The 72,089-nt window shown below is 36.5% G+C and overlaps 1 protein-coding gene across 1 annotated transcript; it reads left to right on the top strand.

Moving 5' to 3' along the window:
- The first annotated feature begins 36,696 nt into the window (after positions 1 to 36,696).
- On the top strand, positions 36,697 to 59,188 carry LOC128991861 (neurogenic locus protein delta). The gene is made up of 8 exons (XM_054415091.1): positions 36,697 to 36,927; positions 40,974 to 41,267; positions 47,995 to 48,049; positions 52,825 to 53,082; positions 54,590 to 54,650; positions 55,204 to 55,504; positions 55,680 to 56,842; positions 57,322 to 59,188. Exons 1-8 carry the CDS (start codon positions 36,883 to 36,885, stop codon positions 57,452 to 57,454), a joined length of 2,310 nt encoding a protein of 769 aa, XP_054271066.1. The 5' UTR covers positions 36,697 to 36,882; the 3' UTR covers positions 57,455 to 59,188.
- The last annotated feature ends 12,901 nt before the right edge of the window (positions 59,189 to 72,089 follow it).

The following is a 72,089-nucleotide window of genomic DNA, read 5'->3' as shown; positions in this document are numbered from 1 at the left end:
AAATATATTACCTATTTCTCTTGGTAAAAGAACAAGGCTAATATAGTGTTCTCGCTTATTTGATCATTAATGCCTTTCCGTATTTAATGAGGCAACAAATACATAGAATACCCACAACAAAGTACTTCATGTGAGGAAAAACTATCAAAAAAGTGGAACTTCTTAATACACCACAGGAATAACTCGAGCCACATCACGGTTAAAAATGCTTCTTGCTTCACGTTAGAATTCCGAGTCAGTCAAAAAAGCTAACTAACTGGAGGAGCAAATTATTATCCGCAGAAGAAGCGACTAGGTAAGTAACTACGAGTGAATAACAGGTTTTTTGCAAGGAACGGTTGTCGTCACGCGACTGCGGTAAATGTAACCGCTCATTACCAACTGTTACAGAGGCTGTCCTCCTACACGAAGGTCCAGCAGGACAATCGGAGGGAACAGAACTGCGAGGTGCAGGTTTTGCCGGGAGTGTTGAGACGAGCAACGGGACTAGGATTGCAATTAGTTTTTGTTCATAGGAAACACTGTTTTGTTAACATAACTTTCAAGGATTGGCAAAATTTAGTTATTTCTTATTACTAAGAATTGCTTGACGAATAAAACATGTCAGCAACAATACACCAGTAAGCTGGAGCTCCATGCTCCTGGAGTTTATCCAAGTGTTTTTTATAAATTCAAGAGGACCAATACAATCACTTGAATTAGAAGTTAACAATAACGGTTCTAAAAATTACACGACGATAATACTTTTTTGATGTACAAGTTCCTCTTCTTAAGTTAGGTATTAGTAGGGATAGGATACGACTAAAACATTACAAACACATTAAAGACGACATAAGGTGTTGAGTCTAATAATTCAAACATAGATTTGCTAAACAATTGCATAAACAATAATTGCACCCAATAAGGTGTCGTTTTTAATTTACAAAACCAGGTTTTACAACTCATCCAGAACCAGTACAAGAAAGTTAATATCAAAAATAAATGTATCGTTGATTTATAGCGCAGATTATCAACGATATCGGGAAGAAATTCTTTGTATTACCACCATTGACTATTGGATACTCAATACTGAAAGTGTGTCAATAGTCAAAAATCCCTACACTTCCAACTTGCAATATTTACAAAATAGATCTTATTGAGGGGTGGAATAAAATGTATCCCACGAACTGAGCGGACACTAGTTGCTATTATTTTTGTACATATTTAAACGTACTGTATTTTTAAAAGTTGAAAGTACTTGTTTGCATCATCAAATAGCTGATTGGTTATTGTGCTCTCTTACTAACCAGAAGACTAACTTTTCGATACTGTGAAAAGATTCAGTAGCTTTTTACAGTTTGAAAATGAGCCCAGCCATCCTTGATCATTGGCCTTAATTAAATTATCCTGGCTAAATATCTTTACCAGTAACAAAACTATCATTAAATCCAGTCGTCCTTTTGTCAGCTTCACCTTAAAATATACATTATAGTATGACGGTGATGTACAAATCCAACCTAAAAGTAACTCCATCTCAGGACAAGTATACAAACATTGAGTAATAACCTTTTACCGCCCTATATTTCACACAACAGAGGTGTTCTGTGTCTGGGAGGTGTTTGTACGTTGGCGCCACTGGTACAATGCCAGGGCTGTCTTCAGCAACGTAAGCAGCAGCTGCGCTGATATCACGGAGGCACACGCCACACACCGTGATAACATTGATAACACCTATCAGCTGACGCGACGCATTCTCAGGCCACAGCGCAGCTTGTACGACTGATATTAACACTGTTGTAGTTCTGTCCAAGTAAGAGCTTGATTATGCTTACTAGGTGAGGCAACGTCAATCTAGTTTCCGAGAAACGGCTGAAAGTAGGGCAAACAAACATCCTTACAGAGCTACTTATCACAGTAATCCAGCCAAAGCTAAAAAGTCGTAAAGGAAAACCCACACAGAGGTCTGTATGAAAGTCATAACTGCGAACTGAACATAACTGACTACATACACTGAAAAAAATATCTACAAACTTTTACGCTTAATCTGATAACATTAATTTCTTTCAATTTCAAATATCACAAGACAAATTTGTAGTAGCACATGTTTTTTTTAACATTAGGACCTGCTGAAGTATTCTCATTACGACACCATAATTATTATTCTAGAAAACTGCAGTCACCCCTTTTATAAGAAAATTTGCGAAGACATTTTAAACATAATCACAATTTACCACTGGATAGCCAACAAGACCATGTTTTAAAAATCGAAACTAACAGCAGAAGTATGCACAATCCATGATCTTATTCACCACAGACAACCCAAGTACAGTCTCCAATAATCAGGAAGACTCGCAGGAGATGCAGGACATTTAAAGATGGCGTCCTTGATAGGTTCACCTGCTGATACACCTGTCTGCGGGTCCTGGCCTAGTCCTGCGCCAGATCAAGGTCCGACGTCAGTTGCCTAAGAGATCAATAAAAACTCAGCCTCTAGCCCAGAAGTTGTAATACTCACTAGGCTTTGGAAGAAGATTTTTGGATAAGTTGTTCACTATTTTTATGTGATTATTTCCATAAAATAGGTCTATTAGAGTCGAAGTAGACAAATTTTGTAAAATCAAAGCTACTTCAGATGAATAACATTTTAAACTAAAACTACGGATCTTTTGAATATACGTGCTTACCAAGGCGTCAACGTAAAAAGTACTTGTACAGTTATAAACTCTTTAAGGTGACATATTTGTGGATTATAACAATACATTGAATCATGCTTATTCAGTGTTTATTCATTCAGTGGTTATACATTCGTAATACTTTAAAGCACAAATTATCGTAAAATTACATCAACATTAAAACCTAACTTGTTTCATTATATTCTTTTCACTCCACCAAGAACATTGTTGTTACCTTTACTAAAATTATTTGTGAAATTGCTAACAACCTTTACGAGCATTTAAAAATGTACACTTTTTATTATAGACACGTGTATGAAACTTGTATTATAGACACCACGAATTATTAAGGTAGAGTTATTTTATTTATTCATTCTATTTGTCTATGATTAAACGTTGATGAATGTGCGTTAAAAAAAACCATCATGCTCAAAAGTTCTTTATTCCAATAAAGAATAGCAGCATATTATTTCCTGTAAAATATATAATTACTGTACCCTACAGGTCTAGCTGATGATCCATTTCAAATAACTTAGAGCATGTGTCTATCAATAACATATTTATTTTTGTCTTTGACACAACAGTTAGAATTGTTAACCATGATTATTGTAATAACCAACCTTTTACTGACTTGACGGTACCTTAGATTTTGTATCATAAACAAGAGAAATGTGTATACTATAGCTTAAACCCTTCACCGATCCCCTATCTGTGTTGTCACATGGAATTGCAATAGTAGTCTATACACAGTAATGGTAAACGTACAGTATAAAGTAAAGGTAGTTGTTATATGTAGAGTACTAAATTAACCGCTTATACTTTATATTTTGTATATATGAAACATTACACCTGCGTAATCTTTTTGTGATTTTTAAGGAAACAGTCCAAACCCAGTCTAGTTACTACCCAACTTTGACTATCGATGAAGTAGTGAAGATTTTTAAGACAACACACTGTTTTAATCCAGTATAATTCCTCAAAGAAGCGAGTTTGGATTGAAACTATTTAAATCCATGTTGAACTTTCGCCGAAGCACGTGGTCCCTCCTCTACCTATAGTTTAAGTCAGAGACTTTTTGTCCACGCAAAAGTTTTACCTAGTACCAAAGCACTAGCTTGTATAATCTGGATTTAACTCTTCCTATTTTCCTTCTAAGTTAACATTAAGTTTTAAGTCACCTCCCCCTTATCTAGCACTTAAGGAATAGGATAATAATGATAAATATTTTCCTTCCTAGTGTCCAGGTTCTAAGTTTAAGCTCCCTGATGAGCCACCGCGCACCGCGCACCACGCATGCGTGTTAACCACGTTTCGTCAACTACGCACGCGCATAGCGGACGTAGCGAGAGCGTGTAGGGGAATCAGACCAAGCTATGCTGATCCTCCTTTCACTGAACCTCCCACTCTGTCTTTCACTCACGGTTAATTGATTTATAGTCAGTCATTACGCCCTCTTTGCATAAGATCCTGAGTGTTCAAAAGTTGCCGGATGCGCGTGCCGGTTGCATCAGTTGAAATGTTATGTAATTTTGTATTAATATTGGTGAATCTTAATGGTAGGCCTTCGTCATCACGAGATCACCGCGTCGTCATTGAATTGGGTGAAGATTGTGGCTGACCCGACGTTAAGGATGCGTTTTAGCAATCTATCTTTTGTGTAATCTACAATTAAGTTTTTTATCTTCTCCAATTAAACGACCCTGTCATTTTCCGAAGGCCAAGCTTCTACATAGATTTTACACAGTTACTCTTTAGTTACCTTCACCAGGTAACTGGACTGTAATTGGACCAGGTAAGTTTTTACGGCGTGGTCTGTTAAGGGCGAGAGGACTAAGTTCTATAAAAGTCCCAGTAGGCACATCACTTAAATATCACGATGGAAGGAAATGCGTGTCAATCATTTAGCATCTTCTGTAATCCAGAGTTCTGACATTTCAGAACCTGTGTGCTTAAAAAAAACTCCATTAAAAAGTCCTTATAAAGGCTTTACTCATGAGGAAGTGGTTCAATTGTGTGATCATTTCTGCTGACGTTGAGTTTCAATAAATTGCATTGTAGTGTTTAAACTATTTTCTAACAATTAGTTTTGAAAGTATCATGTCATTACTTGATGTGATGGGGAAGAGCGAAGAGTAGAAGAGGTATTTTGTAGAAAGGTTGTGAAATTCAAGATCACTTTATTCCTTTCAGAAACTTCTGATCTGATCAATATACTAAGCCGAGTATAATCATACCCCTTGAACATTTTAGAACAACTAAAGTCCCTATCCACAACCCCTGTACGATTTACTAAATCCTTCCGATTAGCTTTACTACCTAGTACCCTTCTGAGCCCATTGTTTCCGTGGTGCAGAGGCCGTGTGATTTGTCCTAGTCCAGTAGCAGTCATTCCCATGCTCAGATTGTCTCGACCACTCCCTGAATCGCATTAGCCACTGTGCACTGTGTACTCACAGTGTTTGTCTTCAGCTGATGGATTGCAGCTCGGACTCAGGACAATCATGCCTCTAGTTGCTCCCGACTTCCTGGACCTGATTGATGCAGTCCCTGGTAGACTGTTGGAACAGTCTGTGACCAAGTCTACAACTCTACGCACCTTCCAGCCTTGGTCAAACGCTAATTTACAAGCCACTAATATTAACAGCTAGTGTTAAGTTGTCACTGCTCTCATTTACTTGCTGCTAGTAAATTAGCACCGTCTGATAGAGGCTTTAGCAATGTATTTTGAATGGAAAACTGTTAAGCTGTAACACACAAAACGTTGTTTGAGATACGATGTTTATGTTGTTGCATATTTGTCATATTGAGTGTTTAGATCAGTCATTATTGAAAATCGCCCATAACATGTGAACTGACATGACATGATCGCTTAATTACAGCTACAAGTAAAAATGTAACAGTTTACCACTGCTGCAGGTTATTCGCCAAGATTGGTCATGCAAATATTTGAAGGTCGCTGTTCAGTTGTATGGTTCTTTCACAAAACAGATTACGTAGTTAAGGGTAGAGGAATTAATTTACGTGTAAATCAGCCAAAACCAATTGGGTTTACGTTTCGCATACACAAAAAAGAAAACAGATAAAAAGTGTACTTACAAACATTCTAAGCAAAATGAACCTAATGATTATTAAGTTTCGTCGTTCAATTACGCGAAGATCCTAACCTAAGTAAGGTATTTGTATTTTCTAGGTGATTCCTCGTTGCTTCATTTTCATATAAAATGTAATTTTCTTTTATCTGACTATACGACGAAGAATGGTCACTAAATACACATTTTTATTTGGATTTATACCTAATAAAATAGATAAAATAGATGATAATCGTAACTTTTGGGGATACGAATAAAGACTTTCTTGTTTTTAGGAGCTTAGAATTCACAGTTGTGTCATTTAACGAAGGTCAAGAAACAAAGTATTATCAACTTTTGTCTCTACACACTTGCTGTTGTAGGCTTTATTAATGAAAAACAACAAATTGTAGCAGGAACAGCACTTTCTTCCAGTTCTATTCAAGTGGCTACTTTTCCCTTCCAAAGGAATGGTTTTGAACTCCTCACACTTGTCCATAGGCCAGGTGGCGTCACGCATGTTACCAGATCTATTGTATATTGTAAGGCGGAGGAGAAGTAAACATTCTGTCTGTAGAAGAAGAGGAAGAAGGGAGACGCTCTAATATTGACTGAAACTGTTTGATCAGCTGATTCCGTGGTCAATTGTTGCGGTTGTAGTAGTCGACTTACTAATGAATACACTTCACTGAATACTTTGTTTGTACTTGAATATACTTTTGAATACTTATCATACTTTAATTATACTTTTGAATTCTTTGCTATGAATACTTTACTAACTTCTAATGAATAATGTATGTAATCTACGAAAAGTTGGTTTATAGATAAAATAGCACAATTTCTTATTATACCGGGATCAAGTTATATCCAAAACGGAATCGAAAGTTACCCAGGGCCATTTGTTACTGGTCAATATCAATAAATTTTTAATTTGATAGGAACAGGGGGAGGGTAAGAATGATCTTACATAAAATGCAAAGCATGCAAAATTGAGTAGCGAAAACAAATAATTTAGGCCCAACTGCTTTATCTATAATAAGTTTTCCATTCTCACAACAACTATGTCAAACTAAGGCCTCACTCTACATAAAACTTATTTTTCTAAAAAACCTGTTCACCCAAATTATTCCTAGTTGTCCAGTTGGGACCGGTGGCCATGTAACGGTGCTATGTGGGTATATCCTGGTGCTATATTCAATGCGGGCGTCGCTATGTATATGTCCAGGTGACCACTTCACCTGTCCACAAACAGGGTTACTACTCGAGGTCACCTACAAACGTAGTACTACACAACACCTCGACTGTATATGGCCACCGGTTTTAAATCTGCTAATTCGAAGGATGTTGAGTTTTTGCACATTTCAGAACTCGGACCTTGATATGTGCAAGGTGCATCGTTGAGTTTGTTTAGTGCAAAAATCTGTGTGCTGGAGAACAGTAGGGAAGATGAAAACTATACAGAGGTAATTGGATAATGACTATTTGGGTGTTACTGGTAAGAATTAAGTTTTACCAAGGATTACAGGAAGGATTACCATGGAGAACAGAAGATAATATAAAAATAATGCAAGAAGAACAAATAAATGTTGATAAATATGTTTAACTGGTAATGATAACATTACTGTTTACATCCTACAAAAATATGTTCCATACCAACACATATAAATTACTACACAGATATTACACTCAAGAAATCAATTACAACCCAACAAAATCACCATTTTGACAACTCACCCCTTACAAATTACCACAGATTGATGCAAATGAAAAATCTATTATAGTAATCTGTCGGCTCTTCATTAAAGCAGGAATTGAAACGGGTACATTTAATGAACAGGGGTTTTCAAAATTAGATTGCTAGAGTTAAAATGGCTGGAAATTGATCAAGGGTTAAAAAGGGCACTTATGTTTCTTCTGATAAATTATCGTTCTTCATTCAGCATGACTAAAGGAAATAGATTCACAAAATGTAAATGTTTTATAATGTTCATAAGCTTTCACAATTGTTTCCACTTTGTTTTGCAGTATAAACAAAACTCGTTGCCAATCTAATTCATGTAAAAATAACTTACCTGTGTTCTAAAGCAGTTTTGATTAATTTGAATTTCTATATATCCAGTAGTATGGATAAAACAAGACGTAGTACAGTATTCCCATGTTTTAGTTGTTGCGCCAGATTTTATACAAAAGAGGACATAGTCGAATTAAGCCAGCGACGCAATGTTTACTGCTGTGAAACACTTATTTCTGTCATATAAAAGACTATTAACCCATCCAAACTGGAAGAACCACTTTTTTAATTACCACCAATTAAACAACCCCTATTTTATATTTTCAGTTGAATCACTGCAACTATGAAAAACATCAAGGTAATTCGCTTACATTTAGATTGTTTAAAAGACACACCTAATTTGACATGTTATTTGCATCTGATTTGAACATTTTCTATAACTATTTTCTCCAAGGGAAGTGCGGGTAATTAAATATGTTAGAAAGTAAAGAACAATCAGGAACCAAAATCCTGGACAGGTGATGTCAGTTTAGGCACCTGGCTGCCACACCACAGTATCTACTACAGCAGCTGGCTACAATCTGGCTGCCCTGGCGTCTGCTGCAACAGATCACGTATCGAGCAGAAGCTACACTACCATCAATTTGGTTAGTGAAGTAGACATTCCATTTATATACCATATGTAGCTAATGTTTCATTCAAGTGAACGTAATTGGATAAGCTGCTCACACAGACTATTTTAACTATTGATAAAACTAGTAACTGATAACTTCATATCCAATAGTCAATGGTACTATTTTCAAAATTATATTTCGTCTCTTGGTTTTCGATAGAATAAAATTTTGTCGAAATGAGATAAAGTAATATTTGAAAGCAAGAACGCTTAGTTTACGAGAACTGTCAACGAATCAGAACGAACTCATAGTATACAGGGGTAACTTGTTTATAATTGATTTTCCTTTATAATAATAGGAGTAAAATGACTACACAGTATGGTTTCTAAAGTCCATAGTTGAAGTGATGTTTATTTACAACAAATTAATAAACATAGCAATCACATGGCATATAATAAACACATGACAGCTGCTTCTAACTTAGTACCAAGAAGGCAATGAGGAACAAGATTATAAATAAATTCCAACACCCCTCCTTAATCTTGATCCTTCATTGGGGTAAGACCAAGGTCGGTCATAAAACCATCATGCTTGATTTTGCCAAGTGATTTTGTCAAAATGTCCGCTACCATCTTGGAAGTTGGAACGTAATTCAGCACAACTAGTTTTCTTCTGACAAATAACTGTTTACGAATTATATGTTTGGTCTTGTCATTCACGGTTCTCTTCTGTAAAATCTTCATTGCTGGCATATTGTTACAATGCAAATTTACATGCTCAAGAAATATTCCCAGCTCTTCCAACAAGTGCTTCAGAAACATTGCTTCCTGAACCATTGCTACAAACTCTGACTCTGTTGAGGAATCAGTCATACATCTCTGTTTCTTACTTTCCCAAGACACAGGTCCTTCACTCAGTTTAAAAACATATCCCGTACAACTTTTCCCATCAAAGTTGTTTCCATGACTGGCATCAACAAAACCATGTAGAGGTTCTTCATCAGCTTGCTCCTCCACAGCATGCTTCCACAAATTCTTATTCGGATCTTCTATTGCCTCTTGATAACTACTTGGCTCTAGATCCTCACAGGTAACCATGTAGGTAACAAAATCAGGAAACATTTTAGGTTTTCTTACTCTTAGAGGGTACCTACTCCCAACATTGATTTCAACAACTTCCTCATCATTTCCCGAATCCCCTTCAGCGGATCCTCCAGTTCCAACATCGTCACCATCTTGCTCAATGTCGATATTATCAAGAATGAAGCTCTCCTCTTCTGCCTCAGGATTCCTGCAGGGTTCATCGAGTTTGGCGGTCTGGATGCTTACTATGGTCTCGACTGGTTGTATAGTTTCATCACCATTATTTTCTTCACGCCCATTATAAAATAAGTTTTCAAAAAACTTTACATCTCTAGAATAAATCAATCTACGGGGAGACTTAGGATCGACCAATTTGTAACCTTTGACATCCTCACTGTAACCTACAAAAATGTGAGGAACACTCTTATAGTCCAATTTGGTCATTCTCTCCTTAGGCACATGCACATAGCCTAAGCACCCGAAAACTCTAAGGTGACTGAGGTCCACTTTCGATCCAGTCCATTTCTCCTGTGGAGTGACTCCAAAAACAGCTTTTGTAGGACTTCGGTTCTTAAGATAAATAGCTGCCTCCACAGCATACTGCCAGTAATCCTTGCTCAAATTTGAGTCACTTAGCATGCTTCTAGCCTTTTCAATAATAGTTCTATTTACACGCTCTGCTACCCCATTCTGCTCAGGACTATATCGAGTACTGACCTGGTGCCTTATTCCAAATCTATTACACACTTCTTCTAGTCTCGCATTCATGTAATCCCTCCCCGCCTTCATCTGACCTAACAGTTTTTATAGTCTGGTTGGTCTGATTTTCAACTAAAGTCTTAAACTTGAGAAAACAATCAACTACTTCACCCTTTGATTTCAAGAAATAACCAAAGGTCATTCTGGTGAAGTCATCAACAAATATTACCATGAAGCGATTACCTTGAAGAGACTCAACATTCATAGGCCCACAGACATCCATATGGATTAACTCTAGTTTTGCCTCAGCTCTCTTACTTGGAGTGGTTGGGAAAGATTCTCTGGAGTGTTTCCCCTCCACACAGGAAATGCATGGTTCTGGCCTTTGACTAGGAAAATCAACACCCAAAGCCATCCCTTTCTTCAAAACACCCATGCTAACATGATTCAAGTGACCCAACCTTCTGTGCCATAAATTGTGAAGGTCCACACTAACTGACTGGTCAACTTGAGTAGACATAGCTAAATTATCATAATTTGGATCAATGTTGCATTTACTCTCTGTATCCAACCGATACAGTCCGTTTACATTTGTTCCAGTTCCACAGATTTCACCTCTTACTGAAAACCCATCTTTTATGTAAATATTACACCCTTTGTCATCAAAAACTAAAACTTGCCCTTTACTAGCTATTTTGCTCACAGATAGCAAATTTGTAGATAAATCTGGTACATACGTCACATTCGATATCACTCTCTCACCAAAGTTTTTAAGATTCACAGAAACTTTCCCAGAACCCGCAGAGTAAATTTTGGTATTATTAGCGACAGTGACCTCTTTAACTCCCTCATTCGAGTTAAACGTTTGAAAACTTTCTTCACTTTTAGAAAGATTGTCAGAACAACACGAGTCTAAGTACCAGCTTTCAGGTTCTACCTTTACATTCAGAGCAGTTATCCAGCTTACATTTTTATTTTTGTTTTGACCATCTGACTTACCAATTTTGGAAATTGACCCTATCTTTGAGCTATTATTAATGTTAGCTTGATTATTTTCAGGACAATCCCTTATCATATGGCCTGCCTTTCTACATTTGTAACAAGTAGGAATAAAAGGCTTCCTCGTCTTTGAGCTTTTATTAGAATTAGCTTGATTAGTATTTGATTTTGATAAAAAAAGGCTTCCCAGTACTGCTTTTAAAAGTTGAAAATACTACAGAGGACTCAGTGTTATCCTTTTCAGCCATGCTATTTAATTTGTCTAGTACTTTACCATATTCTACTTTATCTGTACTCTCGACTGCCATCCTAAATGCCCTGTAAGACTCAGGCAAACCTCTTAGAAGTAGACACGCCTTCATTTCATCGTCTACGGGTTTCTCTATGTCAGCAAGTTGAGCATTGAGATCAAGAAATTTAGAAATATACTCACTCATGCTGTTGCATACTTCCAACTTCAAATCTAAAAGCTGGTCCAGCAGAAATATTCTCCTGTTTGTGCTCTTGACTTCATACTGCTTTGCTAAAATGTCCCATGCTTCCTTCGCTGATATGGCCGTCCTGATATGTAGTTTTGGAGCTGCCTCCAGGTGCATGGCAATCTTGGCATGTGCCCTCTCATCTTTGTCTGGATCAACAGTTAGTGGTGTCGTCTCTGTGTTATTATTTCGTGGTTCAATGCAATTCCACAATCCCTCATACTTTAGAGCCATCTTCATGTCAAATTTCCAACTGGCATAGTTGGCTGACCCTTTCAACTTAGAAATTCCAGGGGCTGATGTGGAGTATATAACTTTTTTGTCTCCCATCATAGTAATTAATAAGTGTTCATCCAATGAAATTTACTATAATATTTCTTAAACACTTCTCTTCAAAAATTAAACTGTTCAAAATAGGCCACAGAGAACATGTTACAGTAAAAGTGAAACTGGGCCCATAACCACTTGTTTATAATTGATTTTCCTTTATAATAATAGGAGTAAAATGACTACACAGTATGGTTTCTAAAGTCCATAGTTGAAGTGATGTTTATTTACAACAAATTAATAAACATAGCAATCACATGGCATATAATAAACACATGACAGCTGCTTCTAACTTAGTACCAAGAAGGCAATGAGGAACAAGATTATAAATAAATTCCAACAGGGTATACTAAGCACCCCAGCAAGGTATATGCTGCTAAGCAGATGAAAATTGGAATAGGTAGAATTAGTTATTTACGTTTAGGGAGCATTTATATTATTAGCGAATTTCACTTGTAAAGAATAAGCAATATAATTGTTCTTTATAAATATTTACTCTCTGTACAGATTGTGACTATCAAACTGAACGTAAGTGGTGTGATGTTTCGGTTATAAAACTTTGCTACTGTGCAAGATAAATATTTTTAATTTCATCATGGTTTGCATATGTATCGTGAAAATGGGAAAAATAAGATTTAGATTACTTTACCTGAGATTGGGTTAATCCTACAGAGGTAAGCTAAAACGTAATTGTTTAACAAAGTGCCGGTTTGTGTTCACAAAAAAGTGTTCATTTATCATAGAACTAATCTAGTTCTTACTAGAATTCCTTAAAAATAATATTGATAATTAGGTTGGAGTCAGAAAAGTATACAAAAATCCAAGACCAAAATGAGCAAATTTCTATAATAAGCCATTTAACAAGCAAGGAAGTTCAAAAACTCAATGGAATTACCCGAATATTTGCACTTTAAAATCATCAATGAAGATTTCTAGCCCTCGCTTTTGAGCACCCCTTAAACAAACAAAACCTTGGATTTCCGGTGGCAAAAACATGTTTCCTCTCAGGTACTTCCCGGAGCACGTGCACAATCAGAGGATGTACCCAACACTTGCAGGACATCTGCCGAGGAAGTCTCCAGCAGCTGGAGGATGCAGGGACGTGCCTTGTGCTATATGGCGCCTGCTACTGCTTGCTGCTAGTGTTGTTATGGTGGCAGTACTGGCTCCACCTGCGTCCTGAGGTATAAACATACATGAATAATATAGTATATCGCTTATAAAGAATCTCTAAAATGTTATCGGATGCTTCTTTGGTGAGAATGTAGCAGAATGTTCTGGATTAAAGATACCCAATACTATACAGCTGAGCTTGCCAAAAATCAGAGGTTTGCCGGTTCACTCTTGAGAAAAGTCAGCAGCTTTTGACGGCTAGACCCATATGTCCTTGATAATATAGTCTTAGCATATCGGCTAGTGAAAATAACAGCTAATCTTAGTCAATGACAAAGCTATACAGATCATTGCACTCCATTCACACATCTTGCATTTACTTTCAGCTAAAAATCCGTACCTAGGCATCGCTGTTTTGAATGAATTGATTAATTGATATTTGCATTGGATCACATCACATTATATAAAATCTCACTTACGTTTTGGTCTTATGAAGCTTTCTGACATAGTTCAATAACGAACACATTATTTTTGGCCTAAAAATACTGATCTTTTCTTTGAATGACTGAATGAGAAACAATTTCGCAGTCTTTATGGATTTAATTTTAACACGATGATAAGGTTCGTTTCTGTTCTCATGATAAGAACCCTATTATATCTATTGTAGAGCCGTTAAGAGTTTCATCTAAAATCAAATAAAGATAAATTAATTCTTTAATTTGAGATTAATTATCTCTAAGGGTGAATAACAGCTTTTGAGATATCCTTAGGATAAAGCTCAATTTGAAAGACGTTTAAAAGAGACTTATTTGATCTGGTTTTATGGATGAAACATTTAAATCTATGAAACTATTAAAAACTGCACTAGATTGTAGCAGAATAGGTTTTTTTTATTTTGCATAACCAACTGTTTCATCAGTGACTACAGAACTCCAAATATTGTGGACTTAATCTCGATGATCATTTTCAGCCAAGGACCCCTGAAATCCTCATAGAACTAGACTCAATATATCTCTGTCAACTGTATTTGTATCCCAGTTACTGATTTGTGAGATGCTTTTATTCATTTCTGAGCTCAAATATATTGTGAAATTATCCATCCAATATCACGTTGATCGGTTTCAACTAAGCATCCACGGAATTCCCATGGAACTGGATTCGATCGTCAAAGTAGGTCGCTCGTTTACATGGTCTGCCTATACAGTTTCTGTTGTGCGGTAATATTTTATTTTATCAGACAGTCAGGTCTCGAAGCTCGGTTCCCAGCCAACAATACCCCATTAGTAGCTCTCGCCAATTACCTGCTGAGCTCCTGCCTTGTTAGTAGATATGGGTAACAGTGTCGCTCACTTTATTACTTCACTGAGAACAACTCATGACTTCTTGAGAGTTGATTTAGGTGAATTCTAAATCCGCTCCTATACTTCACAAAAATTCATAGTTACAAGAATAAAATTATGATTGATATTATTACAGATGATTATACAAATTGAAAAATGTAATTTTTTAGATTTTATTTTTTGAAAAGAAATAATTATTTTTGAATGAAATTTGGGGAAACTGTAGTGTTTCAGAGTGTATAGCGAAAATATTGATGGCAAATCGATAACAAAAATATACCTTTACTTTTAGATATTGGAAATTGGAGGGGTGAGTGATAAATTGACATTCCAAGGAGAAAAACTAATACTTTATTCTTTTGTTTGAAAAAAATTACCCTCGACAAAGAAAGACTGAAACTGGGTAGTTAAATTGAGAACCCTTAAAAAAAAGCTAGTAAACATGTGATATTTAAAAAAAATAAAGGAAATTTATGATATTGTTAAGCATCAATAAATGATTCTCGCTTAAGAACCTAATGTTCCTTGTCTGTGATCTTAGTCAGTAACAAAGTTGTAATTTCATCCATTCAACACCCATCGTTCCCTCATCTTTGCCTTGAAATGCACACTCTGAAATGACTATATTACTACTACCTCAGAGTAATAAAACAAAATACATATTTTTTTTGTTTTATTACTCTGAGCTACTACTAAACTTTCCTATTAATATATTGTTAGTTAAATCTATAGGGAATACATTATACTGATTCATCACTCCATATAAAGCTTACTGTGGGGATAAATAACGTAGAACATTTTTTAAACTTATAAAATAACCAAAAGAACAAACTAGTTTTTTGTTTTATTGAAATTTGTATTTCCTTTTGTCTAAAAGGTTATACACCTATACTTTTTAAACGAAAGCTACACAAAACAAGCACCAGGAGGTGGGTAAAGTCCCACCTACATTGTGACCCAGCCCTACCTGCTCCTCAACCCTTCTGCAGCAGATGCTGACACATCTGGATCATTTCCTGCGACGGAATCTCCCGGTAAACACAATCAACTGGTGGTACTCTCATTGTAGCAGCAACAGTTATCCAGCATCTGGCGAATCTGGGTTACCTACGACCCCCGAGTGTAGGTTTAAAGGGCACGTGCCAGCTGCCCAACAGCTGCACTGGCAGCTTGCACCCCTAGTAGTAGGGGTAGCAACAAGTATGTACACCCTGCAAATGCCTACACACGCATTGTCCCCAACGCTGGAAAGGTGCATGACAGTATAGTATAATGCATCATACGTCAATCTGCCACCCCTTGGTGTGGAAGTTTCCAGCAGGGGCGAATTTAAAGGGGATTTAACATTCAACAGTGTGTGGAGGACAGAATGGTGGAAGAATATTCCACCTCTTAAGAACATTTAATGTTTTGTACGATATTGAATGCAAAACTGTATAGGAAAACTACCATCCCTTGAAAATGGAAAATAATTAAATGAAACGTCGTATGAAGTTTGATTATTGGTAGAATGAGATTATTTTACAAGAGCAGCAGTAGGAAATTTATGTCGGTGGAAATATCTTAAACATGTGACTTTAAATTTAGCTAGACCCTGCTCTAAATTATTATGCCATTATACTTTAAGTTAATTTATGCTGTTTATTTTTGCAGATGAGGCATGAATCCAAGCAGTTCAACTCGAATTTTATACTAGGAAAAATCTTTGAAAACATTGTTTTCCAAATTTTTTTACTAGTCCGATGTGTTAAAACGAATTAAAAAATAAATTTTGGTAAGTAAACAAGTTCTCCGGATAAAAAAAAGTTTAACATAAAATGTACAATAAATCTTCTTGCTTACTACATATACCAGTCAATTCTTGCGTCAAGCTTACAAACCCAAATTGAGAATAAAATCAGCATGGTAGGTACATAATTACAACTAAAAGATACATACATAAGGTCTGAGGAATGCACTATTTACAATACAAAATATAGAACTGTTCAAGAATATTTATGAATTTTGAGATGTATTCTGAAACATCTAGTACAGTCGCCTCCAGATGTTAATTTTTTTCAGACTGACTCAGTAAGCTACTCGTGTTTCCTCGTCTTACCCATCAAAGTTCTTACACACGAATGCATCCAAGACAGAATCCAGGAGATTAGCAAGGTTTTGCAATTTCTGTATCTCCCTCGCCCGGCCTCGGCAGGGAGGCACAAAGGCCAAGGGAACCTTTGTAAGGGAAGAAAAGCGTCTTGAAAAACGGCTTTTTGATAGAGTATCGTCTATGCATCTGCTTCTCGGCACGCGCCCCAGCAGCTGCCACGCGTGTGGACTGTAGAGTTGGCACCCATGTTGTAGTTGTTGGAGTAATGTGTTACTATAGAACTCCAACTATATGTACGCAGAGCCAGGACAATACAGTCAAACACTAGGCGAGTGATTGTAATTACTTCACTTGTGTTGGTGATATTACACAGGTGCACGGAGTTCCACAAGGTTCATTGATTGGTCCAATCATGTTTTAGTACTGTATTGATTTCAATGCAGTTTTTACTTGATGCACGCAGAGTAATAAGAAATTAACTAACTTATTCATATGACTCTTGGTACTCAAGGTGTAGTTTACCTCGCCAACAAAACACACTACCTCCAGATTTCCCTGCCCTCCTCTTCCCTTCTAGCAGCCTTCTCGGCATCTTCAATCCGCATGATTACTTGAAGATAATGTCTTGACTAAGAAGTCGTCTCCTTTATTTAGCGCATGTCCATTCCATCTCATCCTCCTGTTTCTTGCTTTAGACAAAATGTCCGGGTCGAAATACAATCGTTTCAATTCTCTGTTATCCTTGATTCTTCATTTCTTATTACCAAAGGGTGGCTCATCATTCAAACTTAATTGGGAGGTTGGTCGAATTAATATGTTCTTGTATAAATACTAAACCGAAAAGGTTGAAATTTAGTATGATGATAGCTGAAATTCCCGATTAATATATAGACATATTCTTACCTCAAAAACCCTTTCAGGCTCCGCCCCAGTGGCTCTGGCTCTGGATTTTCTCATGTTAACCTTATGAGTATTCATATTTAAGGGAATTAAAGAATTTGTTCAGCCGTTTCAACTGCACAAGTTGGTTCTATGATATAAAATAGTATTAAAATGTATAAGGCTTACCAACAGGGTGCAGCACTATTATGTTTTTTGCATTTATTATAACAGCTAATTTCAACCAACTAGCAACAAAAAGTTGTGGTACACAATGAGAACTTTACTTTTTCCATGGTTTAGGTGCAGTGGTAGAACATTAGGGCTATGGTAGATGTGTGCTACACTATAGGATACCGTATAAATTAAAAGAACAAATTTCCTTAAACCGTGTCCTCTCCAACTGCAATAAGCGTTGCAATAAGCTGCGTTAGTTGCGTGTTACTGCAATAAGCATTTCATACTTCTATGCCAACCCCGTACGAAGGACGGGTACTCTGCTAGTTACCTATATAAGGTTTTAATAAGTTATAGAAGTGTAATTTAAAAAAATTGAGTTGTGGGCACGCACGTAACTGATTTTGACCTGAAGAAGTATACACTTAATCTTTCTTTCTAAAACATTTTCGGTGAAAGCTGATACACATGGTCAAAACATACTCTTATTCTACAAACTGCTCAGTTTTTGTCCATTGTAATCCACAGTAATTAAATCGCTATTCTTCATCCTCCACCACATTAAGGAGGCCTATGACGTAATTACGGAAGACACATCGCGCAGTGCAGAAAGCGTGCCAAGCTCAGCAACACGTGGTTGTGTTGTGATTAGTCAACAAGTTGAGGTTATGTTCGTCAGCTGATACAGCAGCTGTGTTAGGTCCAGCTGTCGGGCAGATGGCGCCAGTTCCACCAATCACAGAGAAGCTGCCACGCGCCAGCCCGCCAAACTCTACCTAACCTGTACACACTGTAATGACAATGCTTGAACATTTGGGGTTGACCGGTGTTTTGGAGTTTGATTGAGAGTTGTTTTGTTGGGGCTGTGTTTTTGTAGACCAACATAATTTCTTTTTTTTTTATTTTCGAGTGCAAAAATAAAGTATTATCTGGGGAGCTGATAGCTTATAGTGCTCACTGACTATCAAAATGCTGCCGGATTGGTCCTAGGAAAAGCTCTCTGTAGCTTTTTTATGGTGGAAAAACTAGGCTCAGTTGCCCTAAACACAGATAATTTTACCTTATTATACACAGACACTTGCATTGATATTAAGCTTATAGTATGTTGTGTTTGGCATGCGTGGCGTCGTTTCTCAAAAGTAATGAGATTGGTAAGAGTGTAAATCAAGTATAAAACTTTTCAAAATCTAATCTAATCTTTCTATAATATTTCTATAATATTTTACTGTGGCGATACTGAAATAGGAATTCGCACCTTTTTCTGCTGTTTTAAAGTTACATTTGTTGCTTGGTGTCAAATGTATTGCGATTATATTTTCTATCCATTCCGCACCTAAGCCTATTATTTTAGGACTTAAGTTATTGAATATAAAGATTAATCTTTTTTTCAGTCGTATGTAAATTAAACTAACATTTATGATTAGATTCAGATTACCTAATTAACAATCCGTCACATACTCAAAATATAATGTTTTTACTACTTTTACTTATGTTTTCAACGAGAATATAGTTCATTAAAACTTAATGGAATCCCAAAAGTGATTAATAACAAGTTTAAGGTGTTCTAACAATTATTAATTATTTAACCATTATCTATTTAGTCATTCGATGATTTTAAATTTGTAAAAACCAAGTGGACTATACCATGCTAGTAATAACCACACCATTCGACTCTAACCATAAGCCAATTAGTTTAACTGTATCCTCGTTAGACCAACGGTAGCCACCAAAGTTCATTTAGTAAAAAACATATTGTTAAAATTGCTAACCATTGCACCACTGACATGTGATTGAGGAAAATCGAAAGTTGTGGAAAAGGGCGAGAATTGAACTTTCAAACTTAATTACTAGATAATTACAGAAATGTCTAAAACACAGATACCGTATGGTTCTAACTCTCACATTCCTAGCAATCCAGGACTCGCTCTAACGATTCTACGATTATCGTACGAAAACATATTAATTAGTCACGCTTGAAGCTAGGCGGTTGTTTCTGGAGGGAAAGAACACCAGACAGTTAGTTTTGGAGGGGAGGATGAACGGGGAATATGTGTTGTCATGAATTTGTTTAAGAGACTACAGTTAGCGTTTGCTCAATATTAAGATTTTGGTGATACAGTACTGTACTTTTCAATAATTAATTAGGTATAAATTAAAAAAAAAATGGAATAATGAATATGGCATCATAAGGTAACTACCAAATGTGCTAAGTGCCTTACATCAACTGTCAATAATTTTAATAAGATAGATTTGATTTAATTGAAATTTAAAAAAATATCCTCCCAAACATCAAATTAGTAAAAAACATTTCTGGTTATTGTTTGTCTGGACACACAAATCCAGATTTGTGAATGTGGAACTCTATTCATGAACAGAAATTTTAGAAAAGTTGACTTTGTTCGCCTATAGTTAATAAAAACCAACAACTTAATTAATATCTAGGATACGTTTTTGGTTTAAATATGTTATACCAAAAGTGGGATAAAAATTTCAGTGAGTTTCTATAAGTACGAGATGTCATTTGTCAAAAAATTTCTAACAAAACTTGTATTTTAACCGTTTTAATATGCAAAATAATTGTGGTTTAATCATTCGTCAAGGCACGGTGCGGCGCTTGGATGCAAAAAGCACAACTTGTCTAGTATCACAAGTTGCCTACCCAGCGCCGCGCCGCTACATGCCACAACAATGCATCGTTCTGGCTATAATCAGCTGATTCTTCTCGCTTCCTCTTGCATTCATTGTAGCCAATTACTTATGTATATTGTTTGATTGTAAACTAACATATGATTTGTTCAGTTACTTCAAGAATAGTTAGAAATCAACTGATCGGCTATGACAGTGCAATCGTCAAATTGTTGATTGCAACGTTTTTGTTTTCATTAGGTTAATTTCTCAATACCTAACGTGGGGAGTGTTTTAACGTAATGATGAACTAAAAATTCTAATTATTGATCAATTAAACACAATTGTTGCCTACAATTAAAATGTGTATAAACCTTGGTAAATGATGGCCAACCTGTATTAAAACCTAAGTAGATATGAATCGAATTGAACTGTTTACGTTATTTGTCTAAATTTTGTTTCCTAAATTTATTTTCTGATTAATTTTTGCATACGCTTTATTTTTCACTATGGACACTTGTGTCGTCAGAATTAACTAACAAAGTGACATAATCGTCTGACATTCCAACCTGAACATGTTCTTAAATAATCCTAGTTCGAGAAATAGTTTACCAGCCATCAGCAAAACCAATCTACATATTAAATAATTAAATCATGGTTAACAACATATTTTACTCACTATAAAGATTACTACTATATTATTACTTTCTAATAACATATTGTCACACAAGACCTTTCAGGAGTTAACATTAATTGCATACCAATGGAACCTTTTCGAAAAAAAGTAATGTTTATATTTATGTCACATTTCGTACAAAGTGTGGAATGCTCCATAATTTAATCGTGTTAAATTCTGAATTCGAGTAAAAGCTAACAAGGAAGCCTCGTATAACATTTCCAACAATTTCTGATTAAATTCTCGGTGCACGCGACGTGAAGACAGTCAGTACGTATTGGCCAAATCCGTGCAGCCATCGCACAATCGCACGCGTGACATTGTATTGATGTAACAATGCGTGCAATCAATAGCCGTGCCTCGCCGTGTCGCTCCGACAATCGCAGTCGTACATGTCTGCACTAAAATACAACAGGTACTACACTGGGGCAATGGAGCTGTTCAGCGGTTGGAAATATGCAAATACCGGTGTTTTGGGGAAAACATGCCATGGGTGGATGTGAAATTATGGGTACGGGTGTATAAGTGTCGTGCTGTAACATTGTGGAGAGTTACTAAGGTCTGGGTAGCCGAGATGGCTATAGTATTGGATTTCAAATCTGAATGTCGCTGGTTTGATTCCAAGACGGATTGATTTTGGACCCAGATGTCAATAAATGATGCTGTATCCAACTCTTAACAAAAGGTGAACGCTTTTAGACAATCCATGAGCTATTTGGAGACAGCAGGTTTAAGTATCTGTTACGTACTTAGAATTTCGATCTAGAATAGCGATATACAAGATGCTGGCGTTATCACGCCTACTTATACATTTTAAGATTACAAAACATACATTTTGCATATAAAGTGAGTGAGCTTTCGTGCAAACAAGACTATATGAAATGTTTTCTTTCCTCTGTCCCGCAGTTTTACGAAAATACGACTAATTCTAAGATTGGACTTTAAAAATATTCCTCACTCCCTCATTTCCCGCGGAACTAGGACACTCCCGCCAGATTTCCCAGATTTTATCACCACCTTGAGACTCCACCCTCCTACAGGTCCGCTTCCTGTTCTGCCCGAGGGCAGGTGAGAGACAGATGTACCACAGGAAGTGCTGCACTTTGGGGCGAGTACCCGGCTACTTCCGCACCATCTCACAGTAAACAGCGCAATCACAAGTAAATCTTGAGAGAATCAACACAATTGTCCACATCACAGATACGCTTGTAAGGGTTAAGGGTTTGTTTTCTACGTATAACTTCTGACTAAGGATGGAACTAGTTCCCATGGTTAAGTTGTAGCCAGTAAAACAACATGTAAGGATAGTTAGATTGACCTACTGATAGAGTGAGCTGATGTAAATTACTATTCTTGCCAAATTGAAGGATAACTTAAAGTAAACGAAATCATCTAACATGTAATATAAAAATCACAATAACAAAAACTAAAGGAAATATACAATTAATTTTTGGTCAGTAGTGCACTCAACAACGTTCATTTTTAATTTTTGCTACATCTGTCCATATAGATGAAATGACTACGAAGGTATCCAAAAGTATTTATAATTTATAATTTTTACAAGTACAGATATTATAAGTTTACAACTATAATTTAATTTTTAGAATGTAAAGACTAATTATAAAACATCATTAATGACTGACCTGTAACTAAAGATAAAATGAGTAGTCAATGTAGTGGTTTTCAAATGGTTGGTCAAGCAGCTGTGCTAATATAAGTGTTGTAACTTCTTCCTAGCTTCCACCAAGAGCAAGACGCACATTATCCATACCATAAAAATCACAAAAATATAATCAGTTTTATGAAAACTTCATTAAATGAAGGTTTTTCGAAAAGAACCCTTCATATGCCGGAATAAATAACCTTTTGCTAGACATCCTTTAAACAATTAAACTCACCAGAGAATAAGTTATGATATATGATAATAAGCTATGATATTTTAGACGAATTTAAAAATCTTAGCGTTATCCAAGCCGATTTTAGGTCATGCTTGAATTTTTTGGTTAAAATCTGTATTTTGATTCAGGTTTATTAAATATAATTTAGTTGTTGGCATTTGTGTGATGCTCTTCATTTGAAAGATGTAATTTTGAAAAGAAAAAAATATATGACCATTATTTTTAGATACAATTTCTAACACATTTTTTGGCGGTACATAGCAACCATACAATTTGATTTTTACGCTTTTACTTACCATTTTCAAAACATAACAGTTCAATATGTTAAAAAACAAAAACTTTATTTTTTCCCTTAGACAACTTGTTTTTTTTATTTAACAAAATCGATTCGACACGGTAGATGGGGCTGCTCAGATGAACGTCTATTTACCTACAAGTGGTTCTATTTGTCACTGAGTTTTCTGTCGATGTTAAATGATGTGTGAGAATGTAACGACTGAGCCCTTCATTACGACCCTTGCTATAAATCCAACCAATCAGGGTCAAAGGTTATATAAAAAGCTGCCAACACCGGTAACAATGGAAGCTTCCCTTCTGAGGATCCGTGTCTTGGGGAGGCTGATTCACAGTTCTTCCCGAGAGTTTGGTATTGGAGCATTTCACGTGTTGGAAGGAATGATTTTATTCCTTCAAGATTTTTAAATGAGAAAAAAAACATACATAAGCTATTGTTTTCAAGTTTCTATCTAGAGTATCTGTACAAAATTATTCAACTAAAATGTATAAACATGTAAAATAGATTGTGATAGCAGAGCTCACATAAAATCCTATTACATATACGTTTGACTTAAATCTTCCTTGGTCACACTTAATAACGCTATGAAGTACACAGGGTAAACCTTAAGTCAACAGTTGTGTTCATTTGTTGCTCACCATTCAGTGAGTAAACCGGTGAATATGTCTTAAACACATTCAAATCTATATTAAATATACACACCTTTATGTTAGGTAAAAATTACTCGATACATTTGTTGTTTTCTTGACCATATTTTGCATAAGATCTTAGTTTTTCTTCTATTGTTCTCATATGATTTTCCAGAAAGGTGCATTGCCAAAACAGTAGAAGTTTATTGCATGAGTTAACGAACCAAACAACTATAAGATGAGTTATAATTGGAATTCATTTAAATACCATCAATCCATTAAGATCCAATTTATTGCACATAATTGAGTACAACAAATGCATTACTATTAAATTGAATTACTTTACATTACTACGATATATCACATTTCCGATTACCATACATACATTACTAACACACAAGCCAGAGGTGGTTTGCTTTAGCAAATGTTACAAGAATCATATCCCTGAGTAGGGTATAATTTATTAATTATACCTGGACTATTTCAGAACTTTGGAATTGTCCTGATACCATGTGTACGTTACACGGGAGCACTGTGAACAGGCCGTATTCTATACTTGAGGATAAGAAATGAAGGGAGCGCTGTGAACTCGCCGTATTCTATACCTAAAGCTAAGGGATGAAGGGAGCGTTGTGAACAGGCCTGAGTCTCCCCGTCGTACAAGACATTCGTTATCGTTACACCTATTGTCAGGACACAACGTACTTCTCCGACCCCTCTGGCACCCTCGGCCTCGCCCCGCTGGCTACCTTGGAGACGACCTCGGCAAGCACAGGAGCTGTGGGGTTGGTAGTCAGACTGATTAAAAAACTCCTTGGGTTAGATGGAACTTTGGACTGATTAAAGGGGTGGAGTGATAGAGGTTAAATGTGTAGTTTAGCTACCTTAGGGAGGCAAGCACAGAAACTGCTGAATTGGTTGATAGGCTGTTCAAATGACTCATTGGATGGTAATTTGAACTGATTGAAGAAACTGACTTCATGGATGGTTAAGCTATTTTTATAGATATACAAGTAAGGGAACTGCTATTTTCGTAGTTTGACTTAAAAAATCCTTGTATAATATGAAATTTCAGACTGATTAAGGATATAGACGTTAAATTAATTGATAGTTTGGCTACATTGCAGAGACAATTGCCTACTAGTTTTGTAGTTAAACTGACCAAAACGCGATTTAGTGCAAGTTCTTTTCTCAAAATGCCCCTTTAGAAATAAGTTACCACAGGACGTATTAGATCAAACACAAAAATAATAATATGAGCTACCTGATAAATAATTGTTATACAGTATAATTAAAAATGGACGGATAACCAAGTGACAGTCAAATCGATGTGTAACTATTTAAACATATTATACAAGGAGCTAAAGTTGAATTTACAATCTTGAAATACTCGTTCATAATACTAGTATAGTATCATCCATAATAGGTGGGTCGAATTTGATAGATTTTGTAAAATAAAACATAAATTATGGCGAATGACTTTGTCGTATATTAAATACTCATATCTATACCGAAAAAACTTCAATCAAAGCAATTTCTCGTCATTTATAGTTAACGGTTTAAATGTGCAATTAAATCCGTGGAGTTACATACGTATATCACCCGAACAAAGAGAATTCTTTATCTTCTTATTTATTGTCAAATGTTATAGAAAGCTGTTGAAAGGAGCTCAAAATAACAAGGGGAAACTCCCCACATTCAGAAGACGAGGGGAGATCTCAAAAGTCAGAGGATTTCCGTTAAAACCAAAAAGTCATATATTTGCCGTTTCCACGATCATTTTTTTTTATTACAAAATTGTCAATACAACCTATGCTTTTAACTTGTATCAAATTAATTCAGAAAATTTACAATTCAATGAATTTCAATGATATTTGATATACATTAATTATGAATAGTAAATATATTACATTATTGGACGAACAAAACAATAAAGTGGTATTTAGTTAGAGGAACACCACGATTTTAGGAGGTAGCCTACTGCAGGAATAAATTTCACTATTTATTTGTCGAAATGGAGAGACGTTTAATTTTATTTGGCTCTACACATCAGCGCTGATGACTCAGTTTGGGCCAAAAATAAGCAAAGAAGTGTTGCCAAAATTCCGACATCCAAAGTCTTTGTTTGTTAAAGGTTGACAGGCTAAATACTTAATGATTTATGTTGGAACTACTGTCAGATAACGCCTGTTAAACAATACTTTGTTGATTGTTAAAGTGAAATGCTTTCAATTTTTCAAAGCAACCGTTTTTTGAAATGTTTATTATTTGTTACTATAAATTCAATTAAACTACAGTCATTTTATGACCATACATAGTGATTCATGTAGAGCAGTTACCCAAATGGCGGCATGAGAGTTTTTAATGCATGATGCTAAACTCAAAATCTGTTATAATTTATTGTTTATTTATTTGTTATAACTGGCCGCACTACTTGAAAGAGCGCAGTCAATTTCCAAACATTGTGAATGTCTGTATTAAGTTATTCAATACTCAATGGAAGTAAATTATAATCACATGTTTTATTTACAGGGTGGGGTTAAAATAGAGACATAGAACATAGAAACATTTTTGATCGAGTTTTTGACCACAGGATGACCTCTAGGATTAAATTAATAGACAAGCGTGATTCTTTAAAACTGTTTTCTCAGTTCGTGTGCATCGCAGAGAAAATCTACGCATACTGTTGGCAAGATATTTTCCTGTAGATATGCAGAATCCCTTTATAAATTTAAATAGGCTCAAAAAAGCCAATAAATGGATTACAAATTAAAAAAAATAACACGGGACTTATGGGTTGCCATGCTGGTGACAAAATAACAACTAAAAATATAAACAGAAAATCAGGCAAATGGAAGAAATTCCAATCGCATGTTTTTATTTACATATTTTTCGACCATTGGACGACCGCCAGTACATATTAATTGAAAGTAGGCCTAAATTAATTAATTAATCACATGTAATACGATCTTTTAGTAATATACTATCATAATTGAATTCTGTCTTAATTCACCATAAGAGCCATTCCTTTAATTTTGTTAAAAGTTAAATTAATAAAAAAAATCCAAACTAAATTAAATTTACTAACCATATGAAAGTTTAGAGTCATTATTATTTCCTTCAATAAACTAAGCATCAACAAAACTTGATATTCACAGAATGAACAACATGCACTGCACTAATTGTCAACCTTAGTTTATAAAATAGTAATAACTGACCATACGATTTCATGGGATTTCAGGTTGAATTTTATTTTATGAAACCAAAACTAATTTAATTATGTTCTTTTTAAGTATCTATATCCGATATAATTATAATGGTTACGCATTAAACCTAATTTTTTATCATTCCTCTTTTTACGAAGATATGTATTTGACTTTTAAACATTTTATGAAAATTATTACTTAAAGTGCAAAAACAATCTCACAAAACTAATTAAAATTTTTAGGAGAACCATATTTACAAGTATTTAATCGAATGATCTCAATAATTTTTAATGATAAGCTATATTTTTGCAGGTAGCAAAACACTTAACAGAAGTGCTTTAGTGAAACGTTTACTAAACACGTGTGTCCAGATTAATTTGCATCGCCACTGTGTACAACCCCTCCCTCACTGTAAGGGTGGTATGGATGGCTGACTGTAGTTAACTGTGTCAGTATGATCAGCTGTATCAATCACCTGATATTGATATTGCGTCTCACGCGTTGATAGCTGGTCGATAACATAATATCCCTCAGCTCGGCAAATACCTCGCAAATAACTACACGCGCCCCGTGATTAAATACTTTCACTGAAACTGTTTGTAAAAAATAATATAAATGTGTTAATTGCTTAGTTTAAAATAGAAGTTAATTGAATAGAATTTTCTAATCGAGCCACTAATTAAATAAATGAGTAGAAAACATAAGCTCGCACTAGCTTCCTTTATGACAGAAATGTTTGATCTAAAAATAACCACAACAATGTGTTGAGGGTATGAAAAAAAATATATTTTCAAGAAAGTGCTTATTGTTTTGTATAGTCTGGAAGATAAGTAGTTTCCACTGAACGTGTTATACGTTTGTTGTTTAAATAATATTTGATATTTATTAATCTAATTAATTTGTAATTGATTATAGTTTTTATTTCAACGGATTGCTAGATGGTAGTTTAGGATCAACCGTAGATGAGTACAGAAATAAACCAACACAAATTACACACTTTTAGTGTCGTTGTACATTTGTTGAAAACATGGGGGAAATTCACATTTATATAATAGAAAAACGTTTGAAATTGACTTTTAGTGTCCATACGTTACACGGTTAGCGAAAGATTAGAACTATTGTTTCACTTGCACTTGATCAGTTAAAGGACAAAAATACCTTACAAACAATCAAATCACACTATTCAAAACGAACCAGCATTTCGTTAACCACAGAATACACACACACATTATACATTCAAAACACACAATCTATTCTGTAATTCCTCATCCTAAAGCTTAGTTCGTTCGTATTAAATCACTATTAAGAAGCATTAACCGTTGTCTGCATACAGGGATGCCCGGAAGGTATAGGGTTGATATGCATAAGGGTGAAGGGTTGTATCTGCATAAGGGAAGCAGCTGTGGAGACACCTGGGGAACCTGTGCTACTGTACACACAGCCGCTGTACGTAGTTGGGTAGTGAGTGATTAGAATGTCATATCTTTGATTGATAGAAGTAGACATCCTATTACAACGAAAATTCATGCATTGAGACACCCACAATGTACAGATGTGATTGAACTTTATCGATTTCCACCGAATATGCAAGCTATCAAACAAAGCCATCGAGATTACAAATTGTTGTAAACTGTAGCACTTTGAATGTCACATCGAACTACAGCACCCAGGTAGATATAAAGTGAATAAAATACGTCCAATAGCACATCTGAAACGTATTTACACCTTTGATACTAACTAACCAAGAAGGTAAATACATATTAACAAAGATAAATGGTGATTTCGGTTGGAGTAATCATCAGACGCACAAGGCTGATGAAGAAGTTATTTTAATGCCTAGGTAATTAGGCACCTGAAAGAAAAAGCATCCTTAGTTTAAATTGGTATATTTCTCCTCTGATATTGATAAATATTGGAATCAAACGTTTAGTTCGATATGTATTTGAATGTCATTGTGTATTTTGATTAGACTGTGGTCTATTAGCAAGGTCATTTTATATTCTAAAAATTTTGATTTGGACTTTGTTATCTACGATATTAAAAATTGTGAAATGGTTTTGTAATGTTTTAATGTAAGTCAGTCAGTTATTGAAATACTGAAATACTGGACACAGTGATTTGTTTCACGTGTTGTCTTAAAAAAATATTTTTTTTAGATTAGTTGTTCAGGCACATTTGTATGGTAGGAATAAAATACATTTAAACACTGCTATTTAATCATGTATTTGCTTTAAAAGATGTTATCCTATCCGATAAACTCCTACATACGATAAATTTAGTTAAATTTCTTCACTTTCAACCCCCAAAATATCCATTTTCAGACTAACCCGTCGGAAGTTAAAGTCATAAATACTGTTTTTGCGAGTCGCTCAACTTTTTGTCCTTCTTTGGCCAACTGTCGGTGAAAAAACAAATATTTTTACCAAGGGAGACTGTTACCTACCCCTGAGGCTGTCCGGAAGTTTAAAAAACTGGGGTTTCTGCTAATTTCGGCGCGTGGACCATATGCTTATTAGATGTGACGGGCCCTAAAATAGCCTCTATAAACCAAAACCACCAAACGCTCATCTGGAAGTTGTTTTCTTTCGGCTTTTAAAAATGTCACCGTAGAGAATATCGTTCATCGTGGGTTAACGTCTGTACAGTCTGGTCTGAAAACATATGGCACCTAGAATTCCAATGGGACTGTGGACCTTTTTGAGGGAACTGTACTGGTTCACTTTTTCTCGAGGGTATCATTTAAATGAATATTATTACATACAAGACTTTGAGATTGGAAAAAGTATATAATTTTCAAGAATATACCTTGAGAATCCTACCACAAACGTATTGTATTGCATGAATTATATTTTGTCAAATACATACAAAATATAGAAAGGCTAGTTTGACACTTGGAGGCTGTTGATTTATTCAAACATTTTTCGTAAATATCTTAATGATTGCATTCATGCTGTTCAATCTTTGAATCATGTATTTTTTTGTAAGCAAACACGTTTTACTTATTAAATTTACTTTTCACGAACCTTTCAATATTTTAAATATAAACAATTGGAGTCATCAAAACCAACTGTCTCAACCAGTCATCTAATGCTACATATCCTAACCTCAGTATAGGAACACTTGTACACGTTGCTCAATGTTGGGCATAAAAATACACGCAGTATTAGAGTTTATAATATAATCAATTTTCAAGTTTAATATTTAAAACCCTTTTTAGTTGAATTTCATAAACAAGAGCGTAAGGAGAGCGGGTTACCTGAACTCAAAAAAATAATACAAACATTTTAGAACTAATAATTTTAATTTGAAAGAATAATAAATCATTTAATTTTTCAGTTTAGCAGTCAAACATATGAGGGCACAGGTAGAGCTGAACAAACAGTTTTGAGGGTTCGTAACCTTAATACCCAAAAATTATGCACATTGTATTGAACTTATCAAATATATTTTTTTAAATGTTTTTAAGTGTTTATATGTGTGTTTTGTTGATTTTTTAATTTTGGAAAATAGGGAGAGGGAGGTGGGCAGGTTACCGAACAGTAAATGCACACAGTTTGGAACTAATAAAATTTCTTGGAATAATTAAAAAACAGATTTTACTAAAGTTTTTAGAAACGAGAGAGTAGGGAGCCGGGGAGGGCAGGTAACCTGCGCTCAACAGTTGTGTTGGGGGACGCTAGCTGGGGTACAGGCAGGGTACAGGCCAGGTGTACCGGGGGCAGATGCTCAGGAAGCCCCCCTCCCCAAAGTGGGGCACGTGCTGCCCCGGAAACCACGAGATTTGGACCAGCTTCACCTATCTGTTGGCAATTATGCTGAAGGAAGTGAAGCTGGTGGCTCAAGTGTAGGAAACGTCTTTCCTGTCTTCCAGGACTCCATAGGGATCATCCTCGGGAGAGGGACAGGATGGCTGGGGGGGGGGGTCAAACGAGATAATTATGGGGTTCAATCCAGCTGTGATCAGCAAGTGATAGTTTAAATAGTTCAACTTAGATGTCCATATAGAGTAGATGTGGTTATTTGGAGGAGGGAAGAAATCGTCAGGTGGGATAATGTTGAAGTTTAGAGAGATTTGAAAATGATGAGGAGTACGCAATTATACATTTACAAATTAAATAATTAAACAATCGTATGATTAAAAGGTCAGAAATAAATCGTATAGTTCTAGAAACCACCGAGAAATTCGGGTTTAGGGATTCATAAGATAATCTCCTACTTTAGTGAATATTCTACCATTCACCATTCAGTAAGGTCAGTTGTCAAGCAGTGTATTTTGAGCAACGGTTTACTACGCATTCAAGTATGAAAAAGGTTAACGTACCTTGTCTGTAGTACTGTATTATTGTCCAATTGTCATAGGAACATTAGCTTCACCTTCGGGTCATATAGCCCTGCATCAAATCTAACATGAAATATGTAGTCTACAAACCAGACAAGTTTAGTTTTACATACTTCCAAGGATGTTTGATTAAATCAGTTCAATTTAATGTTTAATATGAATTTTATATGAAATATCAGATGTTAAGTTGTTGCACTGACTTTCACCAATGCTCACCCACTACTTATAGATTCGCAGTGAAGGCATATCGTATAAGACCTTCAAGAGCACCTTCTGCATCCCTGGCGTCACAACCCACTTCCATGGCCGAGTGACCCGTGGTCTATCGTCTGACCGGAAGTTCCTAGGATATCCGCAGTCTAACATCAATAGTCCATTCCACCATTCCACCCTGCAGGCCACACGTTGACATCAGCACGTGGCCTAGCGGACCTCTTTTGGACACTTAGTGCTTTTGGTTGTTAATCAGGGTCGGAAGTGCGCCTGGCGGATTCGAACTGGTCTAGTTTGGAATTATTGCAGATTAAATGTTTGTGGAACCTCTTGGTTATTGTGAGGGATGACGATATCGAAAGCATCATTCATAGAATGTCCATTCAATAACCCATTACTACTGCCATAGATGAAGTAACTTAGCGCATTGTGAACGCTTTTTCACATTTTCACACAAGAGGATCAAGGATAAAAGTGATGATACTTGAAATATTTGCAAAATTTTAAATATTTCTTGACATTTTTAATTTACCTTTTTTGTGAAGTATGGATTGATAACTATTACTTAATAGCTATGAACTACTCTTTGAAATTTTCAATCAATAATTGATAATTTTCAGTACTTATTTAGTGAATATTACATCTTCAGCTTCAGATGATTTTTTTCGAAGAGAATCCTCTGTCGAGGGCGTCACATTATTGTTATCGTCGTACTGTTTAGCAATTAAACCACCTATGTTGTATGATTTCAGTAATATTGCGTTCTCGTTGCAACGTCAAATTCAATCACTAGTTTCAATGTTGTGAATCTGCATATTTTGCAATTGTTCGGGCTATACAACATATTCCGTGTTAATTGTGATAATGATATAATAATACTCACTAATAATAGTTTTTCTCTAGAAGGGGTGGGCCGAGGTCCCAAGACGTTTCTCCTCGATGTATAGGATTGTTGCTAACTCCAGTTCGTGCCTTTATCACATAGATTTATACTATTGGTGATTTACGGGATTTAAACCCTGGACCTCAAAAGCCAAAGTCTCGTGTTTTACCACTACACTAGATCATTCCCAGAATTGTGTAAACGTGAACTTTAAATGAAAACAGCTTGATGTCTGTTCCCTTTAAAACAGCAACGATCAGTTGTTTACATTTATCACGTTGTTAGCATTCAACAATGAATCTCAGATTAACATATCAAGCCCTCTTGTACCACGAGGTGTCTGTGAACATTGTAAGCTATCACCAGTCAGTAGCTATTAAGGGTGTTTGGTCGCAAATTTTCATGTCTGATTTTTTGTTATTGTTTAATTGTACTAAAAATTAGAGATACAAATATATAAGAAAAAATTTTTTATTTTGAATATTAAGCGAGATATGGAGCTTGAAAGTAGTAAATTTTTAATCTTTGGTACCAGTTCACAGGGAGAACGGGTAATGCGATTCTCACCAAAATTTGCATTCAGGTGTGTAAAAATAAGATAATAATCACTAGCTATTTAAAATTAAAATTTTTTTAAAAAATTTTATTTTTTATTTTTTATAATTTTTTTAAAAAATTGAAAAAAAAAAAATTAAAAATTTAAAAATAGCTGTTTGTTTTTGGGAAAAATGTAACTGTATGTTGAAATTTAAAAAAATGTGATATGTTAACTCGTTTGGGCTGTGAATTCGTACCTTTGATGCCTTGCGCTGTCGGAGCACTACTCGTTGAGAGTTTGTACACTAACACCGGGGCTTTAGAATACTTTAACATCACGTAATTATTAACATCCTTTAGCATTGAAACGCATTGACGTTTATCGTTGTATTCTAAAGCCCCGGTGTTAGTGTACACACTCTCAACGAGTAGTGCTCCGACAGCGCAAGGCATCAAAGGTACGAATTCACAGCCCAAACGAGTTAACATATCACATTTTTTTTTGATTCAACATACTGATACATTTTTCCCAAAAACAAACAGCTATTTTAAAATTTTTTAAAAAAATTTTTAATTTTTTAAAAAATTTATAAAAAATAAAAAATAAAATTTTTTTTTTAATTTTAAATTTTAAATAGCTAGTGATTATTATCTTATTTTTCCACACCTGAATGCAAATTTTGGTGAGAATCGCATTACCCATTCTCCCTGTGAACTGGTACCAAAGTTTAAAAATTTACTACTTTCAAGCTCCATATCTCGCTTAATATTCAAAATAAAAAATTTTTTCTTATATATTCGTATCTCTAATTTTTAGTACAATTGAACAATAACAAAAAATAAGACATCAAATTTTTGACCAAACACCCTTAAGCGTGAGAGTAGCGACGCCGGGTTCAATCCCTCGGGCAGACAATCTCGACAGCTATTACTCCTCCTATATTTAATATCCTAAGTGCTATGTAGATGTGGGCCACAGGCATTGTCTCTCTCTCTTACACACCTGTCTTTATAAACTAGATTATCCTGCGGCTGCGTAGAGCCACGCGTCGACGCGTGCCCGAGCTCTGCCGAAGTATCGCGGAGACACCCGAACCCGGCAGATGTCCGAATACGGCTCTCTCCATTCATACCCAAAAAGTGGACAAGTTTTTTACCGTGGGAAGGTGAACCCTGGGTAGCACATGTCCTGACTGCTGTGGCGAGGGTCCATCTGCCGGCGTCTTGGACAAAAAGCACAGAACTAATCACAAATCGGTGTAGAGTGTCTGCGTTTGGCATATGCCTGCATATGGCGGATAATTATCTTGTCTTGGCCCATTGGTGTTCCTATCTGAAATTGATCTGAGCCTTGTTAAATAGTAGAGGGCAGATGGAATAAAAGGTTTTGTTGGAGTTTTTACTAATGTTTTTCTCGAATAGTGAATAGTGTAGGAAAGGTTTAATAGCATGAGCGTACACTTAAAAAACTCCACCCTACAATATATACACAAGGTCATCATAAAAAAAAACACATATAAAATATATGTTGTTCTCAGTCACTAAAGAAAGTTGTTCTGGCTACTCCGGTGACAACTACATAGTATCCTAATATTTCTACGATGAGTATAAAAGATTGTGTCAGCAATTTTGTAGGTCTGATAGTATCTATAACAAAATTGTCGATGAATGGATATCAATAATTGTAATTTTTCTATAGCAACTCTGTCACGTTCTAAATTATTATTTAAACTTGAAGGTTTTAAGTTGCTTCGCCAGATTTGGAAATTTTAGTTGTGGCTAGATTATGTGCAGAAAAATTGTATTTTTAACGATTATTCTTATAAAATGTCTCAAACATTAATTAGTCAACCAAGTTAAAACATGTTAATGAGTTTCGTTTTCTTACGAGTACTAGGCCTAACATTTCAAAATGTACACGATCTTTCCAAAATTATTAGAATTTTAAATTATAAACAGTCTTTTGTATAATTTAGTAACTTTTAGTTTTTGTTTACGCCTACAATTAACTACATCCTGAAACTATCATCCTCCTCCTGCAGATTGATACATTCCGTACAGTAAAACTTCAATGGGTTCTGTTCTTACCTCTCACTTTCATTAAACACATGCTCTTCAGAAGGCTATAATAAATATTGTATAACGTGCCACTCATAGAAAACCTGTTAAGATTTTTATATTTAAATTATTTTATTTACGTGACCATTTACTGGAGAACAAATTAAAATATGCCTATTGCCCGGAGGTGAAATCAGAAATCAAACCCAAACCCTATATTTGTCTTTTGATGACTATAAAAACAACAACAACGTAATCTGCATTATCTATACAGTAGTTGTTCTACATCTGCTGGGGCTTATGAATCAAACGAAACCATTAATAATTCTTGGTATAGTATCAATAATGGGTATTAAAAACAAAATCATTACATCAAGGTCGCCAATCGCCATCCACTTTGGTTTGTTCCCACATCATCGTCCTCAGCTCTGTATCTACTGAAGGAAGGTGAATTGTTATCAGCCAAGTAGATTTAAACCATTTACTTACATGTAAACTATGATGTGTCAATTTATTTATACATTTTAAAAAGCCAATGAAAACACAGTGGCTTTTTACAATTTTTATAGCACCCATCCCCCCTCACCGTTGAACGTTGTTGGAATAGTAAAGAAGCATAATTAGATAGAGGGGATGCATGTAAAAGCTGAGGAATTGTTGTTCTTGTTGTAACATGTTCAGATCCAAGCAAGTGGTGACAGGTTTGATCAAATTGTTTAATCTGGGTAAAAAATCGTGGCAATATAGAAACAGGAAAGACTTTGTATGTTCTTAAGTTAATCACGAATTATATGGATTCAGAAAGATACATGAAGAGAAACTCCACAAATAATACCTCGTACAACCTACATAAGAATCCCCTCGACGTGAAGAGTGCCTTGATGACTAGAAGGCTTTAAATCTGATTACATTGGTAATCTAACACATTTAGTTTAATTAGTTTTAAATGGTTTACATTATCTGCCGAATATTTGGACGTGTAATTTCCGTGTATTTGCATGCTTATTGGAATAAAATCTTGGACTTTGGATACAATTGAAAGTTATTTTTATGTTCGGCATTCGTGTAGAGTGCATTTTTTTAATATCAATTTAAATATTATATAGTTTAAATCCATTAATATGGAATACCCCCTGGAATTGTTCATATAATAAAGTGCACGTTGTAAAATTCACCCAAAAATAAAAATAAAATTATTTAGTCAAGATCAAGACTTTCCAGACACATTCTCTCAGATGCACACAGTTGGATCAGTCGTGTACTTATAGTATCCAAAGTCAATGGTACAATGGTACAACCCACAACTCCTATTCGTCCAAAACCAAGCGGAGTTTATCAATTTTTATTTTTGAAGCTTTCTAATTTAATTCCTTGAATGATACAAGTCTTATTATGTTGTTGTAAATAATTGATATTTATATTTTAATATTGACGCAGCCTATCAAGCTATGCTGGTCAACAACTCAGCTTTGGTTGATATAAAGTCAATGGTATAAAGGTAATAAGATGGTAACAACTTATTATAAACTCCAAACACAAACAACCTTCCCCAACAATGATTATTCACCCCCACTCAAGTACTCATCGAGTACAGTATTAACCAATCTGTGGCCTGCCCAGTCACATTGTTGCGTGACGTCACAGTGACGCGTGCTTACTATACACTACAGGATAGGGTACCACCTGGTGTGTGCTGTGTACTGTACAACATCTGCCGAGCACTGGAGGTCTCTTGCGGCAGCTGGCGGAACTACGTAGTACTGCGAGCCGGCCGCCAGAGATGCGCTGTCAGTCAGGTCTACGACGCGCTACTGTTCGGATCGTGTACGACTAACCTCCGCTCGTAGTGCGCGATCATGGATGGCTACACGTTGGTTCTGTAAATACAGTGTGCAGTGATTTAGTTATAGTGCAGTGATGTGCTGGTGATAGTTCTGCCAATGGCTAGATGAGTGCACTGTTGATTTTATAGTGAATAACCCAAGCTTTACCATGCATTGGATATCTTCTTTGATCATCCTGGCTATCTTCAATCAAGTAAGTATTGTCGGTAGTTGGCTGTAGGAGGTTTAAACTTAATCAATTCAAAGTATATTAAATAGCTATTATGTTAGGTAGGACACCGGCTTTTTAACCTATCTCTTCTACTGTCAAAGAATTGTCTTATCAGCGAGGGTTTAGCGTTGTTATTGTCGTAATGAATGTTTCATACCAACTTTTAAATCACGTGAATTTTAAATTAGTTTGAAATTTACATTCACTCTATTATCAATTAAACAATATTCAAAACAAAATATTTACATTATCTAGAAAGCAAATTTATTACATTCTCATCTTTGAAACCTGTGTCATTCACAATCATACAATAAGTTAACCTACAAAACAATCATCGTGTCTGTTCTTTTCATAGTCATGATAAAATATCAAATTTGTCTTTGCAAGTTAAAACAATGACTTACACTTTTGTAATGATAGGTACTGTACAGCAATTGCCATAGTAACGATAAAGCAGAAGTAAAAAGCTCGTCATACTTTTTATGCCGGTGTCATTTTCCGGTATCTTCATGAAACGATGTAATTACCACTCCTACTTAGAGCATAATTATTTATATATTAATTCTACAGCATATTCATCGTAGCCTTCAATTATAGTCAACCACACACACCTTTTTACTACGATATAAAAATACACTCCCAATCTACTGTTGATTCAAAAAACCGAAATAGCCAACCTACATTCGCTCGACAATAGGCGCTACTGTTGATCGCTATTTACACTTATTGTTATTGAGTTCCCGATAGTTTTATGTGTCGACGCCTATATTTAGCGAGACGGCCGAGGCACCTGCCGCGGTCGCACGGCCTCGGAGGTTCTCACGATTTCGTTTAATGCCGCGATGCTCAGCATTAATGCAGTATGAAATGAATTGCATCCAGCTCTCGTTAAGAGTGGTTATCCAGGCTAGTTTCCGCACTCGGAAATTGTATCTCTAGTTTGATAGCTTTATTGTTTAGTCTTCGCATTTGAGACGAGCTCTTGTTGTGAAAGCGTTGAAATATACGTAGTAAATATGACGACAAACTTGAACATGTTTCATGCACATTCATAATTCTCGAACTGATGAATGAAGGTGGATTTCAAATTATTGTCCATTAGTTTAAACAACAAAGCAATGATGGCAGGCTGCTATGTTCGTAATCATTTGTAGAGAGAAAACAAACTTTAAAATTATCATATATAATACAAGTATTATTAAATATAAAGAGGGACCAACTATGCAATTAAGGTAGTAAATGATCGGTATTTAAGCGAAAGAAGGCTTCTTATCGGTATATGATTGATGAAATCTGTAATTTAGACAAATAATTGAATCCAGCATAAAATTTTTTCATCATCCTATGGTGTATATGAGTTTTTTTTTATTTTTAGCATTTTAAAACTAAGACGAAAAAAATTGTATATTTCAACTACTTATATCTATTTTTTGATGAGTTTGACATTATAATAAAGTAGGGCCTATATACGGCATAGAGTAAAAACCTAACGTGTGAAATAGTAGCCGGGTGTAATACAATAAAATCCTAATTTTGAACGCATTATTTAGATAATAAACTACACTTTGGTTATCAGTCAACAAGATAGTAAAGCAATCATAACATAATTACAACCTCAATAGCTCTATAAATTGTTTGTTATGATTTCTCCTCATAATGAATCAAATTAAAATACGATCACTTTTAATTTTATTGCATTCGCGCGGTTGGCCCAAACACCTTTTTACAATAGGCATACATAATATTATATTGTTAACATGCAACCGGCAATTTATTGTGTTTATTTTAAAATCATTAATTGATGTAAATGTTTCATCAGAACAATTTAATAGTTTCAAAATCTTAGCGTTTTTTTTTTAGTTTGATCTGGTTAAATAATTGATTTAATCCATTCAGATTTTGTTGATTTATTTAGTTTATTAACTTGACTAGGCAATGGGAATGAGCTACGTCAGTAACTTAGAGATCTAACAAACGTGTTTACAAAATATATTAGTTAATTAGATAATATTCGGATTTCAAGATCATTAATTTATTAATTCTCTATCCTTCTCAAAAACTCGACTGTAATAGTAGCCAAATATTAAATAATTACATCAAAGTACTATTATATCGCGTTCTGTCCAGTAGATGCCTACACAGTGGTAGTCTTAGTCCAGTCCTTGGACAGCTAACGTGTTTTTTAACACCTGCCCAAGTCCAGCTGGCTCCATCAGCTGCTCCCTAGTGTTGCGTTATTTTCCTGTCTTTCGTTCTTTTATCCACTTCAGTCCTTGGGCTTTTTCTAACGTTCTGGTCAAGTCCGAGTGTACAGCCGGTTATTTATTTTCACCGGGGTTAACGTTTTATGAAGGGTTGATTGTTCAATTTTGATATCTAAGCCAGGCAACTCAGGAGAATGAGTAATGATAAGTAGTAATGAGAATCGCTTTTAAACACATTTTCATCGTTAAGTTAAAGTATACTTCAGATTTCTTCAAATATATAAGAATGTATATTATACGCCCATTTACGACAGCAGGGGTTTGAATTTAATTTGTAATAATTGCAATACGTTGTTTGATTTTAATTTGTAGTTTAAGTTGTAAAATTCTTTTAATCCACAATCTATCTTGAAAAGAATATGAAACTAGCCTTTGATCGAGTAGCAGCTAGGACAATAAATAATTAATTAAGTGTCTACCGTTCTTATTCTTTACAGTAATTATTTTTAACGTGTTAGGATTAAAGACTAATCACAATTTTAAAGTTTTATTTTTGAATGATACATACAATGTTTTCTTTCGAAGACTGTAATTTATTACTGCTATTCTTTCTTTGCTACTTAAATTTATTAATCTCATGTATTGTCAAGAACGGTTTATATTCTAGACAAACATTTTCCAAGCTGTCTAAACCAATTTCACTCTCTAAACCACACAAACACTTCTAGACCGCTCGTAAATTTTGATTCACGTTTCAAGGCGTTGTTTCGTTTTCGAGTTTTGGACTCCGGATCAAAATAAATCACGCCTGGAACGCTTTGGTCTTCTGTGAGTTTTATGTTTCCATTGAACCGAAGTTATTTATGTTGCCTAGACCGATAGAAAAATACTCCGAGATTAAGTGGCTCGGTGCGCTGAAATGTTCACAGTTGTTTTTGGAATACAGTCTGTTGTTGGGGCGAGAAACAAACGATTGTTGAGCCGAACAGTTAAATATGTGAGGGTGTTTTTTTTTTTTTATAAAATGACGTCGTTGATGTTTTGCACTCGAATTTAAATACTTGTTTGCATTCTGACTTTAAAGTAACTTATGATCAGAGGATGTGTGAAACCTTTAGTAGACGTTCTAGATATTCAATGACTTTTGTTTGGATTGATAAATTATATTACGTAAACATAGTCAATTTTGACACTTAAATTGCCGTCTCCCAAACAATTGCCTGTGCAAAATCCCCTTTAAAGTATTTTATCCATTATAGCATAGATTAGATTTGTTTTCGAATACATTGAATGGATTAAGGAATGTAGTCGCCTATTCCTGTGAATGCCTTTCTCCTCTCGTCTCTCTTATTCCGTCGTGCATTTAAATATTTTCTTTTCCCTGTTTTTTAACATGTTTCGCCTTAATTTGCTGTAGTTATAATTTATTTCCTACTCTATCCTTCTTAAATTATTATTCTTTAGTATATCTTGTTCCAGCTTTTTAGACAGAAGTCCTGCACTTTGGCTGTAGTTGTGCCCTCCGTACATCCCTATGTCCTTACTCATGTCAACTTTATTTTCTACCTACCTCTAATCATACCTCTATATCTTTCTCCCTCTTTCTATGCCTGATCTTACCTTTTAGCCTACTCCTACATCCATCTAAGCATTCTCCAATACTATCTGATCTTCTACTCTCAGACCTCCTCTACTTTCCTGCCCTCTGCTTATCAGTAACTGACCCCTTGGTATGTTTCCCATCCTCTGCTTATCAGTAACTGACCCCTTGGTACGTTTCCCACCCTCTGCTTATCAGCAACTGACCCCTTGGTATGTTTCCAGGCCCAGTCGTCTGGAGTGTTCGAACTGCGGCTCAAGTCCTTCGTTAACAAGTTCGGCAAGGACAGTGTTGGCCAGTGTTGTAGTGGTGAGAGGACCGACCCTTGTGCGGGACCGTGCAGGACCAGGTTCAGGATATGCCTTAAGCACTACCAAGTCAAGATTGATACTACCTCCCCCTGCACGTTTGGTGACGTCATTACCCCAGTGCTCGGTGAAAATTCGGTTCAGTTAAGTGATACCAAGACGGAGGAGTTCAAGAACCCCATCAGGTTCAACTTTGATTTCACATGGCCGGTGAGTAGAATTTTCGGGTTCTTGTGGTGTATGGGTGTGAATGTTATCAGTGTAATATGTTCAAATCAGTAGGACCTTCAGTGGATCTATCAGAAAATATTTTAGTTTTATGGGTAAGATTTATGTAGGCCTACAGATCGATATATGAATTTACAGCGTTACACAAAATTCAAATTCCAGAAAAACCCTTATTGAGATGGTGATTAGTGTTGTTGTCGTTGGTAGTATAAGTATCTACAACTCATTTACTTCATTTACCTCAGTTATTGTGTAGTATATTGTGACAGTGATGATGAATAACATTTTTTGAGTCCAAAAGTCATTCGCATAGCTCCCACGTATCCACTCATTAGAACAAAATCAACCTCAAAGGGTCTGATTAGAATATGAAGTGTGGCTAATCTGATGAAGTCAGACGAATCAACAGCCTTCTCAAGGGTTGGGTGAAGGGATGGATTGTTTGACAGAGGGCGTAGCTCGGGTTCAGGCCATTCAGTCGGTTTTCTTCCCACACTTCCTCGACAGATGATCGGGCAAAAACTTCTGCCAGACACTTAGCCTTTGTGGGACTCAGGTAACGCGCTACAGCTGGCTTCCCAGGCGCTTCTGTAGGAAATCTGAACGTTCAGTGTAAAACTTACGATCTTACGATATCGGTGCAGGAACTGTAGATAGGTCGATGGGATTAGGGAGCAAAGTAAACAGAGGAAAGATAAGGATGTCGATGTTCTAAGACTAACCTTAATAATTTGATTGCGATCTTTTCAACTGTAAGTCTATGTGTTCAAAAACTTATAATTTACAAGTCTCAAAATGTTAAGGCATTTAAAATTTTTAAGTTTAGGTAGTTTTGCATTAAGTTTGTACTTGCTAGAGACCTACCACGGTGCTTATCAGATCAAGCCCAACAAAGTCAGTTTAAAACCATTCTACTGTAGTGCCTTTTGAATCACTTAAGGAGTCATACTTCCAAACTGTACATTGTGCGAGTTCCATTAATACAAGTCCACACATTTCAACGCACCAGCTTCCTAGCCATCAGACAATGGACCCGGAATTGCCATTCTGCAACCCCAGGCCGGGGTGCAGAAAGGCAGATGCGTCTGATGATTTTATGCGATGTTTTATCGACGACAGATGTGCACGACCAGGTCCCATTGTTGGAGCGACAGATGGCCCTACTTTGCGACTGTTGTTGTAGCCGGTGGTATCGATTATTTCACCCGGTTGTAGCCGGTGTTATCGATTGTTTGACCCGACGCATGTGGCGTGTGCCGGGCATTTTTTCACCGGCGATTTCGGCGTCGCGCCGCTCCACAAGTTATTTCTGTACGTTCGCCCCACATTCACGGTCGAGTCTGTTCCTTCTATGGGGTCTTGAGTGTTTTTGTTCGTAAACTTTGTGCAATGTGCTCGCTACATGTAGTTTACCGGTCCTAATATAAATATTAGTGTTTCAAGCCATTTAGTTTTTGTATAAACACCCAAAGTCACTCAAAACGCGTTGTGATAGAAGAATCCGGAATACGACGGTATAAAATATAGGGTATAGTGAGGAAACTTGAAGTTTTTCGTGTGCCAGTTCTTTCCTTGATAGCTTATCAACTTGTTGCATAGTTTTAACTAAAAATCAAACGATATACCGTACCTAAATATTGATAGGATACCTTCGAAATACGTTCTTAATACAACTTAACTCAAATATATTGAAGTATTAAATCCAAGATAAATGCCTTTTAAAAGCAATGTTGCGTGCCACCTGCTCGTACTTGGTACGGCTTCGATTGTGCGTGGATGAGACATGCCCAGCTCAGGAGTAGACCTAATTCTGATGGCTAATTGACCGATGGCCCAGGGGTCACGTGATCAGCCATCATGAGTGCTCTGATGGATATACAGCCGTAACGGACAAGACAATGTCTCCGATGGTGTCAACATTAACTGAATAGACCCCCGGGTAGTAGTAGCAGGGGCGATTGTAAACCAGTCACTGACGGCTTTGTCTACAGTTTTAGTTTCGGTGTTCGTCGCTCGTCCCCAGTAGCTAGTTCCTAGGAACGTTTATGCTTTCCCTTTCGACTCAGGGTAACAGGTTCACAGGTTCGTTGATGGGTTTTGTCTCGTTGTGAAGGTCCGGTTGGCGTTAAATCGTGATTTTACCGGCTACTGCTTTCTAAGGGTGCGCTATTAGTCTAAAGTAGTTAGGGTAGAGAATGTTGTGTCCAGTTATTTTAGTTCAATTTCAATTCAGTAATTTTTATTTCCTTCCGATATACTGCAAATTATTTTACACCCCGGAATAGCACATTTTCAAAAAAAGATTTGTTTATTCGTGAACCATTGAGAACTAAGTTTGTTACCACTTGACAGTAACTAAGCATTTTCTTCAGTAACTAAGCAGTAACTGTATTCCTCTAGAGTCTTGCTATCGACGTTCTATTGTGAGGCAATTTGTAATCTGACAGCAGTTGATTCAAAGTCACGCATTTAAACGTTTCGACGTTCAACTGATGCGTTATCTTCTCAAGCGAAATCAACCGCTGCATTCCTAGCGTCTGCAGGCCCTGCATACCCACGGTATCTGCAATCGCAATGTGCACAAACATAATTTATAGGTCTTTGACTGAGCATAATTGCCGCTTGTTCCCACCTGCTAGACAACCTCGTCACCCAAGGCCGGTCTATCTGGGTTAGACGAAACTTCTGCTTACAATCGCAGATGCGGTAAAATATAGGTTATGTGCGGGTCTCAGCGCGCATGCGTACTTCTTAGCACGCATGCCACCAATTATCTTCGTTCTCACGGTTCCATTGAACCTGACAGTATTGTTATTCATACCGCGGTCTTGTTATATTTCAACGTGATATTCGATGCTCGTCCTCCTCGAGTCCTTGGAGCTTTCGCAGTCGGAATTCCGAATGAGACGCAGGCGTGGGTACGGACCCTAGGCCTAGCTCACAATTAAAACCCGATAATTGTGACCCCGACCCCGTCAATTAGTGCGGTCTTCCTACGATTATGGCGTCAATCTCGCCAATGTGTGGCAATTTTCGAAATCACTAAATATCGGTTATTTCAGACCCGTGTTTCGCGGCTGACGTGTGTCGATAATTATCCGACTATTTTTTAAATACGTGCGGAACCTTTTATTATGGGTTTCGTTTCCCTTTCTCGAAAGCAGGTGTGTCGGAGTTTTTTGGATCGTTTCTTGGAGTGTAATTTTGAAATTATTTTTTATGTGGTTAGATGAATTGCATGTTTTCTCTTTATTGAGTCCTAGGTTCTAAATAAATATTAGGAATTCAGGGTGTTCGGAGAACTATTTATGATTAACTGTGGTTATATTGCATTCTTCCTTTTTAATTCGCTTTGAATAAATTCTAAGTTTTGTAAGTAGAATTTTGATTTTATTTAACTGTAGCCTCAAACCATCTGGCTTTTAGTAGAATCTAGTTTTCTTACTCTACGGCAGCTTCACAGTGTGTTACCCTTGCTCTAAGGAATCACATGGTACATGAACTGTTTACCTGACCACCAACTGAACACGTAGCGTAGTGTAGTCCAGCCAGACCGCCAGCCGCGCGAGGAGCGGGCAGTAGTCGGTGTGCCGTGGGAACGCTTGTCGTGCCCTGGGGCCCAATTAAGGCGGTGACACACTATCGATCTTTTCCCCGATCAAGACCCCGAACCGAGCAGGGAGAAGGGAGAAGGGAGATAAATATTAGCAAAATTTTACTCCGAACATTTCCCCGAACATGAATAAGACCAGACGAATTCTACCGAGCGCGGCAAAAGGAAGTTTGGAGAGAGATAGAGAGTGTGTGCGAGTGAGAGCGCGGAACTATCAATGCTAGCGCAGGCGGCCGCTCGGTGCGGCGCTCGCGACGATGTACGGGGCAAAAATGTACCGTGACACACTATCGTACATCGGACCGTACATCGGACCGATCTTTTCTTTGATCTTTCGCCAAAAAACCGCCTCCAGAGCGCTCGTCTCCCTGCTCGGCCTGATGTCTTGTTCGGCGTCTTGATCGGTGTACGGACTCGTGACACACTATCGAACATCCTCCCTTCGACCTCCCTTCTCCCTTCTCCCTGCTCGGTTCGGGGTCTTGTTCGGGGAAAAGATCGATAGTGTGTCACTGTCTTTAATCTGGCACATTGCTGTAGCTCACTGTTTATAGCCTACCTGGCCGCTGCATCCTGCCATCGCACTCCAGTCTCCAGTCAGTCTCCGCCACGTCATGTACCGCTGCTGTCTTCATTTACTTTCGATTGAGCGTTTTGGATATCATTTTAAATCTAATAACGGATTATGAGCAATCCTGTTGACAATGACTAGTGTTATTGACATGTTTATGAGTCGTAGGGGGTTCCTTTGGGTTTCCTTTTGGCCTGTAACACATAATTTTCCAGTAGTCTATGATCCTGATCAACTCTTTTTTTACATTTAAACTTTCGACTAAATCGACCATAAATCACCGACCTTGTGAATTAACAATGTACGGTATTGTCATGTCGATGAGTTGTAAGTTTACACTTGAGGATCTCTCTCTATTTTCCCGTAAAATTAAAATTTTCAATGTTATAGGCTACAAACGTGATCAATAGCTTTATCTTGGAGAGTACCAAAATACCGAAAATGATTTATTTTTACGGTTTTTTGCAAAATCTTTTTAATGTTCTTCTTTGCGATTTTTTTTTATTTAAGGCTGAAATTGTTACTGGTAATCGTAACAAGACGACAATTTTCCATAACTTCTGTTAAGCACGTACACTCATTACATACTGTGTGATGCATCTACTTTCAAGCAGCATACTTTCAAATACTGTATTGTTGAAAATGTTTGAATAATTGCACAGATATTTAGACACGTTTATCCATGCCCACTGGCTAGCGGGCCTCGATGGGCCAACGTTCGCCGAACAATGACCGGATTTGGAAGTCGGTTGGCTTCTGTCGTGTCGTGACGATCATTTGGGCGTTCTTGGAACTCCGTCAAAGACAGCAGAACAGGACTTTGCATGCGGCATTTACCCGCCAATCAGTAGTCCGTTGCAGTATTTAAGTGACAGAGTGTCAATGAATTGCCACGAAGGTATTTGGCGGTGATCCATCAATGGGAAGGGTTGGCTGTTGAATTTCGATCACGAGTGAAGAACTGAGATGTTTAGAGGTTTTATTCCAAAGGATGCGTTGCTTATTCGACTATTTAATTAACGAGTTGGGGTAAGAATCGTACATGGTAGACCACTATCAAATAGATTAGACTAAACTACAGGTTTGATAATTTGTTGTTTTAAAGAAATTGTTTTCCGGTTCTGTGAGAGAATATTGCTACATTGTCAACATTTTCTCCAATAGGCAGATGGTCCAAGGCCAGATAGGATCTTGGGAAAGGATGGACGAGGGAACAAACAATGTTGGTACTGTATCTTGATGTAAAACTGTCCACATAGTGAAAGTTCCAACATCAACCCAAATAAATTTTGTTATGGTTGAAACAATTGGTGATAGTAGCTTATGTATAATATTTGGTACGCAGTGAATAGTATTTACAATTTTGTAAGAGCCACGCCGAGTTATTCTTGTCTGTAAATACAATTCTCCGGGTTGACAGTTTTTCAGTTGCTCAAAATTCCCGCTTTTGTCCTTTGCTTGACAAAGTTTTGCCCTATGATATGTGTTCAGTTACCAAATTAAAGGTGCGTTATTAAGAGGATTTGAGAGCACAATTGCCAAATTTTTAGATCATATTTTTTCATGTATTTATATCCAATAAGGTTATTTCTATCATAAATCCTAGAACTCTCATGGAAATGCTCGTGATTGCAAGTTTCGACCGAATACTCACCACACAAGTGTCAATGACGTCTGGACACTGGACGTCTCTAGTACGAGTGACATCGATCCTGTAGTATCGCCGTCACCGGTCCGGACCGACGCCCGACATACGTTTACGTCCAAAACACGTTCTGAGATGAAACTGGTCGCGCACAGCTTTGTGCGTTTTTTGCCCGCCTCTTGTTGGACATTCAATTAACATTAACCGGGCCGCCGAACCGCCGGAAGATCCAACCGGTTTCCATTCATCTGCTCGCAATTTACCCTTCCAATCTCGTCTATGATGGATTCGTCTAGTTGCACCTCTTGCGTTATTCACAAAGACGATCTTGTCTGCCCATTTGTCTGGGATTTTGCGTAAAATGCTGTTAAGGCTAAAGACTGGTAATTTTTGTTTGGGTATTCACAAATTTGTGTTTTGAGGACGTGTTCAAAGGCTTAGCAAATTGTAGTTGTGTTACTATTAATGAATGTGATTGCGTCCTCACATGTAATTATTTGATACTTTAAAAACTTACTTAGGGTACCTTGTAAACACTAGTTAAACCAACTAGTGTTTCTAAGCATGAGCTATTTCTCCATTAGCTGCTCGCGCTGTTGCACTGCAAGCATAGTAATCCTCTGTTTACCACTGATAGGCCATGAAGTGTCTGTACGCTACGTGTAATACAAAACATTTCCACTGTAACTGCCCTATATCGATTTAATCGACCAGATCCCAACCGGCTACCTGTTAATCCATAAGCATGAGTTACCGACTGGTTTTCTATTCGCCGCGCGATGAGTTATTTATGCTGTTAGTTGCACAAGTGACATTATCATATCTTCTGTCACTTGACTTACTGTCTGTTCGGATTTGTAACGGCCTTGTTCTGTTTCAGGGTACCTTCTCTCTGATCGTGGAAGCGTGGCATGACAACAACGACAACACCACTGGTGAGTTCACCTCTGTTTATAACTAGGTTAATCGTTCTAGTTGTAAGTTTAAACGCGATTGTTGTAGATTTCAATGTCTGTCTATTTATGGAGTAGGATTCTCATTTTAAAGAATTTTTTTGTTAAAAGTTAATAACATACTACTATGACGTGTTAATTGAATGTTATCAACAGTAACTGTGTGATTGTTAATTGATGCACTTCCGCTCGAACATTTTATGTATAGAGTAGGCTTAATCTACAGGCCAACACCTGAGGTTGTATGTTTACATTGTATTGTATCAAATTTCAATGTCAAACTCAAATTTCCAATTGACATTCGGTTGACACCTAGATAACGGCCCAAGCCACCTTCCTAGTACCCCAGTCTCCAGGGTTGCGGAATTCCCCTGAACGCCCGGCGGAATATCCAGCGGGCATTACCTCAGTATTGTCCACACACATGTGCCAAAACACTGACCGGGACGTCTCACATGTGCGCCCCAGCTGGTCTTCTTCCGGCCTGGGCCTAGGCCTACTTCCTGGGAACCGAAATCCGAGCCTTCGGCCAGGTGTCGGCGCGCAGATTTGAACCCGACTGTACCTCCTCGGATCCTCATGTTTCCACCGTAATAACAGAGACAATAGCTCACGACGCGATGGTTACGGCTATTAATAAAATGGGCGGGCCGTGCTGACCGTATATTTACGGTAGAACCTCGCGTCGCACCCTAGGAGGATTAAACATTAAGGAGAGGGCACGCAAATAGGAATACACGTGTTGCGGTGAAGCCAGCTTTAGCAGAACACTAGAGGGGCACGCGGAGCCGTAGAGTGGCAAAAAGCCTCGGCTATAACATGGGAGAGATAGGGAAAAACGCGACGCGCGCTGTTTCGAATTAAAATTGCCGCTAAACTAAAACACCTGTGTTATTCACCGATGGCATTCTTAAAGTAAATTAAATTTGCTATCGAACAGTGTCAATCATTCCTATAAAAAATATTATTTATTATTTATTATTGAAGATCAAAGTTGAAAGAATTGACCTGGACTTTGAACATATGATTACTTTAATTACGTTTTTGAAAAAAATATGATGTATCTACACAAATTAACAATTTATTCGTGTTCCTTAAGAGTTTCTCGAAATAAAAAATATATATTTACCTATATTTAAAAGTGGTATTTAGAAAAATAATTACAATAAAGTTTTTTTTTATTTTTCCAGTTTATAAAACAATCTTACTAATAATAGGTTAAAATGAAAATTTTAATTCGGGTGATGAAATACATTTTAAATTTGCATTTTTCATAGTTTTTTTCGATTTGTTAATATAATTTTTTACTAGTTTTAAGTCATTTATGTGCTAGGCAGGTGATTTTAAATAGCCAAAGTTAAGAAAAAATGCAAAGCCGCTCTAACTTTTTTTTACACCAACTTTCGTTACAATTAAATTACAATCATAAAAAGTAAAACAATTTCTTGGCAATCAAATTCTTGATTTTTTAAATATCATATTGAACTATATTTGATCTGTTTACCTAAAGAAACTTCGAGTAAAAAGTGTGAATGTTCAACAATCATCACGTCTTCTGACCGCCAAAGTGCGTTTATCATTATTTTAAACGATTAAAACTTATTTTATTTCTCTTTATGAAAATGTTCAAATACACATACAGTACTACTCATGATTTGAGTTTTAATTTATGAACAGTAAAATCCATTGGTGATATGGCGGGATTTGAACCCGGGACCCCATGAACCGGAGTCCCGCGCTCTGGTTAGAGTATTATAAATAATACACAATACAAGTATGGCAAAAAATAAAAACAAAGACAACGAATTCCAAAAAATAAGTCATCCTTGTGTAAATTAATTACTCACCTTTGAACGTACCGTACTATTGGTTCATATTTGACTTTCCTCTTAATAGGTTCCTAATATTACGGTTAGAATTTAACTTTTTAATTTTCGTAGGATGATGAAGTCTAATTTTTAAATAGTTAATTGATATTTCTGTTACCAAATCTTCCAGTAACGCATACAACGCAGTATGAGAGGGGGCGGGAGAGTAGCGCTGCCTCCCCCCCTCCCCAGTACGCTGGCTTCAACGAAACTACAGCGTGTCCTCTCCTTAATGTTTAATCCTCCTAGGTCGCACCCGAGTTTCCCACTGCATTGTTTTTGTGTTGGACGCGCCGACTTGGAACGCCGCCCAACCTCCCGGAAAATAGGGTTAGTGACAAAAAGCCCCGCGGTGATGGTAATGCGATGGACTGCAGTAATTGACTGTCGTTCAGCAGCCGATGCTGTCTCTGGGCACGCCACTGTAGTGTTGTCTTTGCGACGTATTGTTCCTGGCAGTCAGTGATTTCCTCGGTCAACATTCTAACGGGGTTTGTGGTAAAATTTTTTCTGCCAGCTGATGTTTTAGCGAACTTTTACACTTGCCTTTTGGTTGATAGGTACTGAATTTCGCATTCGCATCCTTTTGATTTCCACGCGTCAATTTATCCAATTATTGTCGTTTGAATTCCACAACCCCACAACTCCTAGAACAGCGGTTTCTCCGTAGCCACCTTTTCACTCCCCGATCACGATGACGGATGAAAGTCAGCAAAGGTCGCGCGCTAGACGTGGCCGGCGCCGTGTCCGTTTCTTGTTCGCGAAGTATTTTAATTAAAGTTCGCAGCCCGGATTAATGGACACTTTGCGATCAATAATGCATCAAGTGACTCTAGCCAAGCCAGAGTCTAGACAGAGTCAGCCGAGCATAACCGACTTGCACTGTAGCATTCCTCAATCGCAATCTTCTTTGTCCCTCCTCTTCATTCTCGGAGTTTGCCGTGTATTCGCGTTCAATCGGGATGCTCTAGTTCGTGTAAATGGATGTTAATAATGTATAGACGAGCTCAGAAAGTTTCTCGTAGTTTAGAGTCGAAAGTTTCTTACTTTGATCTGGGGTTTCATAATTGTTGTTGACAAGTATCCTTGAACAATATTTACCATGCAAAACGTCTTTATCAATGTTGAGTTCTATCTGTGTAAATGTTTTCATTATGTAATTCTTCGTAATTAATATCGAATAAACAGTCCAATATTTCTAAATATAATCCAAAGTGTTTTTTTTTATAGGTAGTCAGATATATTGAACTGTGTTTCTTAAGGATTACACACAGTACTAGCAAAAGCGACGGGTCTCAGGCCGATAAAACTTGTCACTTGATTTTCAATGCAAGGCAGTTACCGGTGTTTGCAAATCCGCTCATCTACATACCAATGTCTGATCAATATCATATCTCTAATGTTTAATCTACGGCGATCTAAGCCTAATGGCATTTAAACGCTCCAAGTTCCACCCTCTTGTCGCATCTCCAATGTTATTATCGGTTTAAATATCCCGGAGAGCTGAAGATCCAGAGTCAGAACAGGTCTGAGTGCACCTGCAGACGTGGGTACCGGACCATAGGTACATCAGCGTCCTCTCACTGTAGACCACCTCTGTCAATGGGCGAGGTACAGTCTGGTCCTCTCACTGGCAATGCTCAGTTTAACGCGCACCGACTGTACCTATAATCCCGTCGACGCAACTTGTTCCGTGGGAATCGATGGATTATCATATACAGTACAAAGTACAACGGATCCTCCGCACAGATACTATTTTTTTCCAAATTATGGATTTAGTTACTATGTTTTATGCAAACTTCGGTGAATAAACTTGTGTGCAAATTTTGCAGAAAAACCACAACTTGTTAACTAGTTTTTAGTTTGACTTTACTTCAGTTTTTTTTCAATCAAGTTAAGAAGTTAACATTTTTAAACTACTTAAATTAATCCGTATTCTTTTTTGTTACACTTATTTATAAGTTACTTGTTTTCCATGCCCATTCCCATTCATTTGATTCTTTTGTGCGACAGTTCAAAAATAAATACTGTATACCGTTATCGGTTAACACATTCGCACAGTTCGATGTTGATATTCTGTAGGCAGGCGCAGGCAGGTCTGAACCTGAAGCATGAAGCCTCATAAAGCGTGCGGTGACGTCACGACTCTCTCACGATCACGACGCCGTGGAGGGGGCTTCACCTTGACTCTGGCACGTCGGAATCCTCGCCGAATCTCTTATATTGTTCTGTTTTTGTCATTCCCCGTTCTCGTTCTCATTCCCATGTTGGTTTCATCTAATAAAACACTCGGTAGTTATAACCCCGACCTCACAGGCGCGGATCCACGCGGCGCGGCTGTTATTACACCCGTAATTATCCCATGCTCTTTGCTAAGTGCCGGGTTTTAGTACCGACAATTAATGATCTTTTGGACTTCTTTGTCCTTGCGGACGATGACGAGTTTTATTGAGGATCGATTAAAAGCTAATGAAGATATTTCGAAACGTTTAGATGTGGTCGATTAAGTTCCTGATATGTTTAATAGCACGTAGCAACGATTAATAGGCAATTGCTTCTGGTTTCTTCGGGATCATAAAACAATTGAATTTTTTAAACACATCTCTTTGCAGAATGCAGTAAAAGTAACTAATGCATCACAACCCCAACCCCTTCGACCCAGATTTAACTTTGTAAACTCTAAAGCAACATATTCTGTGTTACACGTTTCCCATAGTAGGCCTAATAAATATTCCGCCAAGGCCAACTGAATATTTTCAGTCTTGTGTTGAACCTGTAAGCTATCTTTTAACTTACCTCAACCCTTACCAACATGTTGCCGAAATATGACACGGTTGTCCCATACCACTCATTATTATTAGACCCTGCTGACCCCATCTGTTGTTGCAGGAGGCAGCAAGACCCTGATCTCCAGGCTGACGACTCAGCAGTGGCTGGACGCTGGAGCTGAATGGCACGAGGAAGAGGACAGATCATCACATTCGTCACTCAGCTACGAGTACAGAGTCCTGTGCGACGAGCATTACTACGGCTCTGGCTGTGCTAACCTTTGCCGCCCCAGGAACGACCAGTTCGGCCACTACACCTGCTCCCCCCAGGGCCACAGGGTGTGCACCGAGGGTTGGCAAGGCGACTACTGCACAAAACGTGAGTCTCCACTGTGATTCCATGTAGTTAGTAAACGTTTAGTCTATGATACCAAAGATTAAAGAAGGGGTTTTACTTGTACATTGGGATCCTCATCAAGCCTTTGACAATAAGTTCTTAAGACCCTTTGACTCAAAGACTTATTTTGGCAATTCTTTTGGGCTTGGTGATTGGCAAACTATTCGGGAGGATTGGGCACAACCAAGTTTTTAAATCCAGTATGAGGCACATTGGCTTTTCTTATAGATTTGGTGAGGCAGTAGCAGATCTATCAAAAATAACAATTTAGTGATCATAGCTCCAAATTAACAAAGTTCCGCCAACAAAGGCCTGGCGCATTATCGCCATTCTCAAGCTCAAACACTTGCACGTCTCATCTTGTTAACCTGGTTGTAAATCATGCAAGCGCATACAGGATATTTTCCACGTCTGATAGGTTCCCACGGGCGAAGGCCAGGAAACCGTCAGCTCTTATGGTAGTGAAGCAGGCGAGCGCAGGAAGTCGATTAATAGTTCGTGATCTACCTCGACCCCGGCGCGGCCTGACGTAGGTGTCAAGTCTAGAGAGGAGAAAGAACGATAGTCTAAATCGTTCTACAAATATTTTGCGAAAACATTAAACAGTAATTAAAAGTGTACGATTTGCACACCTTTGTTTATCTTGACAAAACCAAGCTTCTTCAAGTCGGCTGACAAACAAACAGCGGCACGCAAGGCAGACCATTAGCATGACAGTGGGCGATCGTGCGCCTCTTGTATGAAGAGATTAACGCCCGGTAAACAAAAACTGTTGCAGCTCTTGTCACGAACGGCCACCAGACACCGCTTGTGGCTATCTCTTGCTTGTCAGCACTCGTTTAAACGTTGCAAAAACTTGTTGAACTATTTGTCTTTAAAAGTTTAGAAATTATTGAAGCGTTTAGCTCTAGTGCAGATTGTTGGATGGCTGTATTAATTGGTAGTTTTCAGTGCTAAAATACTCCCAATAATTGTTTGTTGGTTCTGTTGTTTATACTTTGCTCGCTAGAAATTATTCACGACTTCTTCGGTCAAAAAATAAACTTTATGACGATAAAAACATTGTGTTGACGTTTAAAATTATTGATGTATATATAAATAAATGTACTCGAATTGTAGGGGTTATCGCTAGGATATTAAATTATTTCTGATATAAGCAATTTGTATTCATATTTTCAATGGAAAAGTCTACGTATACAGTCTTATTTACGCAAAAATTAAATACCCAAAATTCACTAATATTTTTTAAATGGCCGCAGGGACGCCGTTGACGGGTCCCGCCAAATACTGGCTTGGTAACTTGGCGTCACCAACAACAATGGGATTAAAAGGCAGCATGTAGGGAGGGAAGGCAGCTGGCGCTGACGGGGACAGCTGCCGAAGTACAGCTGCATACCCTAGAGGCGGGGGGAGGGTATTGCATTGGGGAGTGTATTGTGCATGTGTGTGTGACGTAACTAGTGTACTAATGTATGTGTTTGTGTTGCAGCCAAATGTGCGCCAGGGTGTGATGAACAGCACGGACACTGCAACAAGCCCAACGAGTGCATGTAAGTGTCACATTTAGGAAATCTATTTACTGTAATTTAATTTGGAAAATCACAAAGAAACATCTAACGAATTTAAATCAAGTAACATCAACATAGTACTTTTCCCAAGATACGAATACGTCATCACGGGCTTGTTGACTGGCGAGGAACTTGGCAAGTTCTGTGGGAACTCTGACAGTGGCATAGCCTCATGCACGAGTGTCGCCTGCCAATGCCAATGGCCCACTTTCTCATCCACCTCTCATCCTCTTCCTCAACTACTCGATTTGCTTGCCCTTTTGTTTATTTCCCATCATGGTTTCGTCGGTTTTGTAGTCAATAACTAACTATTCTTCTGAAGTTTTTGTCACTTGCCACTTATTGTTTCCAAATCTCTCATAACAAGAGTGATTTATGCATTTGGGCAAATCTATAGCAAAACACGCCTTTGTCATACTTTACCTTATTTGCGTTAGTGACACAACTTTGTATGGTATATTTTACTCTTTATAGAAACCACAACATTGCACTTTTTAACTGTCATCCTGGACTTACAAGTTAATTTTCTTCCTAGATGTCACAATGGCTGGAAGGGTCCACTCTGCAACCAGTGTGAGAGGTATCCCGGGTGTCTACACGGAACTTGCCAGAAACCTTGGGACTGTCTGTGTGAGGAAGGATGGGGAGGGTTGTTCTGCAACCAGGACCTCAACTACTGCACCAACCACAAGCCTTGCAGACATGGAGGCACCTGCTTCAACACTGGCCAAGGATCCTACACCTGCAACTGTCCTCCAGGCTTCACTGGCACTGACTGCGAGAAGGAGATTGACGACTGTGCCCATCAGCCCTGCATGAATGGAGGAACTTGCAAGGTAATTAGTAGTTTATTTCTAAAATCAGTCTATATTTAGTTAGAAATCATTGATTTTTCATGGGCTTTTCCAACATAAACTTGAAATACCTACCTATAGAAAAGAAGATTTACTCTTAAAAATTTTTCTATTTGATATAGTTTTCTGATCAATCCTAATGAATGTGTTTTTGCAGGACACTGGATCCGGCTACACCTGCGAGTGTCCAAAAAACTGGCACGGAACCCACTGTGAGACATCCACACAGACCTGTGATGACAAGCCCTGCCAAAATGGTGCAAGATGTGAGGACACTGCCACCGGTTACCACTGCCACTGCGTTCCTGGCTACACCGGCATCGACTGCCACCATCAGATAGATGACTGCGCCTCCAACCCTTGCCGCAACGGAGCCACCTGCCGGGATAAGATCAATGGCTACGACTGCACTTGTCCTTCAGGCTTCAGAGGGAAGAATTGCGAGGTGAACATAGACGACTGCAATGGAAACCCTTGTATGAATGGTGGCACTTGTATCGACCTAGTGAACACTTATAGATGCCAGTGCGTTCCGGGGTTCCTCGGAAATCTATGTGAGAAGAAAGTGGACTATTGCCTTGCCAAGCCTTGTGCAAACGGTGGGAAATGCATGAACTTGGTGAATGACTACCGTTGCACGTGCAAACCTGGCTTCACCGGTAAAGACTGCAGTATAGACATCGACGAGTGCTCTTCCAACCCATGTCACAACGGAGGTTTGTGTGTCAACCGGGTAAACGGGTACCAGTGCGACTGCCCCGACGGGTGGACCGGGAAGGCTTGTCAAGACGAAGAGACATCCAGCATCGGAAACATTTCGAGGCACATTTCCCAACCAATAGATTCGGGGTTGACCACAGAACATGTTGTAGTGATCGCGACTCTCTCTACAGCTGTTCCTGTCCTTGTCATTATCGCTGCGGTCGTTGTCGTCTGTATGAAGCAGAGGAGAAAGCGAGAACAACAGAGAGCGGACGATGAGGCGAGAATGCAGAACGAACAGAACGCCGTCCACAGCACCGTGGCCAAGAGAGGAGACACACATATGATCAAGAACACTTGGGGTCCATGTGTGAAAGACGGGGGAGGGGGAGGACTACCTAGTGAGAACTTGTGTTTCGCCAAACCTGTGGCTGTGGACAATACTCCAGTGTATACTCTGCACAGGAGCAGATCACACAAACAGTTAAACACAGATGCGTCGGTGCACAGACACAGCAACCGAGCGTCTTGCAAGGATCTGGACAACCTCGCCAGGTCTACGCAACAAGACAAGAGGATATCCGTCCTCTCTGTCGACTCATCACTCTGCAATGCAAGGTAAATTTTATATTCAAATATTAAATTTTTTTTCAAATCTTTCTAATGAAGTTTTTTTTTAATTTCAACCAAATACATATCTCTATACCAAATATTAAAAAACTTATGTATTGAACTCTTTTGATATTGTAACAAAAATTATATAAAAAATAATAGTATAAGTAGTAAAAAAAAAACAAAAAAAAACTGACTAAATATAGTTTTAAATCATTAAAATAGCAAAAACCCGAGCAGTTCAAAATTAAAATTTGTTTTGCAATAAATATTGAGAAATAAAATTTAGGTAAGTACGCCACCGGCTAAAGTTTTTAATTTCTTTTCAAACTAAATATTTTAATCATAAAATAATAGAAATTTACAATCTTCGGCCCACTTGATACTGTTATTCAATATTTTCTTTGCAAACTATAGATTGTTTATAGGCCTACTTATTTGTTATTGTTGATTTTCTAATTAAATTGGTTTTTTTGTTGTTGCAGTGATTCCTCGCTACTGAAGCGACCACATGACAAAGACACCAGTAGTGGGGTGATGTCGCCCTCGAGTAGTGTCTACGTCATTGACGAACACTTCCCTCACCATCCTGACACGCTGCTAGCGACTGAAGTCTAGCTGCTCCGTTCTTATCTTAGAGACTTTATTATTTATTTAATTGATCGGAACTGACTGAAGACGACCCTAGCGGCTGTCGTGTGATATGTATGTGTGCATCGTCTATAATGTACATAATATTTATTTTGTGATCGTTACAAAACTAAGTCAAATACGGACAAAAGATATAAATCGCTCAGTTTTTTTGGGCTGACGACTGATTTTTACATTATCTTGCATGTCGTTTTACGTAATTGAATCCGTAAGGGAGGGTAGGGGAAGATTTCTCGAGAAATCTTAATTTATTGCGATGAAAATGGTTTTGTTTTGACAAACAAATCGATATAATGTTCCTGTTATTATTATGCTAAGTCATGGTGGTTTGGGACGGCCGCATTGGTCAGTTAAGTAACTGGCGACTGCGACGCCCTAAACCTACCTTTGTTGTCATTTTGTACTTAACGTTATCAGCTAGTTTAAATGTAAAGACTTTAACATTTTGTATATTCTGTATATTTTCTAGTGTATTTATCTTGTATATATTGTCGATAGTTTTCGTATGACAATATTGTTCCTGATACTGCTGGTATTTACCATTGTTTCATCGGCTCTCTAATCTTGTTTTGCATTATTGTAGATTTGAGTTTAATGAGATTAACTAGTCTTAAAAGTTTGAAAGAAAATGGAATTTTCAAGGCCTCTGAAAGCTGGTTGACCAATTGATTAGTTTCTTAGAACAGCTTTCAAGCATTTTCAAATGGATACCCTCTCTTTATATTGTCACAGGAAAATAAAAAAAAAAACTTAGCAACAACATTTTTCTTTTATTTTTCCAAATTTTTTGGACAGGTCAAAGAAAATTGATTGTTGAATGAATACAAAATATTGCAAATGTTGATGAAAAAACTATAAGTACTTAAAATATTTTTGAAATAAAACTAATGCTTTCTAGGTTTAGTTTTATTTTGAATTATATTTTTAGTCTTTCTTATTTGCAATTTAATGTAAAAAAAATCCATGACATGTTTTCATGAGATTAAATTAAGTTTAACATTTGAAATTCTATATTTAAACTTTTCAAGATGACTTAAATGCTGGTAATTTGAAAACTTAGTGGTTAGCTTAATACTGACATAAGCATTATTTATTAACTGAAAATCTGAATAGTTCTTGACATAATTTACATTTGATTTTATAGTTTACATTGAAAATAAAATGTGATATCTGTAGTTGAGGAATATTTTTAAGACTTGGTTATATTTAACCTTTCATTACCAAGCTATTGATCTCTTTTCAAATTACCAGAAACGATTCTAACTCTACAATTAACCTTTATTATAAGTTTGAAGCATCTTTATTTTTCACCTTTCTGAAGTTGATATCCAGTTGTAAGAAAAAACCTTTAATTTGTAAAAGGATAGGTAAATTTTGTTTTGTTTTTCTAAATATTATTAATTTTATATTCCAACTATTTTGAGAGATAACCGAAAAAAAGTGTTTTTGAGGAAACCGTTCTTCAAGGTAATTTTTGTAAAACGGTGACGAAGTATTGGTATGGTATCAATGTTATTTATTAATCTTTATTGTTTTGTATGTAAGGTATGTTCGAAATTATTGTTAATTTATTTAATATTCCTTTTTGACTTTATTTTTATGGTTTGTGACATAAATTATACAATTCTGTCCAAAGCAATTTATATAATCATGTATAAATGTATAAAATACATTCAGTGATGTAAAAATAGGTTTAATAAAATTTACATGAGCAAATAATATTTGTGTACATCTTTAGTCAACCCCTTCTTAAGAGAAAAAAAATATATAGTTTAAGTTCCATAAATCAAAGTAAAGTAAAATTTGTTTCTTACTTAATAAAGATAACTATTTTGAAGGGCCATTTTTTGTTTCATGAAACTGATAAAATATTCAATTTTATAGTGAGGAATAAAAAACATTTTCAATGATTTTTTGTTATTAGAGGGCCTTAAGGTGCCTGAAATCACAGAAAACATACTACTATAACCCAGAATGCCAACCGCATGGTAAAAACTATTAAGTGTTTTGAGAGAGCTTTGCCTGTCAATCCGTAGGCAGCGCCACCAGCGTTGCCATGCACTCAGTATAACAACGCTGGTGGCGCTGCCTACGGATTGACAGGCAAAGCTCTCTCAAAACACTTAATGCTTTTTACCATGCGGTTGGCATTCTGGGTTATAGTAGTATGTTTTCTGTGCTGAAATGGACCTAAAAATTCTGTTTTATAATCTACAATAAAACTACTTCACTAATTTACGTAGAACTCAACTTTATAATTCACAACAAGAACAATCAACCTTTACAAGTCAAAAAAGCCAACCACTGTGGAAGTTTAATGAAACATATTTTCTCACAGGTATTTGGTTATCAGTTGATAATTGTTATCAAACTTGGGTCAATCGCTTATCAGCCACCAACCTCTGATAAAGCTACACAGCCTGTTGGATCAGGTCAACAATGGACTTGCTCAACCATATCAAGTTAACTTTTGGCTCATAACAATGTGTGTTTGTAGAAGGATAGGAATTAAATAATATTAATATATTTGATTATTAAATTTACAAAATCGTGTTTCTCGAAGTACAATTCATTATTTATTGGTATCATGATTTTGAGCTACAATATAGCATTAATTGAAATATTGCAGTTAGTAAAGCTCAGTGTTGCAGTAACAATGCGTAGTTAGTCGGTGGCTCAGTCGGTAGCGTCGCGGACTTCGACTGCATCGATGTAGTTTCTACTCATTGTATATTTATTTGCAATCATGTACCAAGTCATTTATTCGAAATTCAATAAATTTCAAGCGACCATTTTGCGCTAAAGAAATAAATTATAGCCTTGAAATTCTAATTTACACGAATATAACTCACTATAATGTTGCGCAGGTGTCGCTTTTGTTCCGCGGTTGAAGGCTAATTTCTTCACATAACTTTTGTTCCGGGGTCAGAAGGTAGATTCGGGGCCGCCTGAAAAATCGCTTTTGATCCGCGAAAGAGTGGGATGCACTCTCCCTCCTCCCAAATCCACTCTTTTGATCTCATCATAATTCTTTCTTTCTTAAGTTAGGTAAAATTATTAAAATTATTAATATTTTTGTTAAGGAGAAATTGATAATTTAACGAGTTTAAAGCCCACATGAAAGGAAGTATAAGGATGAGGGTGAAAGAAGATTTGTGGGGGGGGGGAGTACAGCCCCCTCTATCGCGGAACAAGAGATATGTCCGCGGAACAAAAGCGATGTTTCGACCGGCACCGAAGTCTACCTGCTGACACCGGAGCAAAAGTGATGTGAAGAAATTAGCCTTCAACCGCGAAACAAAAGTGATAAAGCCATTGTTGCCACGACCCAAAACTAATACCTAAAATGAAAAAGTAAGCAAACCAAACATAATTATCTAGTCAACAAAACTTGTACAACAAATCATTGAGAGAAGAGTCCCAACACATGCCCAGCTCAACTTGTCCCTTTTACGAGGTGCAATTTTCATCTGTCAAGGGAGAATGGAGGTAATCGGGGAAATCTGGTGATGATGGGCGGAGTGTGAACAATGAGGAAGCAACAGGAGGGAATTTACGAGGATTCATTAGAGAGTAGGATTGAAACGGAGAAAGGATTGTAGGATCAGCCTAGAGGAGCCTGTAGCCACGACTGGAGTCGTCGGAATGTAGGCTAGCATAGCTGTCAGCTGAGCTGCTGATAAAGTGGTTACTGTTTAGGCTTGGTTTCCCACGCTCCTGCAATCGTAGTTCAGGTTCTACTTGTTTATTCTGTGATTGAACAAAATTGTGATTTTTGTGTACAGGGGTTAAAATTGTAAGTCACAATACAATGTTTTGCAACTACAAAATATGATAATCAATTGGTAGTCTACAATTAAATTAATTACTCGCTTAGTAAGAAAAGAGATATACCATACCTTTTGTCAGAATTCCTAGCTGAACATATCTGCTGTGTGTGTGAATGGAGTGAAACGATCCTCGGGGATTTGTCACTAACTGGTCTGTTTCTTAAAAACTTGTATCTTCAAATGTGTATGTTTAAATAACATTTAAATAATCCACTTAAAACGAGTTAATAAAAATATTTAGATAAATTTGAAGTAGTAAAATACAGTAATACTTAAGAAAAACTAAAAGACCTACCAATGATTTGATATTAATATAGTAGTTGATTTGAAAAAAAAAATATATGCAAACTGTAGGCTATACAGTATACATACTTCTGTATTATCATTGGACCCAAACACAATCAGTGTGTGTTTGACTGCGTACAGATGACATGATAATTAAAAATAGGTAATTGTCAACCTTGAATACAAAGTATTTTTGCACATAATGCAGTACAGTATTTAGTTAACAACTTATTGTAATCACGATTCTCGAATCTGGTTCTATTGTAGCCTATACGAGTTTGCTGCAAATCCGATTTTTCCGAACGTACATGTTTACATAGACTACAGGTTGATAGTATAACTGTTTAGAAGATACGGGTATTTTCAAGAAGATGGCTACTACTTTTAACATTCGCCCTTTAAAAATGAAGGTGATGTAGGACCTATATGAGGATACGTTAAGAAGAGGTTACTTTAGGAACATACACGTCAAAAACAAGTTTTCATTTAAATACACCAAATTTGTGAAATTACTAAACAAATTTATATTTACAAATTTATTTTTTATATTTAAAAAAGTTTATTCACTAACGCCATACTTGAGACCACAGCAACATTCCCTGGAGAAGCGAAGGGACTTCTCGCGTCTTTTCGGCGACCGGACATAGTAAAATCGAACGGTTTCTCACAAAACAAGTTTTGCCGGGTCTCAAATCGATGACTAATTAAAAGAATGATTTCTCCCGCCAGACCGGATGAGCGCTTCCCGCCAATCTGTCAGAGATCAGCTGATCCGGACAAGGGTTACCAACTTAATAGCACCAAGAGGAGTAAACGGTTGAACCATAACAAGATGCAGGTTAAGTAGAACTTCTTAATAACAAGATAAGTTTTATATCTATTTAGTTTATGTTTGGTAAACATTAACTGTCTTTACATTAGGTGTCTTTAGGTGGCAATGTTGTAAAATCTGAAGGCTATTTTATGCGTTTGATTCTTGTTTCGTGACGTCTACGGGTCTACGTGTAAACGAGCCAATGTCGTCTAATTTTTTCCCACACTATATAGATTAGTCAGAACTGACCATAGCATTTTCTTTGGCAGGTCCATAATGATGATAAAGGGAGTGTATTTAAATTATGACTACTCTTTGATAGTTCAAACCTCGATATGTGATCAAAATAATAACTGTGAATTTTCTTCAATTTATAGTCGAGTCGTGTCGTTTTTATGCCCCCTTTAAGAATGTTCGACTTTGCCGAAAGATTTGGTGAACCGAATTGAACAAACAGTAGAAAATTTGTTAGAATAAAATACAATAATCAATACATAATGTTAAATTAAATATTCTTATCAGAGTTTGAAAACAATTTTAGTGTTCGGTCGATATAGTGAACATAGAGGTTTAGTAGGCCTATGCTGATCTAACCCATTTAATGGTTAAAATATTGGTGAATGAATAACATCTAATAAATCCCTTTACAATAGCGTTGGAACCTATCAACTCGTACAATAAAATAAATTAATTGCTAACTGCTCTACAGCTATAAAATAATAACTTCTAAAAAAGTGCATAAAGACTTTTACGACTACACATAGATCACACATATTAATTTAATGGTTTGTATAATATTGTCTTATAATTACTAATTCCATTTTAATAGCAGAAATGTTCGTCCTGACCAAAGTGAATATTTTTAAGGTTTCGAAAAAAACTGTGATAAAACTAAAACTAATTATGTTGTTTTGATGTTTAGGGTCAAATTAAACAATCTAGACATACAGTATAAGCAAAAAATAAATGTTGCAGTAATGATTTATTTATGATTTTTACAAATAATGTGACTTTATGTAAGTATTACAACTACAAAGGTGTAGTTTCAGTCAGTGTGGATATTATTATTACTACTACTATTATAAGCGTCCCTTACTTCGTGAAGAGTGAGTGGTACATAGAAAATAGAATATAAAAATGGAATTTACTAAGTACTCGTCATTCAATTTCACTCTCAACAATCGTTATATAACTTCACCCCTTGATGTGAATGTGTAATCTGAAAGCAATTTTGGAAATTTCCATCTATTAATTTGCCTGTCACAATGCGATCGTAGTCTTCATGCTTTCACTTAGTCTATCTGTGTTACGGGTAAAACCAAGACAACTCCCACAGTCCCACGATCCGAGTGTTGGACTTTGGATATTTAATGCAGAGTTGAGAAGTTATAAAGTTCAAACTGATCAGGATTTACGTATATTGAACTGTACTTAACCGTTTATAGGGGTTTCTAAAATCTTCATGTAAATTTCACATTACAGGGTAACATGTATTTACAGTATAAAATCATACAATTTATCTAAGTTACTTAAGTACTGAGCGAGAATTACTAAACAATTTTTTTTTTTTATATTTTGAACTTACTTATGTAATTGTGTGGATTTTTATACAAAATGTAAAGTACTGTATGGATTTTGTTTATTTCAGTATTTTTAACACCAGAGGCATTTGCATGGTTCATAACAATACTCTTGTGATCAGGTATAAGCAATGTATAGGCCTATGTATATTCGTAGTTTAGTTTAATCACACTGGGTCGGTAAAACGTCGATTATTTGTAACAAAGATAAAAGAATTTTATTGGAAGAAGAATCAATCTCTTTTAAGAAAAATTGTCCGAGCCCCTTAAATATTTTTTATTAGTGCCAGGTATTGAATTGAAGTTTGGGAAGTTAACCACTAAATTAGTAACACTACTTAAAGTGAAATCCGATTTAAAGTAAACTTGTTCAGACTCTTTGTCTTTATCGGTTTGACCAGTATTGTATCAGTATCCAAACACTACCATCACGTTTTAACACATAATATTATTATTTATGAAATATACCAACTGTAAACATCCTCACTTGGTTAACTAAACCTCTTAAGTAGTCCTGTAAGTAGGTAAACATTATGAATAGGATATAATTCAAGGATAACATTTGTTCCTAAAATGCTCCGTAAAATAATCCGCCGTTTTTAGCGTTTTAATTTTAGAACCTCGCAATTATTATAGCTTTATGAATTTTGGGGGTATAGTTTGAAGTAGGAATTACCTATTTGGGAAACTATTATTAGAGGACACTTTTATTTAGTAAATCTTCCTATCAAACAACACTAAGATCAAAACGCTCGACTAATAAATAGCTGAAAAATCACGATTTTTAGTTGTACAAGGCAAGCATCCTGACGGCTTGCCCTTATTTTATAATAATAAACACATTTCACTTATTTGTTATTCGATCTTAAACTTAGTGTCATTTAATAGGAAACTTCAAATACCATATAAAATAAAAAATTATATGGTACAACAATTTACTTTTGGTGTATAAAACGTGATTGACATTTGTTCATAAAATCAGATATTTAAAAGTAGCTTAAGTTATAAATATGACAGCCAATTTGAAGAAAAAACATTTCTCAATAATTATTCGTTCACAAATGGTTTATTTTCTTAATGGATGGGTATCATTCTATTTAACTTACAATTAATAATATATGCCATTCAAAATAACAAACACTATTAGAATCAACATACGCTATTCCCTAGTTTCTGTACGTTCATTGTATTCTATTTCTAAATAAGATTGTTTCGTTATTTAATAGTCAATTTAAAATAATACGTACACGAGCATGAGCGATAACCATCTTATCAAGCAGTATTTTTGAAATAAATAAAGTTTTTACATTTAAATACTCTACGTTATGAACATAAAAATTACACCTTCTGAATAGACATTTCCCAATACACAAGCGAATATTGTTCGCATCGGAGGAAAATTAATCGTAAAAGAAATACCTGTAACAGTGAAATATGGGAATCATCTGTGATGATGCATGGCCCAGCAATAATTGAATCCGGCCCAACACCGTAAATCAGGGGTACTTGAGTGTCCTCAGCAAATACCCGCCTTAATTGCCTTATTATTTTCTCTAATGCGAGTTGAATACATAATTGATTGCGTCACTCGTTGAAAAGTAGCGTTTGGTCGTCTTTGGAATATCAAGTGCGATATTTGACATCGGATCGGCAAATGTTGGAATGTCATTCACCTTGCTGTAGGCCTACCTGCTGCCATCAATAAAACATGAATTAATAGTTTCTGATGAACTGTTGCGAGATCTCAAGAGGTTTAAGTGGAATGAAAATTTCTTGGATGTGTCGGCAATACAGGAAAATACACAAAATAACAGCCACTTGCAGTAATAGCAGTTCTAATTGAGCGGAACGAGCGAGCTATTATTATTTATATGGTGATACATGTGAACTATTACTCTAATTTCAAACAGAGTATGGTATGGTTTTGTGGACTGGATTCGTAATCAAACAATACAAATAGTTAATATAATACTGTATCAAAGTTTTAAATAAATGTTTGGACATAAATTTGGCGGCCAGCATTTATATGAAAGGGAAATGTTAGCAAAACGTAATTACTCTTCCATTAGAATCTAAAATACTTTATAGTTGGTTTATACTCTTCTTTGGCTATTGTATTTGAATTGAACCAAAATAGTTGTTATTGTAGTTTATGTGTGTGTTTGTGGTTTCATTCATATTAAAAACTAAGTGACCAGAAAGGGGACCGTATAGAGATTTTGTTCTGTATAAATAAACAAAAACATTTTCTTATCCAATAAAATTGTCTTTAATTGTAATCAAAATTTTCCAATTTTGTTAAAACGTTTTTGGTACCCTTGAAACCACTTATTTTGTGTATAACGTGGTTTAACTAACACATGTAATGAAAAGATACGGTGCGAAAACTGGATAAAACTAATAATCTAATTATATGAATAGTAATATTCTTATGCTATATATATTATATAAAGTACTTGTACATACTTAACATGGAAAACAAATTTAAAACAATTTAGCCGATTAATTAGATTGGTTTAGTCTTCTATAATAGACGATCGACTCTACTTCACTTGTTCAATTGTACTTATATTGTACCTCGTTGTACCTTATTTCAATGTAGGTCACACAACAAAGAACTCTTTATACAGCCGGTCGATTAAACAACATACAATATACTCATCGACATATCTACTTATTCAATCGAAGAGAAACTACACAACCCTAAACAATGTAAATCTGCAGATAAAATCTACAGAACGCTCTGTGATATGAATATCTAGACATCTTAATAAACTAAATTTCCAATTTACCCAGGAGTACAGAAGGCTGTTTGTGAACTATTGGCTATTGTTCTCCGGGAAAGAACAAGGTTGCATCTTCGAGACTTGAATAAAATAGTGGGATGGGCAACTAGCAAATAAAGAAGAAGAAAGTGGTTGAGGCAAGTGGGGTCAGCAAGCTGCGACCTCGGCCGCCGAGACTGGCTCAGGCATTCCTGGCTCATCCTGGAATATCTATCTACTTCCCGTTTTATCATGTACTATCTATTTTCCTGGTTTATCCTTTACAATCTATAACCTTGCTCATCAAAGGCTATATTAAATTTGGTAGCTTTTCTTGGACTATCTGTTTCCAAGCTCATCGTAGAATATCTATTTCCATAATTGATCCAGAATCATCTCGGCCCATTTTTTACTACAAGTACACAATTTTCATAATTTACATAATTTTTATAAAATAAACGGTTTTTTAGTTAATTAAGAAACAAAATTTTAAATGGCCGCCATTTTGTTTTATGAATTTGAAAAATCGTCATATTTTTTTGTAGCTTTGTCTAGTTGTCATTAATGTTTGTGCAAAGTTTCCATTTCGTATGTTAAACCATTCTTTAGAAAAAATCAATAACTGAAAAAAACAAAATAGCGGCTGTGTGATTATCTAAGGACTTCCGGACAATTTAAATATGATATTTAGGTACCTGTGTTTCTTACCCATAAGCAATGCCCTAAAATATTGGTAGAGAGTTCCGGGACACCCTGTATATATAAGGTACTTTTACATACTTAACATGGAAAACAAATTTAAAACAATTTAGCTGATTAATTTGATTGATTTAGTCTTCTATAATAGACGATCGACTCTACTTCACTTGTTCAATTGTTCAATTGCATCTTATATTGTACCTCGTTGTACCTTATTTCAATGTAGGTCACACAACAAAGAACTCTATACAGCCGGTCGATTAAACAACATGCAATATACTCATCGACATATCTACTTATTCAATCGAAGAGAAACTACACAACCCTAAACAATGTAAATCTGCAGATAAAATCTACAGAACGCTCTGTGGTATGAATATATAGATATCTTAATAAACTAAATTTCCAATTTACCAAGGAGTACAGAAGGCTGTTTGTGAACTATTGGCTATTGTTCTCCGGGAAAGAACAAGGTTGCATCTCCGAGACTTGAATAAAATAGTGGGATGGGCAACTAGCAAATAAAGAAGAAGAAAGTGGTTGAGGCAAGTGGGGTCAGCAAGCTGCGACCTCGGCCGCCGGGACTGGCTCAGGCATTCCTGGCTCATCCTGGAATATCTATCTACTTCCCGTTTTATCATGTACTATCTATTTTCCTGGTTTATCCTTTACAATCTATAACCTTGCTCATCAAAGGCTATATTAAATTTGGTAGCTTTTCTTGGACTATCTGTTTCCAAGCTCATCGTAGAATATCTATTTCCATAATTGATCCAGAATCATCTTGGCCCATTTTTTACTAAAAGTACACAATTTTCTGGCTCATCTGGGTATAATTATTTTCTAGGTCATCCAGGACTATCTATTTCCCGGTAAGACTTGAACTATATTTTCATATTTGTCGTGGACTACATGTTTTTCTGGCTCATTTTGAACTATATATTTAACCTGGCTCATTCTGGACTATTTGTTTCCATGGTTCCTAGACAATATATTTCCCACTTCTACCTGATTAAGAAGTTCCTGGCTCATTAGGGAATCTGTTATGACTCAAGAGAATCAGAGTCAAGTATAAACTATCTGTTTTCCTGGATTATCCTGGACTACAAATTTTCCCTGTTCTTCCTGAACTTACCAGGAACCTGCCTCATTCCAGATTTTCTCGTTTCATCCTGGGCCATACGCTCATCATAACATAATGATAATGAATCTAACATAGCATAAGGTTCCCTGGCTCATCATTTAAAAACTCCGAGGTTACAACCTGCGCATATAAAACCTAGCTTAATCTAATGAACGATGCGTGTAGTAAGAACAGTAACGATCTTGTTAATTAGTGTAGCACAATACGTACAAACTCGATCAAGTAAGTTTCATAGTGATTTTAAGTACTTCTACCATGGATGCGTTGTGGTTCATGTTACTTAAGCATTCAACATACGCGTCAAAATTAATTACTTTAATATAAGTCATTCATCATATTACATTGTGTATTGATCTATTAATTGTCCTGAATAAATCTTTGTGTTCTCCCAAAATCCATCTGTGAGTTGGATGAACGAATTCACGTACATAATGCGTTCCTCAGCCTTATGGTCCTCCTTACTGTATTTCCTTATGGTTAGGTTTTCCCGAGAATGAGACAATATGAGTCAGGATGGTCATGGTCATAATGTTCTGGATATATCACAATGACGTCACATTCGGCCTTATCACAGCTGATAACAAGGTTGCAGCCCTTATATCAGCTGATTACAGCGCCCCTGCTTGTAGTGCGAGAACTGCTTAGCATACTGATGAGTTTATTTCAAGGTCAAGGTCTGTACAATACTTCTTTCTAACTAACGAACCACACGGGGTTAAAATGTTGAAATAAAATTAGATAATAAAATGTAGTCTAAGTTTGCAGCGTTGAATGAACACCAATGTTGTTTTTAATGACGAGCAACTATACTTCGCAGATTCCTGTTGATTTATTGCTGACTAATAATAACTTAACAGAAAATTTAGGCTATTTCCTAATTCCCAATTTAATAAACAGTAACAGTTTTGTTACTAAAGAAACTATGGCAAGAGCTGTTTAGCAAAATTTACCCTGGATAATTAAACCTTAATTTTGCCGATAAACTATTTTTAAAAACTCATAAATATGTAACCACAAAATTACTCATACGTACACTGTTACGTCTAAAGCCAAAGGCGTCAACCTACATTCTGTTTAACGTTGGTACATAGCTCATGGTTAGTTGTATTTACAATGCTATTTAAGTACCTAGGTGCAATTGTTTTAAGTTTTAAGTGTTGGTTTGCATTTCATCGGGCGAAACCTATTGAGTCAATCCTAAACTGCAACAATGTAAACAGCTGGTCCACATAACTTGGAGGAAGCTGCTGTAGAACACAACAATGTCTAATTAAAAACTATTGTTACAAATACCACATGAAGAACGAATCTAAAATGTAATATAACTACAAATTACAGTTCAAACTATATTTAAATTATAGAACATTACATCATTACATCATATTTAGATCCCCCTTTTCTGCAATGAAAATATATGCAATTAAAACACACTACATATCAGAAGAAAAGGAATAATCTCACAATCCAACCATAGTCTACAGAGCCAAGGTCTGTATTGCACAAGTCTCAGGCAATGATAGTTACATGGCGCCTCTCTATGTAGTCTTGTCCGGTTTTTGCTACCAACAGCTAGCAGCTACAGCCGGCGACTCGTAGATCCTGAACGATGATTCTGCACATAGTTGTGTGACAGTATGTCTTGTACGTGAGTGTGTGTGTGTGCGGTATAATCATAGCGCATAGACATCCGCTAGAATGTCAAGGTACGATTCTCCCTACCTACGCAAGCCTTTCCTCTTCGACCAATAACTAAGGATAAGTTTGCATTGTTGTAGAGAAAAATCTGGTTTTAATACTTGTTATCCTCCAGCTGATCTTACATCAAAGCTTTACTCGTGATAGCAAAGCCACGCAATGAGCATTAAGAAACAACGTTCATAAACGATAACAGCACAGTACAGTAATGAACATAACGTGATTTTCGTACCATTTGCCAAATTCGACCTTAAGTAAAACCGTCAAAAAAGAAGCGAGGAAATTAAGAGAAATCCCCCATCACAGCAAACCTGAAGACGCCGTCAATTTTCAGTTGATTATTGTCTTTGCCTTCAAACATGTTTACAATCAAATAACTTAGAGAATTGCATAAAAAATTGACCGATCGGTATTTTTTATTCTGGATACACAAAATTGAGCACAATTAATATTTCGAGCCTATGTCTGACTCAATACTAAGATGTCATCTCATATCACAGACACATTCGCTAGGACGACTGTCTCTCGATGTGGCAAAATAAGTATCAACAAGAGCAATGAACACATCCTATTTGAACGGTGGACTATATAAACTGGACAAATCTTGACCACCTACAAGTGAAGTATGCCAGTTGCGCAAGAAGATGCACACCAGTTCTCCATACTGGGACCGGCGGACCTCGATATATATCTCCTGATTATTGAAGTGGAAAGTGATGGTGCGACGCAACCCACCTCAGGCCTCAGGCTTTCTAATTCTAATCCATGAGAACGCGTGAGATTATCGGGAAACCCTCTCTGAACACTCAGTCTAGAGTCTAGGCTAGGTTGGATTAGCAAGTCCCACGTCTGGATATAGACGGAACGTGGGGAAACCCTGACGATTTGGGTGGGTTATGTCAAGTGTGTATTGTCCAAGGTCGAAAAGTAATTCATGGGCATCTTTAGCTTCTCAATGTACTTGTTTTTTATAAATAAATTATGTCTTAACAGAAAAATCTGGCAGGACAAGGGATTTAGTAATCCTACGCTCATAGTTACTTTTATCCCACCATTGCTCTCTCGAAGAAGGTCCAAGCAATGCGTTCTACCACAGACAATAGACCATCCCATAAATAATATATTCACTGTGGTTCTACACACACACAATCCAAAAAGCTCAATATTTTTTGAAATATGGTAAAGAAAAAGGAAAACTCTCAACAGGTTTTTGGGGTCTAGACAAATCTTTACCTTTTCCAAAATCAAGTCTGAAAAACCTGAATATGTGTACGAGTTATGTTTACGTTACTGTTTGTGTGGTCATAATGCATAAACACTTAACAAATAATAGCTTAAATGAGAAAGAAACATAGCTAAATCAATCAGCATAGATTGGTTATCAACAGAGTGTGATAAGTGACAGATTATTTTGTAAATTTAAATTGTCTGATGTTCAAATGATGTCCCAAATGCAGTAATATAAATAAGCAGTAATACTGTTGAAAATGTATATTTTTACAGCTAAATCTAGCTAAAAAAGGTACAAATGTTTATTAAATCGCCTAGCGAATGTACAATTTGACTACTGTCAAGTACACTAACTTTTAAAATATTTTATCATCAACACAATTAAAATATACCTCAAGTATACCTACTATAATATCTTTAACAACAATATGTGTGAGTAAACGGCTCTGAATTCAGCTTACAATTATCAATGTGATATTAACAATGCTATCTAACGAAAGATCAACAACGTTAGATCGAAACAGAACCACCAGGATTTGATCAAAGTATTACAGCAACAC

Source organism: Macrosteles quadrilineatus, unplaced genomic scaffold (assembly GCF_028750875.1).
Source record: "Macrosteles quadrilineatus isolate MER2022 unplaced genomic scaffold, UCM_ALF_1.0 Scaffold_4__1_contigs__length_99947679, whole genome shotgun sequence".
Lineage (NCBI taxonomy): Eukaryota > Metazoa > Arthropoda > Insecta > Hemiptera > Cicadellidae > Macrosteles > Macrosteles quadrilineatus.
The sequence above is the reverse complement of the archived record's forward strand: the minus strand, read 5'-3'. Positions and strand labels throughout refer to the sequence as shown.

Excerpts from the sequence above, each read along its gene's own strand:
- LOC128991861 (XM_054415091.1), top strand. The coding sequence starts at position 36,883 with ATGCATTGGATATCTTCTTTGATCATCCTGGCTATCTTCAATCAA. Across the intron at positions 55,505-55,679 it reads TGAATGGAGGAACTTGCAAG|GACACTGGATCCGGCTACAC; the intron begins GTAATTAGTAGT and ends GTGTTTTTGCAG. Across the intron at positions 56,843-57,321 it reads TCATCACTCTGCAATGCAAG|TGATTCCTCGCTACTGAAGC; the intron begins GTAAATTTTATA and ends TTGTTGTTGCAG.